Genomic DNA, 72,089 nt, shown 5'->3' with positions numbered 1-72,089 from the left:
CATTTACAACATTCGCATGTAACACAACATCGTATACTGTTACGTGTTACGCGCTATTGTTGTGTTGGTGTTGCGATGTTACGTTAAGTTCCATTAGTTACCAAACCATGTACTTTAACGGTGGACAACACTTACCTGTGATTCTTTGCAGTGGTTTAAGATTTTTTTCTTTACTTTATTCTTTTGCTGAATAATATAAATGAAACGAGCAATACTGAAGAGTAATATTACAAACGAATGATTTATGTTACGAACAATATTTATTGATTACGTAACTTACTGGCGATTAGTGCTCAGGTTTAGACCTGTATTAATGTTGCACAGTTTTGTTTAAACTTGTTGTAACATCCTTTGATGTGAACAATTTTGACCAATGACTGATGAAACACAGTGTAACTCCGTCGTGTATAATTTTTTGTTACGCGACGATGTTGCGCGTTCACGTCTACACAGATGTTACATTTCCGCGGCGAAGTTACTATACGGTGTTGCGGTACGCACGAATGTTGTCATGTGTGTACCCGGCTTTAGAATCCTATGTTTGAAAAATTATACGGATGATATGAGAACAAATATATAGCAGATATGGGCAACTCGAAGTGACTAGAGGGCCAATTTTTAGAATTTTAAAATCTGACGGGCCATGAAAAGAAAGCAAAAATGAAAAAAGGTCATTAAAACTAACAATTAGCATTTATTTTAAATAATAGAATTGTATATCTGAAACATAAGCGTGCAAATGGGGGGGGGGGGGGGGGGGGGTGGGCGCGCAACGGTCTTATAATTTAAATTGAAGGCTAGGTAAGTTGAGTCCGCGATACTTTGAGTACATTTTGAAAACGGTAAATTGAGTCCCAGGAACAAAAAAAATATTAGATTAGTTGGGTCCCGAAGGAAAAAAGGTAGTAGGTAAATTAAGTCTCAACTACTAACTACCACACCGTAGTCGTTTTACAAATAAGTTTTTACTGAAAATGTAATAAAAAACACATTAATATTAAAATTGACTTCTAATAAAAATGATTAGATCTTTAAAAAAAAATTGTTTATCTTGAACTTAACCTACTACCTTTTTTTTTCCCGGGACCCAATTTACCGAAAAAAGATTATTTAGGACCCAATTTACCAACTCCCACAAATAAGATTCTACAATTCAGTGCTTAACTTGGTAAAATTAAAAAAGGAGGATTCTATTTACTTTAAAAAAAGAGCGTCCCCAAAACTTGTTAAGCGTATTATAGTAGGGGACGCTAATATTTCTGAAAATTAACTGGGGTATTTCATCCCCCTGCGTTTCCCCATAAGTCGAGCACTGCTACAATTTAATTTTAAAAGTTAGATGCCCATATTTTAACTGATGTTACTCAAATTAAACTAATTTTATTCTAAGATATTTGATAGTAAATAAATTATGTTTCGTAACAAGAAAAATCAAACGAAATGCATTTTAAAACATGTTTTATATTTTCGTGCAAAAACGTATCATGATAATATAACAGCTACAATTTACTTCAAAAGTACAAATCATATATTATAATTGAAGATAATTTTTACCAATAATTTAAACTACCTGAAAAAAATATACGAGATTCAAGGAGAACTTATTCATTTTACTATTTATTATTATTTTACTAATACTTATGGCTATGTTACCTATGTCGATATGGATATGGATATATATATTAGGTTTAGACCTTTAATGATTTAGCTGGAGTTCAATTCTTGAGAAAAGTATAACACCTACATTTTACGATCTATATGATAAAATTAAATACTCATAAACGCTAAAATGTTATTAAGTGATTTGAAAGTGTAACACGGATCAGATAAAAAAAGTACGCGGGCTGCCAGTTACCCATCCTGGGTATTCTATATTTTTTTCCAAGGTTTCTGTACAAAATTTTATCAAAATCAGTTGAGTTTTGTAGTCCAATGAGTAAAACCCGTAAAACACATTATTTTTTTAAATAACATGTACATATATATCAAAAATAGTTACAAAAAACTGTAAACCTGTTTCGTGTGTGCAAAAAAAATTTTATATCAGATTAAATTGTGAATCTAAACATTTCTTGTAACACACTTTTAAGCACCTTTCTTCGAACACAAAATATTTCATAAAAATCGGTCCAGTCGTTTAGGAGGAATTTGAATACTTACAAAAATTATATATTATGGACAAAATAAATAGATATATATTATCAATTACTAAATTAAAAATTTTAAAATATTATACTTATTTACTTATTTATTTAACTTATTTACGTTATGTAGTCTTACTTCTTTACTAGATTTAGTCATAACATAAATTTAGAATTTAACAAATATGTAATGTATTTATTTTATTAACACAAAATCCCAAATCTATGGGGGTAATAATAATACATGTATACATATAATAATAATATTCTAAATGTATACAATCAAAAAAACTAATAAATATATTGTAATTTAATATCCACGCACAGTTTTGATGAATTTTACATATTTTAATGCTTTTTTTCATTAATGGAGCTTTCTTCTTTGTAACTGTAATAAAAAAAAAAAAAAAATAAAAAATAAACGTATTTTATATTATTATATGCAATTGTTATCAGGTTTAGACAGGATGAATGAAATTATTTTTAAGTGGCTTTTCTAAGACAAGAAAAAATATTATAGTTCATTCAAATTTCAAGTAGTAATAAGTGTTATGACTTAATGACTTTTTAGCTTTTTTAAACAATTTTTATTTTATGATGTCATTGAAATATAAATATTCCGATCTTCTACGATTGAGAACAATTATTAGTAAATCAAAGAAATACAATTTTATGTACCTCATATTCAAACGATTGAGAACGATTTTTAAAGTGACATTGTTGTTCATCTTAATTTTCAGCAATGAAGGAAATAAATACATTATCATGGTAAATAATTATTAATATTTCCTATAATCATAATTTGTGGATAAGCCAAGATAAATTGTTTGGTGGCCAGCGAAAATAATGTAAAAAAGTTTAAAAATGTAACGTGTGTGGAAAACGTATTAAATATTTATAAATCTTCATTTGTAAGACAAAGCATAGACGAATTAATGAAATGTTCCAATAAAAACTGTAGTCCAAGTGAATTAACGAAAATTAATATATCTTTTCATGTATCAAATGGTAAATATATTAATCATAAGTATAAATAATCAGAAAATTATAAGACAAATCTTAAGAGAAAGTTGTTTTTTCATTATTTATTTTTATTATTAATTATTAACACAAATTAGTTTTTTATTAAAATTTAATATCAGGTATACCATTTTATATTTTTAATTGATGTGGCAACGTTGTATACAAATTAGTAGGAAAAAACGTCCTCAATCGTGTTATTAAAATAGGAACAATTGATAAAGATGCCCTCAATCGTATCTACCCGAATTTTCATAAGTTTATTATAATATAATAATAGGATTGAATTACTCGTATTGTTATATGATTATATAAAAATTCATTATTCATGTTATTTCTTAAATTTAAAAATATAAAAATTAAACAAATATAATCGGATTTAAAATTATAACACACTTCAAAAAGATTAACTTACCTTAATGAAAGAATGCATATTCAAATGTCAAATGCACCAAGTATAAGAAAAAAAAAGAAATCTTAAAATATAAGAATTTAAATAATACATACTTGCAGAAGTTGATTTACGTGGACACTTTTTGGGTGCACGAATAACCGTTTTATAAGATCCTGAATCAGAATCAGAACATTGGAATGAATCAGTATTGGAATTTATTGGTGTTTCCCTTTTTTCCATTATATTTTGTTGATTTGATTTCGCCTCTGTAGCTGTATGGAATTGTTTAAGATTCGATATATTTCAATTATAAGTAGAAAAAATAAAGTTTTTAATTATTTAATTCTAATTTGACTACTTAATTTGTAATATATTATCTCTGATTTATAATAATAATATATTTCTTAAAGATAAACTTATTGCGTTAAAAATATGAATATTCTAAAGCAGGGATCAGCAAGTAATTTATATTAGAGTCCAGAAGATTAAAATAATAAATTAAGGCCAGTGAAAAAAATTTACGAGACAACCATAATCTGAGTTGGATAAATCAAAATATTAATTTTTTTCACTGGCTATTATAAAAATTATTTAAAAAATGTAATTCATGAATTGAAGTAAGATATGTTTACGATCCATTTATCTACCTTTCGCAGTTCAATAATTGCCGACGGTTGCTATACAGTCTTAAAATGAACAAAATAAAATGAAACAGAAGATTTTAAAATATTAGTATATAAATAATTCTACATACTCGCAGAAAATAATTCACGTTCACAATTCTTGGGTGCTCGAATGATCATTTTGAGAGATTTTGTACCCGGGTTAGAGTATTGGCATTGAACATTGGAATTGATTTGAAATTCTTTAGGAACACGGATGACCATTTTAAGAGACCTTGTACCAGGATTGCAAAACTGACATTGCGCGTCAACCTTTTCTGGTACCACTAAGTCTTCTGTAGTCTTATGGAATTTTGCCTACAATAAAAATAGATATTCCTGTAATGTCTTATAATGTACTCATGGAAAGTAAACCAAAAAATTGTACATCGTGTAATAATTAAATACTTTTTTTATAATAATAATTAATTATTATAAATCAATATACCCGTTTTCCGGCAATTTCACTAGTATCATTATGTGCTAGTTTTCTTTTCTCAACAAATTTTGATGTGGCATGTTTTTCAACGGGTTTCTGTTGGAATTGAAATAATTCATTTAAATCAAATAGTATGTTTAAAAAAACGGTATTCTACACAAATTCATATTATAATTTAGCATTGCGGGAAAATAAAGTAAATGAACGAGTTAGTTTTCTTTGACCTACCATAAACGTACTTTGTGATTGTTGATGTTCCTACTGTACTAATTAATTTAAAAAATACATTATTATTACCTTCATGTGTGAATTCATCGTTCTCTAGTTATTTGAAATATTAATTTGTTTGTATATTAATATTATTGTAATAACTTATGAATATTACAAATCTGAAATCGCAATCTTGGTTGGTTGTCAAAAATCTAGTTCCAGTAGTGCTGTGATTGTTTTAAAAAACAAATTATAACAATTATTGTTATTAATCAAATCCATAGCAACATATTGGTCTCAATTGTCAAATAAATAATTATTTATTAGAATTATTCATTAGAGATTTTTACTGTAAAAATAGTTATTGGTTACTATTTATACATTTTTTTTACGATTTAGTCTAAATTAAGAGTTTAATTATAAAATTATTATTATTCTTACAATGATACCCTCACAATTTTCCAGCTCCTTTGGTTATATAACCATTTTATTATGTTGTATACAGTTAATCTGGATTCACGTGTTTTAATAATGGCTCAAAAATATTAAACTGAGCACTACTTGTATGTGTCACAGCCAAATATAATACCCTCAAAAATGTGGAATAGCAAAGGGGATAGGATATTTAAATACTTTGTTTCCTTTAAGATAATTTCTTTGTTTTATGGGATTTTTCACTTTTCACAAATCAAAATGTAGATAACTGTCATTAATTTATCGGGGGAAAAAATTGTATATTTCCTGATTTAATTATTTTCTTAGTGAAAAACTTAAAGATCTATGATCAGTAACTGATTTTTTTAAGGTTGTCTAAATTTAGTTTAATCTAACCTTATATTACTAGTAGAGTAATTATATTTAAAAATATAAAAGTTATAATTATATAAATATAAACAATTTTAAAATAATATTTTAATGTTTTATATGTAGTAAAAATAATTAAAGTGATAATTAAAAAGTGTTCTGTTGTTATAGCTATTGGAAAAATGGTATTTGAAAATTTTCAGGAAACATCTATGCAAACCATTTTCTATAATTGATTTAATATTTTATTTTTTTTTTGAGATATTTTTAAATTACTAGATTAATTATAATTATTATTAGGGTACGATTAGGATCTAAAATAAAGTACTCTATTTGTATATAGCTTATGTTTAATTTATGTTTAATCAATATTATATTTTTCGGCGTAAGGTATTAATGCATTAATATTTAATTTATAAGCTTTAATTATTTTCGAAAAATATAATTGTTATTTACACAGAATACGGTTAGGTTTTAACTAGTGATTTGTATTGCAGTGCTATGGGCTGCAACTTGTTTGCGCACAATTCATAATTTTTACCTGAAAAATCGGAACTCGTTTGCGCACACGGTTATGTTAAATATACAACTGGTTTGCGCACACGAAAATAATATTTTTTTGAAGAGTAAGTCAATTTCAACGTATAATACAATGTGGATAATAATTCAGGATCTTTGTGTTTATACGCTTAACCAAGAAGTAAATATTAAAGAGTTCCTTGTAGATTTTGAGATATCCGCACACAATGCTTTACTAAATCTTTATCCCGATTGTAAAATTGTGGCTTGTACTTTTCATTTAGCTCAAAGTTAGTTTCACATTCAAAGTAACAAACAATTATTACTTGAGTATAATAACTAAAATTCCAATATTGGCAATTGGCTTAAAAGTTTTTTTTGTTTGCCTTATTTACTTTCAGAAGAAGTAAAAGATGCCTTTACACAATTAATATCAGATTGCCCAACGTCAGATTTTTCATTTCCAACTACGTTCTTGAAACATATATAATTCCCGATTCAAAATTTAATCCTACGTTATGGGCAGGACATCCAAAAGACGAACCTCGAACTACGAACGGTGTAGAAGCATTTCATACACATTTTAACCAACAATTTTACACTCCACATCCCCACATACACCTGGTAATAAGCGTAATTCTTAAAATACAAAGCGAAACAGAATTAAAAATAACATTAATCAACAAAAATATAAATAATTATCGCCGTAAGGAGTCAATAGAATCAATTGAACATCGCATGGACAAAATATACATCTGGCGAAATTAAATACAATACCAAATTAAATATATTCAAATAATGGGAAACTTTTATTGCAAAAAATAATAGACACGTATATATTATCCTATACGTATATATACCAATCGTATTATATTAAAATTAAAATTAACATGCATTTTTAACTTGAACAAGTATTAAATATTATTTATTACAATTATTAATAAGCAATTAACATACATTTTTAACCACATCTATGAATACATTCATAGACAGTCCTAAGTCTGTTAAGGGGGAAGGAAAATTTATGTAAGTACTTCAATAATAAAGAAATATTAATATGCCAGGTATTAAACTATTAAAGTCTAAAAGGTAACTGTGCGCAAACCATGTGTATGATTACGAATCGACTGTTCCCAAACGAGTTGTCTTTTTGATATTTGTGCGCAAACCAGTATCGCCCGTGCTATGAATATCTTTCAACAAGGTTTACAGGATTACATATTTAACTATAATATTTATGTAAGTAAATTATAAAAATATAATATTTTTTTCATTTAAAATAAAGTATATACATTTACAATTTAAATCATTCTAAATCGATATTTGATTTTCCATAAATTATTACAAATGTACAGTGGCATACATTCAATCTTGCTCTGTGGGGGGGGGGGGGGGTTAACATAAATAATCGTCATATTTTTTTTTTCGTTGCACAGATAAATAAGATAAATAGATATTATTTTGTAAAACTTTTTTACCAATTTACAGTTTACTTTTACATTACAGTAAATTAATAGCTATTGAAATATAAAAACAGCATAGTTAACAAAACTTTTCAAACACCTATCAATATAATTATTTAATTATCATAATATTTGTATAATTGTATATTTTAAGTTCAAAGCGTAATAATGAAACTACGAATATATTACATGCCATCAATAATAAAACAATTTTCTTTTTCTTTTTTGGCCCTGAAGGGGTTGACCCTCCTCCCGTATGTACGCCACTGTACCTTACTATCTATACAAATGTTATATATGTAACGCCCAAAAACAATAGGTTGACAAGTCTCAACAAAACATTATTTGACACTTGGAGATATTATATATTTTACTGATAGTCGTAGACAACAAACTGATTAATTATGGCAACGATTATATTTAATTATGCTCTTAAAAAAAAAAAAATATTAAATTATTTACCGCTGTCTCATGGTAATTTACATTAAACAGCAATAAAAACGTATGGTAATTTTTTAAGGGAACATTCATATAATCACATGATATTTTACTACAAAATACACTTTCACATTAAACTGTTTTAGATTGGTAAGATACGAATTGAATCAAAAAAACAGAAGATCCCCAGGAGTCAAATTGTACCAGATTTTGTTAAATTTTATCATCAGTTTGATCAAGAAATCAAAAGTTTTGAATTTAAACATATAATCATTGATTATATTATTTATAATCAATTAAATAATTTATAAGTACTCCATCATTTCCATCTATGTCGAATTAAGTAGTAGTACTATTTATTATAAGAGCTCTTGGGCGACGTTCGAGAAGAACTTTATCCTTGGATTTTAGAGTACAATAGTTTAGTTAATGGTTCTATTACTCACGTAATACGTATGGCACTATCAATAGTAGTTCTACGAGGGGATTCTATGGGGTCTGAACCCCCCCTGGTCACGCGTTTATGTTGTGATATATTATATCTTAAATATTTTGTCTTGTAACTATAATGCTATCCTATGTTTTTTTTTGTTAGTGTAAAAATTACATTTTAAGACTTTAAGTAATAAATTATCTAGTATAAATTATAATTATAAATATATATATAAAATTATAATTTATAATTATAAATCATATCTTATCTCAAAGAGACTAGAATGGGCTGGGCACATATGGCGAGATAAGGACAGCCTAATGAAACGAATTATGGTATCTAAACTAAATAAAACACACCCCAGAAGAAGACCACGTCATCGTTAGCTAGATCGGGTAAAGAAAGATTTATTTCATGTAGATGAAACGACAAAAATTGAGGATGCAGACAACAGAGACCGATGGAGGTTTTTGGTGGAAGCAGCGATAGTCATTAATGGCCTGTAGAAGCTAATAAAAAAATAAATAAATAAATAAAAATTAAGTAATAAATTATCAATGAGTTAAACATATTTTTGTCTTCATATATTATAAGATAATTTAAAATGACCCTCCTCAGAAAAAAAAATAAAAAAAACCGCTTCTGGGTACTACCTTTGGAACTAAATTAATTTCTGTGATTGAATGCAGCTTTGAACCCATGGCAGGAGTTTCAGCGAGTTTCGCAAATCTCTGGAGGTAATTCGTTATATCAGTAAGATGAAGCCTATATTCTGTAGGTTACCTGTTTTGAATTCCAGAGCAATAATACTGGAATTTAATACGCTCAGAGCCGGCGCAAGGGACGTGCAGAAAATGTCATACAATAACACGGAATAGTTATAATTATTTTCGTTTTATTTACACCGATACGACTGCGTAACGTAATTTTTTCCAATCGAGTTGCCGTACGTGTACGGCAATATGTACATACATACATCACTCGGGTTCGAGTTACGCGTAGTGCCACAAAAACCGGGTGTGCAGAGTGTGCCGCGTACACGGACCCCAAGGCTTACATACATTAGGGGGGGGGCCTAGTCCCAGCCTAAAATAAACTACACTTTGCAAATACAAAATTATTTCATAATATTATATTATTATTTTTTTAATAAAAAGAAACTTTTTTAAAGTTCAGACAAGGAGGTTAAAAATATTTATTTAACAACGAGTCCATTGAGTATTTGAGTTGGCATACAACATACTTACCTAAACCACTTAAACAAATCTACTACAAAAATATGTAGTGAAGTATAATACACAACAGTTGTACCTAGGTATTTAATTTGATGTATATATATATATATATATATATATATATATATATATACATATATCATACACTAATTGATGTGAAACATGTTTTATAACCTAAAAAATTTGATACTTATAAATAAGATGTACAACAAAAATAAAGCCTAGAAAGGGGCCTAAAATAATTACCACACACGGGCCTTCTATTTTGTAGTTGCGGCACTGATTACGTGCAAATCCTACCACCACCATGGGTGCCCAAAGGGGGGCAATACGGGGCATTTGCTCCTCTGGAAAAAATTAATTGAACACTTAATAACAAGGTTTTCAATTGAACAACTGTGAAGACTTCAGTTTTTATTTAATAACGACAAAAGTGTGTATAATTCTGACATATTTTATTGTTTGCTAAGGATACATTTTTTAATATACTTTTTGGTGTTTGATTTAATTATGCCCCCTCCCACAGATAAATTTCCCGTGGGCACCCGTAACCGCCTCCACTACAACAATTACTGACGTGCACTTTTAAACCGAAAATAATGTTATACACAGTGGCGTAGCCAGGATTTTTAAATGGGGGGGGGGGGCTAACCACTTTTTTGGATAAGTAAGGTAATAGAGGATATGAGAATTTACCCTCAACCCCCCCACCATCTACCACCAAGTTTCTAAACGTAATTAAAGCATTTTAGTATAGTTTTAAAAATATTTATTATTATATAATTTATAATAATAATAATAATTTTAGTTTCAGTATTCAGTTACTTGCTCCACTCTGACAGCTCTTAGGCGAATTTCTGGCAAATTCAGTTATTATTTCACTTTCATCGAATTGATCTTTTTTATTTATATTAGCCATAGCTAACTTATTCAGTCTGTTTTCCGACATGGTGCTTCTTAAAAAAATGTTTAAGCGATTAAGTGCTGAAAACGTTCTTTCCGGAGTGAAAGAGGTAACTGGTAACGTGGCGAATAATTGTAAAAGTATTTTAATGTTAGGTCGAAGACTGGTGCGATGAGAGAGTGAATCAAAAGCAGAATTCGTTTTTGGAATAGTATTTTGACTCCATTGTTGCCTCTATATGAACAGGTCAGCTCTGATTGTAGATGAGGTATCATCATGGAGATCTTGGGCATATATTTTAGCAGCTTTTATAATATTTTTATCGTCATACATATTTAAATTGGCCGGAATAAGTCCTTCAATAACATAAATAACATAAATAAGATAATATAACATCAATAAGCCTTTGATTAAAACGAGCATCCATTGATTCAATTAAATAGTCAAGATACATTATACATATAAACACGGCACATGGGGGGATATAGTCCCCTTAGCCCCCCCTTGGCTACGCCACTGGTTATACAAATAACGATTATCAAAATAGTACAGTCGCGACTTTATGGCTGTGCAAGGGGGGAGGGGCCTCGGTTTTTTGAATTCGCACAGGGCCTCGTAAATCGTAGCGCCCCACTAAATACACTATGGAAGATTGTGTTATTATTTGGTAAGCAATTTTAGAAAGAAGCCGATTAACTGCGTTTTAAGATTATGATCGGGACTTAAAAATAAATTTTTGTTTTTTATAAAAATATTACATTTTAGAAATTATGATTATTCATTTTGAAAAATGTCTGCTTGTTAAAGAGAAACACATGAGTTGCGTCCCATAGAAAAGGTATACATGAATTGCGTCTCGGGTATTGAAATTAGGGATTTTTTAACAATTCATTTTATAAATAACATTTTGTTGAACATTAATATAACGTCAAACATCAATAATATAAATAAATAACATAAATATAATATAATATAAATTTAATCTTATATGAAAAATGTGAGTCAATAATAAAATTAGGTTTAAAAATATAATCGTATATCTATATACTCGTGTTCATCAAACACGAGGTTTGTATTGTTTTTATGAGCTTTTAACAAATTCTAACTTTGTTATTTATTTATTTATAGTTTAATTTGTTTTTATTAAAAAAAAAAACATCACAGCAAAGAAATTAAGTATGATAACTAAATAAATAAAAAAAATTAACAAAACATTAAATAAGAAAGCCCGAGGAGTATATGATATTAATTATGGAATGAATGATAGCAATGAAGCGAGAGTTAAGGAGGAGATTAATGTCAGGAGTACTATAACCAAAAGAAGATAGGAAAAAAAGAAGTTTTGGCTAGGAAAAAGAAAAGGACAATTAATAACTATGTGGTTGAAATTAAAATTAGAATGCTCATGAGCTCAATAGATATTAAGAAAAAAAAATTATCTGTGCTTATTAAGAGGTTTTTTTTTTTTTTGTCGAGGGTAAGCTTAATAATTGAATAATTGAGTATTGCATATGCAATATCTTCAATATTCATATTTCACACATAATTTAAATTATTATTTTCACTTATTTCTAAGTTATTAGAATTATTTACTAATGACGAGATGTATCATTTTAGATTCTAAGTAAAACAATTAAGAACATAAATTCCTAACTTTGATTTTTTCATTTAAGATTTTTTAATCGCCTTAAATGGATTAATTAAATCTATTATTTCTATAATAAAATGATAAAAAATATTTTTAATTCATAAATAATTACCTACAATATTATATATTTTAGCCGCATCTAACTTAAACTGAATTATTAACAATAAAAGTTATTGAAAAATTCTGGAAGTAAAAATTTGGAGCATACTATTTAGATAGTAGCTATTTCAATTTATTGTAAAATCTCATAGATTAAATATACGTATATTATATAATATGTATATTTAATCTATGGCTTACTATATAATTAATTTTACATTAAATTCATAATTGTTATAGAACAAAATATAGAACAAATAATTAAAAACCAAAACAGGATCTAATCACTATTCATAACTAAATGTAATTTATTTAAAACTTAAGATACCTACCATAAAAAATATTTCCTTAATATTTATCAAATGCATTAACTTGTTTAAAATGTTTACTGTTTATTATTTTTCATAGAATAGCTGATTTGAAAATCCTAGGTTCTTGTAGCTATAACTAGATAAATTGTATTACCATGTATTTTTCCTTATGTACACATACTAAATTATCTATTCAATACTAACTTATCGGATTTTTTTGCTAACTCAGAATGAATTCTCATTTGTTTTAAGTATTTAATGTTAAGCTGGAACACTTAAGATAACCATATATTGGTCAAATAATTAATTGACGTAGAACGTTAAAATATATGCTTATGATAAACTCATTAGTCAGTATTATTGAAAAACCGTTAAATTGTTACATAAAGTAATGAAAAAAATGTCTTGAATAAAATGATCAAGATAATAGTAGACTTAATCTGGATTTTAACAATTATATTTTCAAGAGTATTATCACATACAGCTATACTTATAAGCATACTTCTATAGAATTTAGTTAATAGTATAATAGTTCATGAAAATGTACATTAAATAAAATAGATAATCAAGAATTATTTTTGGGTAGCTAATTTGGATATATTCATTGAGAAATTATTGTTTATAATAAGTTTATACCTTTACCTGTAGTCTAAATAAACATAAAACAAAAGAAATTATAGGACTACTAAGAAAAATATTAAAATCTGAAAAATTGTAAGCTTTCAAAAAATATATGTATTTATGTTCTGAGCGTTAGGGATTGTTTTTATGAACAACCGTGATTTTAAAATGTCATATTTATATAATTTTACCTATTTGTTTATAGCTTAGCTAAAAAGAGGTTATTCACAGTTTTAGAAGATGTAAGTCTCCAAACTTCATCTATTTGGTAACTATGTATAAGACCAACATCTTTAAAATTAAATATTATACTTTAATAAAACCATTATTAAATTATATATTAAAATGGCCATGTGAATAAAATATATTTTAATTAATTGTTTAAAAAAAAAAAATTATATTTAATCTGAATTTATGTACTTTGATAATAAAATGCAAAATAAACTTTTAAGTTAACTTAATGGTTATAATGTCTGTATTTTATTATACAAATAGTACTGTTGTTAGGGTAGGTATATTTCCATTCCGTCATAATTATAAATAGATGAGTCAATACAAAATGTACACACTATTTTACATAACAATTTTAACTTTTACAATAAGAAACCTAAACCAATTTGGTTGTATAATTTAAACATATGTAGTATAGATACTTCAGAAAATAAATAATGTAAGGATATTTTTACAATGCTGAATAAAATATATTCTGATATTCCAATAATATTCCTGGTTGATAATAATGCATTCATCTTCAAAACCATTATATAGATTTTATTTTATTTATTTGTATTATAAATTCTTTTGAGTATGTTCGTACAACATTTGAAAAACAATTCTTATCTTTAAGAAGTGTTTACTTCATATATCTATTATTATTTGGTGAGCAAAACTGTATTATTGTTATTTGTTACCATAATTATATAATTTACATCATACATCTTATATCTATATTATCTTGTTGTTGACTTTGGGAGTATATAAAATTATATGATACATGCAATAATTATGACTTTTTGGTGTATTGAATTTTCATCATATTTTTTAGTATTAAAATAAAGACATAATTTTCAATCAAAACGATTATAATCAAAGGATAATCCTTGCTTAAATTTTAGTTTTTGATTTTATAAAAAAATAAATATAAAACAATATAATGTTTCAGAATACTTCAGATTTAAAATTCATGGACTGAATTTATTATAAATGTACACTCCACATAAATATTTACTCTCGTGATTCTGTTTCCACTTTATAGAATTGAGTTTTTTTCAGCAATTCAGATGTATAGATTGCAGCCTAGAATATACAAACAAATATAGTAGTACTTATAACATACAAGGATTTTATTTTAATATTGAACCAAATTTAGAATATAATTTTGGTTATTATCTGTATCTATGTATATAATTAATTCAATTCTAAACGGACAAAAACAAATTTTTAAGTACTTTTAAATTTAATAGACGTAAATATATATATATATATATATATATAATTATAAATAGTACCTATATAGATAAATTAATAATTTAAAGATATGATGAAATATTTTAAATTACAAAAACAGAATAATTATGTTCTTTCAGATTGTAAAACGAAAAAGCATTAAAATAAAATCTATTGGAAAATTAATTTTATTCTAATAAGTATAACTTATATGAAAAAAACTCTAGTATTTAGTTTTAAGTTTTATAATAAAATAAATGATCTAAATATAGATTTAAATTTTTATCATTATGAACTATATAGGTTATAATAAAATGAAATAATTTATTACCAAATTAAAATAATATTTTAACATGGGGGGATATGACTAGTTTTTGATTATTAAACAAAAAATAAGGAAAATTTAGTTGCATAGAAACGCAATGTTGTAATTCAAATGTGCATAGTAAAAATAAATCAATTGGTATGTTAAATAAATAATCCATTTAAATTATAGTTGTGCATGTGATGGACAAATTAAAAATTGCGAATTGAGTTACTACAAAATCTAAAATGAACTAGATTATAAATAAAGCTTTTTATATTGCATATTTTAGAATGGTGGTACCAAATATCAGTGAAACAAATTTGGTACTGAAAATATACAGACTTTATAATAAATTAAAGTTTAAATATTATAACTAATTTTAAAGAAATTTAAAATTAATTACTACTTAATTAATAAATTAAGATAAAAATATACAAGTAATTTATATTTTTATTAATTCATTTAGAACAATATTAAATAATAATTTAGAATTATTTATCTAAATATAATAATTTTAGTTTTTAAAATACCTGGACAACATTCGGGCATGGATCATCTTTTAAAAATTCAATGTCGTTGGTAAGGGTTTGATGCCAAACATTTAAAAGACTGTGTGGACTCAGTCTGGTCATGTGCAATAAAAGAACACACGTTCTTTCTCTAACTGTAGCATTTTCACTGTTTCTGAGCAATTTATGAAGCTCCACATTAGAAATTCTACCTGAAAAGTAATTTTTATATCTTTATTAAAATTTAACTGCAATATCCTTAACAACATATACTGAAAATGTATTATTACTTTCTAAATGTTTTCCAATAACTATGTCTTGTACTAAATTTATATTGCGTGGTAAATATATTAAAGTTAATATTAATACTGCAAGTGTATTAGTCACCAAATGTGTATTTCCATGACTAAGTGACAAACACTTTTGTAAAAGTGGAACAATTTTCAAATAAACAATACTATCGGAAAATTGTTTAAGACACTCCATAGGTTTATCTAATGATAAGCCTTCAACTAAAAGAAGTACAGATTCTAAACAGCCTAACTCTTGTAAACCAGAATTATCAGGTGGTGCAGGTGATACACAGTTACGAGCTGGTGATTTGAAAACATTAGAAAATGCTTGCATCAAACATGGAATGACCTTGGTCTCAACATAAACCTAAAATATATATAAAAAAAATGTTATTTCTTTAAATATATTTATCATTGATACATACAATTTCAAAAATAAAATTATTTTATAATTATAACAGCATACATGGGTAATTAAGTCTTTCTCAGTTTGTTGAATATTTGGAGTAACAAAAGGTATTGATAGAAGAGTAACAACATAATGTAATAATTTGGAAGACACAGTCATACTTTTTAAAGAAGACAATATAACTAATACAAAACTTTTTTGACTCATAGATGTTAAATTTCCAGATACAACCTGAAAAAAAGATCATGAAATAATCGAAAATATTACAGATTAAGATTTGTAAATAAACATAATTTATTATTATAAAATATAAGCAATATGTATTATTAATAAAATTTTACTTCAGATGCACTTTGTCGTAGAAATACAATCCATTCTTCACTCATATATTCATTAGTATTAGTATTATTGCTTGTGGAATTAGTCTTAACAGAACATACATCTAATTCTTGACAAGTTTCAGAACACCAACTAGACTGACTCGAGCGCAAATCTTCTTCTTCAGTACTATAAAAATCAATACATTTTTAAATTATATTTTATTTTATAAAATTTTTATAAAAAATATTACGTGTCATCTATAGATGTTAATTCATGACTGGTAGAAGAATCGGAGGTAGTTTCTTCCTCATTTATCTTCATTGAATTTAAGGGATATACTATATCATCTAATTCTGACAATTCGTCAAAATCTTGATTCTCATCTATTGTGAATACTCTGTTTTTTACAAATTCATGATCTAATAGACCAGGCCATGTTAACCTTTGTAATGGATTTTTTTGTAACAATTGTTCTAAAAAATTTCGACAAACAGGTGATACAGTATTCGGCCAAACAATTGGCTGATCTTTCATCATTTGTATTAAATGCATTAAACATTTAGTATCAAATGGTGGTTTTCCACATAATAAATGATAAGCTATACATCCCAATGACCTAAATAAGTAATAAGTAGATTAGATAGTTTACAAATGTTCTATTTGAATATTGATTATACCATAAATCTGCATTATGATTGTATGTTGGAGGTATAACAGGGGAATTTATCACTTCAGGAGCCATATAAAGAGGTGTTCCTTTGAGTGATGCTTGTGTTAATACTTGCGTACCAGTTAACATAAAACGGGCTAATCCAAAATCACATAATTTTACAACATCATTATGATCCAATAAAATATTTGGTGGTTTTAAATCCCTAAATATAAAAATAATTAAATAAAAATAATATTACTAAAAAAAATGTATGTTTAAGTGTTAGTAATCAAGCTACCTATGTAAAATACTTTTTCGGTGTAAATAATGTAATGCTGATACAAGTTGACATATAATTGCCTGTGTTCTTTGTTCATTTAATATACCTTCAGTTTCTATAATTTCTTTAAGTGACCTAGGCACAAATTCCATTACTAAAGCAATCTATAGTAAAAAAATGAAAATAAAATTACAAAACACAAAGGTTATTTTTGTACTAAACTAATCTAAATATCTTACCCCATGTTCATTTCCAAATGATTCAAGCATTCTTACAATGTTTGGATGGTGTAATTTCTGTTGGATTTCAACTTCTTGTTGCAATGTTTTCAATTCATCAAGCTAAAATAAAATCCATTATATACATAAATGCAACTGAATATTTGATGTATTCAAATAATTTTTATGTAAAAATATTTACCTTGAAAATAAATTTGAAGGCAACTACCATGTTACTTTTAATATGTAAGGCTTTAAATACTTTTCCAAATGATCCTTCGCCTATTTTGTCACCCAGTTGGTAATTATGACAATGTGCCCAAAAAGCAAGTCGTTCATCGCCTACCATCATAGGATGTTTTATTTCATCTGTCATACAAAGGGATGACTCCCGTCGCCGAAAATGTCCATTCATTTTCAATGTTTATTAAAAGTTAAATTTAAACATTGATTATCAGGTTGATCACTTTGAGTTTTCCTTTTATGTATTGCAAACCACTATAAATAATGCTCCGACCAATAGTACCTAAGCCCCATTCCATTTTACAATTTTCTTTTAAATTTTCAACCCAATATTGAAAAATTTCATATTTACTTATTAATTTAAATATGTATTTATATTTTAAATTAATATACAAAACCAAAGTTTAAATTATAATGATAAATACAATATAAATATTATGTTTGTGTTAACTAATAAACTTTAACACTTATCACTAATCGGACTAGTATTCATGTTATCAATATTGTTTATTGTTATTATGCAGGCTAGGCGATAAGAGTGCAAAAATATTAGATACATTTACAGATTTTCAAGTCAAAACTAATACATTGTTTATGAACTTTTTATACATGTACATAAAATCATAATTTATATTAAAGATGGGTGATTCTCAAAAATGTATCAATTTATTGAACGGATTTAAATCGATTTTTAAAAATCAACTATGAAAATCGATTTATCAAAATATCGATTTTTTTAATTATAATTGTATATATGTTACCAACAATATGGATATGTAGTTTAGATATTTTGCAAAATACCTACCTAGACATTATGCAAATTGCCGACCCATTTTAGGCAATGTAAATAAAACATATGATTTTCAACATTATTTTACATATAACATAGGTTGGTATGTGTTTTCAGTGGCGGTTTTACGGGGGGGATCCAAGGGGTCTGGACCCCCCCCCCAGATCCCAAACTTAGGCTGTGATACATTTTACTTATTTATTATATACCTTATGGTTATAGACTAGAGTTTAAAATCGATTGAAGTATGTTATACAAAAAACAAAAATCTTAAACACATTTCTTCAAAACAACATCAATATCTGACAATTTAAAATCTTTGGATTTGACAAATTCGTCACACATTAATGAGAAAAATGAACCATCAACAAATAAAAGATCTACTTCTCCATCATCATATGTTTCTATTTATCCTAAAAAACCCCAATTGGACTCTCCTGCACTGATCTCTACGTCTCCATTTGATATAACTTTTTACAAAAATATAAAACTTGATCAAAACGATATAATAAATGTATTAAATAACCTCTGGAAACCCGACATTCAATTTTATTTTCCTACAAAAACATATATATAAGGAAAGGAAAAGAAAGAAAAGAAATTTAAATTTCAATATTCTTGGTTGATGCGATTTTCTTGATTGGCATACTCGGCTGTAGATAATGGTGCTTTTTGTAAGTTTTGTGTAGCATTTTCAAAAAAGGAAGGGGAAAAAAATTTCCAATTATTAGGCAGCTTAGTACTAAAAAAATTTGATAATTGGAAACATGCAGTTGAAAGTTTTAATAAGCATTCTTCTCTCGAATATCACAAACAATATTTATCCGATGCATGCAATTTTTCTAACGCGTTAAAAACCTTGAAACTTCTATTACTAACATGATACAAACCGAAAGAATGAAAAGAGTTTTAGAAAATCGACAAAATATTAAACCCATAATTGAAGCCATAATGTTGTGTGGGTGTCAAAATATGCCTTTAAGAGGACACCATGACTGGAAACGTATACATGTTAATGATAATGTACAAAATAATCAAGGACATTTTCGGGAAATTATTCGTTATCGGGCACAGGGAGACGATGTACTAAGGTCAATTCTAAAAAGTGAAAGGACAGTAAAATATCTAAGTAACACTAGTCAAAATGCCATCATAGATTCTTGCAACTCAATTTTACTCAGTAAAGTTGTAGCATCGATTAATAAGGCAAAATGTTTCGCAGTACTTGTTGACGAGACATCTGATATTTCCGGAATGGAACTAGTTTCTTTGTGCCTCAGATACGTCGACTTAGATAAATTAGAACTCCATGAAGATTTTCTTCAATTCATACCAACAAATGATACTACAGGAAAAGGCCTAGCAAATTCAATTTTAGAAAATCTTAGTGCGTTTGGCGTAGATCTAATATATCTTCGTGTTCAAGGATATGATGGCGCTGCAGCAATAAGGGTGTACAAGCGCACATAAAAAAATTGCACCGTTCTGCAATATATGTACACTGTTCTGCTCACTTATTAAATCTTTTCGTATCTAAATCATGTTCTCTCCAACCTATAAGAAATTGCCTTGGGGTAATAAGTAAAACACGGGATATTTTTGTGTATCCAAAGAGAAAATCAGTTCTCACACAAAAAATTGAAAATTCTTCAGACAATCCCTCGAAAAAAACACTAAAGCGTGGTTATGAAACTCGATGAATCAAAAGGTATCACTCAGTTAATGATTTTTAGAACTTTACTTTGTTGTAGTCTTTAAATGATATTTCAATATGGGAAGACAGTGATACAAGTGGAAAAGCACAGTGTCTACGAAATTCAATTTTGAACGGAGAATTTATTATTTCTTTAATAGTTTTAATTATTAACAACCAGAATTTCAGTTTTTAATACATCAATCTTTACACTTAAAATATGAAAATACCTACCTTATACAACTATAACTTATTGTTTAGTAATGATTAAAATTTACTTTTGAATTTATATTAACCTTATAATGATTAATAAACTATAAACTTCCATCATAGTTTAAACTCATAAATTTATCAACTGAACAAACAATTGATAAGTTTTTCTCAGAAAATCTGTACTTAAGATTTGCAATCACAATATCAACTATTGGAAAATATACGATATATTACACTATCCGTAATGTATACCTTATCGTTATTATTATTCATTATTATTAATTACAATTATAGGAATATCTGAATATTCAAATATGGAATTAATTATAATGAATTATATAATATGATTTACGACCACGGATATATAAAGATATACTAAAGATCTAAATAGTCAACAAATGCAAAGTAAAAATTAGTTATTCGGGTTCACATGCTAATTAAAAAAAATTGTGGCCAGGGGAGCATCGTCCAAAGAGTTCCGAAAAAAGAAATTCAAAATTCATCAACTTCCGAGCCCTAATAATAACGGTGGAAGGTACCCTATCCATGTAGGTAATTACACCGATAATATTAGAGGATCATTTGCGAAAATAATAATTTACGGTTGTTATATACGATTAAAATGTGTGTAGCAGCAGAGCCGTAACTAGGGTGAGGCTAAGGAGAAATTTGCCTTGGGCGCCTAAAACTGGGGGCGCAAAAATATTAAATAATTAACTTATTTTAAGAAATATTATTTCTTGTTTTGCTAGAAACCTAATTACAATTTTTCAGATTTTTTTGAATAGTATTATACATATTAAAAGCGGTGAGTGTGATAACCCTACAACCTAGGGAGCGCATTGCTTCAGTTCTGCCTCAAGATAAAAATGGCTCGGTATGACTCTATGTAGCAGTCGTATTAACCGATATTGTTGTTACGTTCAATGCCGTTATAACCAGTTGTTTTGTAAATCGGAATTTTGCCGAATCTTTGAAATTAACGTCGTTATACCTCATATGTCGTTACGACCGGAGTCATAGATAGTACCGACTGTACTTGGTATTTATAATCAATGGTATTACTGGTCCCGCGAGGCCCGCTTTTAGATCATATACAACGGATGGAGTTATACAAATAATTTGTGAAGCCAATATAACAGTAGGATCGCACTGATATGCACATGCGTGTGGTATCTTATCATTAATTTTTGGCGCAGATATTAATTGATTATTGAACAAGATCACGATTAGCTATAATGTATAAATGTTTGTTAAGTTTCTAAATGTTTCTTTAATTCTTATTTATTATTTTTTCTCATAATGCATAACATAGGCGTGCGCAGACTTTATTCGCAGGTTATGCAATAAAAAATATAGGGCCCCTCACAAATAAATTTTCTAATCTGCCCTTAATTTATTTGCATTTTCTTTTAACGCATATAAGATTCAAGTCACAATCTAAGTTTTTGCATATATACTACTTAGCTTCTTTACTTCCCTTAGAATCTAAAATCACACATAGTTTTACAGTAGAATATTAAACAATGCACTGTAGAAATAAGTAGTTTGAAATTTGATTTATATTTATTAAAAAAAAAATTATTATTTATTTAAGATCAAGTATGTACTGTATTGAATGCTTTTGAATAATTTTAACATATTTATAATGTTGTTATTTTATAGAGAGTACTTAAAATCTAAAGTTCAAGTCTTCTTTTTATCGGTACACATGCTTTGAATTCATCTATTACATCTTCAATATTGATTTCTGATGCCATCTTTTGCTCGATAAATATTAACATCAGTGAATGAAGACGTTCTTGTAACATAGTGTTTTTAAGTTTAGACTTTACAATAAACAATTTGGAAAAGTCCCTCTCACACGAGCAGCTTGCCACAGGTATTGTTGCAAATTGTGTTAAAGCTTTATTGAAGTATGAAAATATTGTTTTCCGGTCGTTTTCTGATAACCAATTCAGCCATACTAAAATTGTTTTAGATGATGACCCTCTAATAGAAGTTCTATCAAACATATTTGTAATGAGCTTAATTTCAGATTCAAATGTAGTATTCAAATTAAATTTTTCCTTCAACATTGAAATATCATTACTATCAAGCTTTAATTGATTTAAATTTCCTGTGGCGGTAATTAAATTTAAAGTTTCTTAACTTAATAATAAATATGGGCCCCTCGCATGAAGCCGCAGACTATGCAGCGGCATACCCTGCAAACCCCGTGCGCACGCCTATGATGCATAATATTATGTATCATAAAATGTAAATGTAATATTGTATAATAATAATAATTTATTGAAATAAATAAAACAAACAAAGATTAATTTTTAACAGGTGCATACTTATAAAATTAAAATAATAATTACATATGTACTAGAAACTAGTGTGGTTATAACTAAGAATGTACTCTACAAAAGAATAATATGGAAAATAATTACTACATAGATATTAGTGATATTACTGATTTTAAAATAAAATCATTTTGGTGTAATTTTATCCCAAATTTTTGACTGCCATTGAAAACGAATGCATTTTGGCTTTATGATTTAATCTTAAATATATATATATGGTTCAATGATAAACCGTAGCAATTGAATTCGATAGTTATTAAAAGGATCTTGAATTTTATTCGGCATTATTATAATACTATTATTAACTATATTGTATTCGCTAGGTTAAAATTATGATTAATAACAATGTTTCTTAATTTCAGAATTAGTGATGCCAAAATTCAATTTTAAGCGGTAAAAAACAGATTGACATTTGATAAGCATGCACAGATGTCACCGGTTCTATAGTTATGTTGACTTCAACTAATTCTATACGTATGATATGCGATAACTCCATATGATTTATAAGAGTATATGATCTATAAGAGCTATAAGATCTATAAGAGCCCGCTTTACACTCCGGCCGATGACTACATTATCGCATGAATAACGATTGTGTGGTGGCTACACTGGTCGACCGTTCGTCTTGTTTGTGTAATGTATTTCTATCACATCCCAAGTTAAAACAACCATTTTGGCTACTTAGATTTCTGTTGTTTTCCTTCGTATCGATGGAATTGTTATTCTATCGTCTCATACCGTCTAACTTATTCACTAATCGTGTTGTTTACTTTTACGACGTATGTGTTAGTTCAATTGTTTGACTCCCGCAAACCCACTCGTCTTCAGTTTTCGTACACATGGTCGGCCGTGTTTAGCAGTCGTCTTTCGTGGTGTAACGCATTAAACTCTCGTTTACATTCGGTTTCAGTAACCAGAAGTTAATTTCATCATGAAGTTCATAAAAGGAAAGCGACCACAGAATGGTCGAGATCGTGGAGGGTAAATATATAATGATTGATAATATGTCATCCAGTTTTTGATCCAATAATGTCAGTTCACAACTGAATGAATGTCTGGAGTAATTCGTTTAAATTACTGTATGGCTTAAGTACACTTAACCGGCGGTCTCCCACTCAAATTTTTATTTTTTTAAACATTGATTTGTTATTTCCAACTCATGTGCTAAACTTGTAATTTGAATTAGTTAAATTGTGATTTCAGGCGTACTAAAGCACTGCAATCTGGTCCTCATAATCGTTTACGTTTAGCTGCAGCCAATAAAGCTGCAAAAGTTAAACGATTAAAAGCTGCCCAAAGACAGTCTAATAATGATACATTAAACAAAAGAAAAATATTGACAAAAAATTCAAGAGTGGCCATAAATAATGTGATGGATGCCCGTGTTAGACTTTTGCAAAAAGCTTTAGAAAAGCCTACTGTAATAGTAGATGCTAGACAAAAACTAACAAAACAGAAAGATGCTCGTGAAAAAATCCAAGAACGCCGATTACATTCATCATCTTATGATGTTAGTAACTAAACTATAATCATGAAAGAAACGACATCTTTCAATTCTATAATATGTATAAAGCAAGCATTGATCTAGTATACTAATTTAATTAATAGAATTAAGTAGTTAATATTAATGTATTTTTAATGAATACATTAATACTGAGTTAAAAAGAAAATGATTTTTTGATCCATAATATTTCAACTATCAGTAGAGTTTTGCATTTTTAAATATTTTTTGTGTCAATATCAATGTTTAAAAAACTTGATTGTTTTTTTTAAATTTTTTATGTTTCATTTTATGGATTTGAAAACGGTTTATAGACTTATTTATATTGGTTTAATGCTCATTTGTAAATTTATGTTAAATTTAGTAAATGGATAAGTAAAAACAGGTTAATATGAATTGTAGATTATATAAATTATGCAATTTATAATTATCTACTCATTGTGTTTCAATAGAACTTAATCTAATGTATTATTTAATACATATAAATATATGCTAAACCTCCTTTAGGTTTATATCTTAAGCAAAGGTTTTAATTACATTTGAAGCTTATTTTTATTTTTTAGGTTCTTACAATATTAATATCTGTTCTCTAGCAATATAAATAAGTTATTACATTTATCAGCTACTTATTGTTATTATCTACCAAATTCAATAGTATGGATAGGATGTATTAACAAATCATTATATGCTTAGATTGCTATGTTAATATAAAATTGTTTCATTATGAATTACAAAAAATAATCTTTAACTGATTGTAAGACAATTTTTTTTTTCCAATTTATATTGATAAGCTTACTCATATGAATATAATGTTTTAATAATCTATACATTTTTGTCTATGCATTTGGTGGTGTTTAAATTTATATTAATTATTACGTAATCAAAATTTATTTTTCTTACCTTTAATCTTTTTTTTGATCTTAATAGTAACTTTTTAATTTTACATTTTTAAACATTATTTCTATGACTGTTAGAATATGACAATCTTTTTATCATCTTTCATAACTTTAAATAATTTTATAACTAATCAATTTTTAATATTATTTTATTATTATTATAACATTTTATAGATGTAAAGATAGCAATATTATTGTAAAATTATTTTAATCTTAAGTCTTCTTTTATTAGATAATAATACATAGTATTTCTTATTGTTTGATTAGGGTACTCGTAGTATGGGAACATCAAGAGGACTTTCCAATAACTTAGGTCGTGTAAAAATTGACCGTCGTGGCATTCTTACTGTTAAGTCTATTTTGGATGAAAGAGCTTCTTCACATCATTCAAGTGTTCGTGATCGACGACCTACTGTAAATCAAGGACGTTTTGATGGTGTAGAGAAAAGACATAGTAGTAATACATTCAATTCTGAGTTGAACACATTTAGAAGTAATATATTTAGATTTGAATTATTATTGTTTACTTTATTATTGACTGTATTTTTGACATAAGGCGACAGACCGGTTGAAGAAATAAGACCAATGAGACGTGATATGAGAATCTCAAGACGTCCAATATCAAATGCTCAGTCTATGAGACAACCTTTTGAGCGTTCTACTAGACCTTCAAGAATAAATGAAAAACCATATAGTAGGCCTATGGCAATGGATTATGAAGATTCAATGGATTGGGAAGAAACCAATAGATACTCTCCGACCCCAGTAAATAAGATACATTTTAAATTAAAATTTTCAATTTGTTGTATTTTTGATTATATTATAGGTAATGAGACGGAATATAGGTGGAAATGCAATGTTCAATCGTGATGGATATGAAGATGATTTATTAGACAGAAATTCAAGGTGAAATATAATTTTATCAAAAGTTTCAAGAGTTAAAATGATTTTAGTTATTAACTGTCATAATTAATAACAAGTTAAATAGGAATAAATAATTTTTATTTATTAAAATATTACTTAATCATTTGAAAGTTTTAATTAGTGTTACTGTATTATATTATATTATAATTATTACTAATTTATTTATTTATAAATTATTTAAGGAATCATAGAGGGTTAAGTGAAACATTACGTTCAAGATTAGATTCTCGTCAAACAGTTATGGCTAAGCGTTCACGTCCCTCTGGTCATAAAATTGTTATTTCTAATTTAGAACCGTCTGTTACATCTGAAGATATTAGAGTATGTATTTAATTTTATTAAAACTATAAAGTATAAAATAACTTGATATTGGTTTTTTACTTAGATTAATAATTAATTTTTTTATTTTCTTATTTAGGAACTTTTTGCTGATATAGGTAATTTATTAGAGTCTAGAGTAGTTCGACCCGGTGTTGCAGAAGTAATATATGAACGTCGTGCAGATGCTATTCAAGCAGTTGATGTATATCACAACAGGCAGCTTGATGGCAGGCCTATGAAGTGTGATATGGTAAGAAATGTTGGATCTAATCCTGCTGGACCAATATCTCTGCCTGGGTAAATAATCGGAATCTTAATAAACTCTTATGCTGGGTTGCATGAACATTTACAGAACCGATAACGACTTATCAATTCTGTAAAAATAAAATTGTTCTTTAAAATTGATAAATAAAAGACTAATAAAGCGTTGTTAGCTCGATAAGTTATAGGTTCGATTTTGGATCTGTAATATTTGCAGAACTGTTTAAGATCCCTTATCATTTAATTTAAAATGTATTATCACTTGAAATTATTGTTATTTATTTAATTTTGAATAATTATTAATTTTATTTTATTTTATATTATTGTTTAAGACATTTTAATTTTAAATAATTAATTGTAATGTCTTTGTCATTCTCATCTGATGCTATCGATAAAGATATTCTATATATTTTAATAAATATTTCAAGATTAAGGTGGTTTAAAGATAGGTCAAATCCGTCAAATAACAATTAACAATTAAATTACCAAGACTGGTTTATTTCTTCGAAAAAGAAATCTTGATAAGAATAATATTTATATACTACTTAATACCAGATAATTGGTTTTAACCTGATTATATGATACAATTTATAATACTTTCATGAAACGCAATTTGTTCTTTAACTTCTACTATTTTATAATCGGTAGATTATCCGCCCAACAGTTATTGAACTATTTTCATGCAACTGGGCATTAACGTCTATAATATATGATTTTATAAAATTTATTGTTACTATTTATAATTATAATTATATTTTTTAATAATGTATTACATTTGTTCTAGAACAAGTCGCAGAATGCCTTCACGTGCTATTGATATGTATAAACCTTCAGCGTACGTCACATACGATATAGATGCTGTACATACTGCATTATTTAATAAGTAGTTTTATATCCCAATTAAAATATATAACAATTTTCTAGATTTCATGCATGTTACTTTTTTTCTGTTAAATTTGTAGCATTATAATGTATTAACAATTCATTTTTTCATTATTCTAATTATGTGTGTTATTTTGTCCACATAAATAAAAATTATGATTTTGAATGTATGTACGTGAAATGTATTATAAATAAAGTTTTGGGATTACAAATACTTTATTTTATTTTTGTCATATTAGTACAGTAAAGTTAAAATATTATTTTTTCAGAATTTACAAATTAGTAACTGTCATATGTATGAATATTATTTTTTTTTTTTTGTTAATAATAATGCCATTTGTGCCGAAATTGAGTGTTAAATACTTTTAACCACTTATTTACTTAAAAATGTTAGCTTACATAATGTATTTGTAAAATTATGATTATCTAATAATATTAAAATTATCAAACGTATTTATATAGAATTTATCCTAAAGATAAAACATATATATATATATATATATATATAAAATTATTTTTTATATAGTTTTTAGCTTTTGAATAAAACTGGATAAATCTATATGAATCATTATTATTAATAATATATGTTTTCATTTACACTGTTTTAATTTGCTTATACATTCTAACATTACATTATTAATTTTAATACAGTTGTAATATTTTTTTGTAAAATATATATTTGCTAAAAATTTATTAGTTTAGTAAAATAGTAATTCCCCTTGTTTTAAAAGTATTTATATTAACACTACTAATAAAAACAATTATTAAATAGGATAGATTAATATTTTTGTTTGTATATTTTGATTTTGCTTTTGATGTGGTCATGGAACTAATTTGTTAATTGATATCTTCTTCAATGTTATTTGCAGTTTCAAATTTAAAGAATTAATTAATTTGATTTTAGAGTTTCGATCAAATATTGGAATATTAGATTTTTCAAGTAATTTTAATATATTATATACATTTTACTGGAAGAAAATGATTGAATATTAAAATGGAACACATTGTTTTAGTATCAAATTCTAAGTGAATGTATTAGGTTACCATGTTTTATTGTATCTGTGTATGCTGATTTCTTAAGAATTATAAAAAATTTAAGACAACTAATAAAATAATGCTAATATTTATGACATACTAATTTTTGACGAAATGGAAATTTTGTTTTCATTGTAACTCAAAAAATAATAATCATTAACTTGGAGATTTTTATTAAATGCTTTTAGTACTGTTTACTATAGATGGTAAAATGTTAAATGACATTTGGGGTGTTTGTTAATAATTGAAATGTTCATATTATCTTAGCTTATTGTAAAAAAAAAATGTCAATAAAATAGTTTTGGTTTCATAAAAAGTTTGGAATATGTAATCGCATTGGACAGCAAATATAATAAAATTATAATGACAGCCATTTATACACTTGAGTTTCCAACTAATCACAAAAATTGAGAAGTTAAGGATTTATTTTAACCATTTTTATCAAATAGAAATTTAATAACCAAGACATAAATGACATTTATGACTACAAAAATGTAAAAAATACTAAGTAAATACTAATCAAATATTAAAATATAATCCAATATTAGGAAATGAGATCTTTATCTAAACATGTTTAATATAGTATTAAGAATAAATTACATGTTTTAACACAACTCAACTGTAAATTGTATCATAAGTTATCCCAAATACATTAAAAACAGATTCAAGTTATTGAAAAGCCTTAAAACATTTTTTTTAAATAAAAAAATTTTAATAGGATTAATGTTTCGTGTACGTACTGTTCGTATTGTTTCAAATATTAATTAAAAGTCGACAGTAAAACAATTTATTTAGGATATTGGACATTGTAACTAATATAGCCAGAAGGTGGTTTACAAGTTATAACCCCCCCTCCTTAAAATGTCTCTCTTAATTTTTAAAATATTTAATAATTTTAATAGATAAATTTAATGTTATATCATGTCGTCATAAAAAAATTTTCACAGTTCCAATAAATCTCGTTGGGATTTTCGAATTTATGATAAACGAAGAAGACTATAAAGCTTTAAATGTATCATCCATAACTTTACGTTTACTTTTAACATCATCTACAGGTGATTGCAGCGGACGGAAAAATAAATTTATGTTTGTCTATATTTAACGATCGGATATGCAAATCTGAAATTATGTACTATAATTTATATGATTAAAAATAAACTAAAAATTCAATTAATGGAAATACAACTCGTGAAAATGGTGTCGGATAAATTTTAAACAGTGGGTAAGTAAGTATTATTTTGTACACGATTTATATAACTCTCCCTAGAACAGAGTCTAATTTTCGAAAGATCTGGAACGTATTTTGATATTAACTGATAATCATGGGCGTAGGTAAGGGGGGAATTTTTGGTGTTCAAACACACCCCGAAATAGTTCGAATTGTCATTGATTCTTTCAATTTTCTTCGCCAAAATGCTGAGATGGAATTTAACCTAATATTTATCACGACTTCAAAAACTTTAACTGATGTTGATGGCTCAATGAGTGTACTAAGATTTTCAAAAAAAAAAAAAAATAAATTAATCGAGACAATTATTAAAATTCTACTCCGGAAGAATATTATAGAAAAACACTTTTTATACTATTTTTTGACCATAACAAATTTAAAAAGTAAGTTTGAACAGCATTATGATTTAATTTTATTTTTTCAAAATATTATGTCGAATAAAGTTAGTTGTGTTTACAAATGAGAAATATGTTATTAATTTATGGGATTTTTCAAGACAATAATTTCGGATCATCAACAGTTTAATTCGGAATATTTATTGTAGAAATCCAAATAGGTAAGAGAAAAATTTAAATTTTTTTTATGTAGATATTTTGTAACATAAAAAATAGGGGAAGGAGCTAAGTTAAAATAAGAGCTCATTTTTTTTTTTTTTTTAAAGACGGCAAAATTTGATTTTGCCTAGTGCTCTATTTTTGCTTGAGCCGGCCCTGCCTATGTCCATGCTGATAATGAACACAAAAATATTATAATATAGGGCAGTGGCGAGCCGAATATAGGTCTAAATGAAGCCTAGGCATCAAGTTAAAAAGGGGTGGGTGGTTGTTGGATAATAATATGTAAGTTACCTAATTATCGTATATATTTAGGTAGACAAATATTAATATATGAGTTCTGAATGAGATGAATTTAAGTATGGGTGGGTGGGTGGTAAACTAGATTTTGCAATTAGCATCGAAAAAATGTTTATCTCGGGACGCCACTGATATAGGGTACACTAAAGTTCTTTATCATTATTCTAATGATAGTATCATATAATAATGTAATAATCTAATAATATATATACTAATATACATTTCTATAAAATTTATAAAATTCTGTAGGGAAAATTAAACATTTAACATTTAAATTCAGTGGTGTAGTGGCACGGTGGTCATAACCCTCTACCAAGGAAAATTGTAATAAGCGCATGCATAATTTTTTTTTTAATTATATTTTTAATTAATATTATTTAATATTTTTTAGAATTATTCAGTATTAAATAAAAAAATTGGTTAAAACGAGTCTTATAATAATATAATATAATAATAGTTGCCTATTACGTTTATCATAATAATACCAACCCATAACATAGTTATGGAGTGTCCCCCCATGGCAAAAATTCCAATTAGTAAACAAATATGTAATAATAAAAATAATTATTGTCTTATATAGCGTTTGATATAAAATATATATATATATATATATATCCCCTCCCAATAAATAATCTTTACCTACTAAAAATTATATTATTTTAGATACAATGTTTATTCTTATTATTATACAATATAATAATGTGCGTTAGTATACCTATTTGCAATTGAGCTTGTTTGGCGTTTGTAAAAAAAAATTTAAAAAAAACAATAAAATAAACATTAAGCCTTTTTCTTAGGGCACCATCCAGTTATACGTAAAATATTATCAGTCTGTTTGTATGTATTTCCTACTCTTGTCTTATCAACAGTTGTACTTTTGCCTGGAATATAAAATTTGCCGGCTTTTGCACGCCTTCGTTAAAATATATTATAACTGTTTCCACTTGTGGGTAAATTTATGCAATCTCCACAAGCCGTCAATAAGGCTTTTGTTTGGTCGACGGTAATGTCTGCATGGGCGTACCTACGCGTTTGATAATGGAAGGCATCGACCATCAGATACATGTGTACTGGTATTACCATAATGTTTTTTGGAACATTTGTCCACGGCTTTAAGTAGAAAGGACGAAAGCGAGAGTTCTGAAATTGTAGGTAAAGTAAGCAAAAATCGAAATTTTTTAAAATTAATTTTAGTTTTTCGACTTTTTAATTACTTAGTAATTATTACAATTATTTTTTTTCTGTACATTTTTAATGCGTTGGTAGTTTCAGAAACTAACTATTTCAATCCAGTCATTAATTAATAATTTTCACATACTAGTAAAAATTGAAGAGTACCACAACGATCGCTTACAACTTTAGACTTTTGGAAAGTGTAGAATTTTTGAAAAATTGATCTTCAATTGGAGCTCATTGGAAAGAAATGAAGGGATGTTTCGTATTTATTTTTAAAAATATGTTAATTTGAAATTATAAATACATTATAACTATTGAATAACAGTTTAGGCTTAATTGTAAAATAAAAGTTTAGCATAAATTGTTTTCTTAATCACAACACACCAATGCGTAGAGCAATGGCGCAACTAGGGGGGGGGTGTAAAAAGGTCGAATCGCGGATGTTTCGCCCCCGCCATTTCGCCACACTAAAAGATAAAACGATAAAATATTCTTTTCCAAATTTATACAAACTTTTGCAAATTGCAATCGCAATTCCGGTAAGCTCTGCTACCTGCGGTGAAGTTTTTCAACAATACGGTGGATAAAAAATTGACTAAGATCATGCTTCGTCAAAGGTGTACCAATTTATCTTTGTTAAATATTGAAGATGATTTTTTAAATCAGCTTTACACCAAAACTATTTTGAATAAATATTGCATGATACCTAGAAAAATTATGCTGATTTAAAATGTACCAATAAGTTACTGATATTGTAGTAAAAGAAAAATATTATAAATTTGCTTTCTTTATTTATGTGAAGATGTGAAATGTTTTAACATGTATTTTGAAGTTTTGATATATGTATTATTGTGAGTTTAGGTTTGGGGGGGGGCAAAGACCCCCATGATTCTGTGATGCATTCACATATTTAACATCCCACGTTTTAGAGGTCTAGTTATGCCTATGGCGTAGAGCTAAACATTTCAACATGTTAAACATATGTTGGTTCCCTGTGATTGTGCTAATCTAATTATAAATAGGTACCTATTTTTAAATAATTAACATCGTTGGTTTAACATATCAGTTTTTACGTATCTATAAAGTGTCCAGAAAAATGTAATAATAAAAAATGCACGTTACCATTTAAAATAAGTAAAGATTAAAAAAATTACCATAAAAAAATTAAAAAAAATTAAGAACCGTAATGATTTAAATGTTGAAATATCAGCTGTTACATCTCATAACACACGGAAAGAACTGTGGGAAGAGGAGCGGTGGAACACTTAGAATAGAGCTGGTGGCAAAATTTAAGAAAGTGGTTACATTACAATACCAAGGAACTATTTAATGCTGTAAAGAACTATCATCATATAATTTTAATAATTTCTAAATTTCGATAGAAGAAGAAACATAAAGGATGAGAAATATTATAAAAAGAAGTAAAATTTTTATAAAATTTTGGACTTTAAACTTTTTATAAACGCATAAATGTTTACCTATTATTTGGAAGTATAGTTTAATGCAAAAATAAAATCACTTTGATTACGGTTTATGAATATTTTTGAATACCTTACCTACGTTCTTTCAGACATTTTATTTTTTTAACTAATCATTACTAACCATCAATAAAATGTATTATTTAATAAACTGTTGTTAAATAATTAACCGTTAACTAATAAATTTTTTTTTGATTGAAAATTAATAATTGTGGCTAATTATAAAGAAAGAGAAAATTTCGAAATAAAAATTGATTTTTATATTATTATACTATGTATTAATAAGATCAAAATGTTTTTAATATAAACCATTAAATCGTTGGTGTATTATACATACACATTAGTACTACCTAACATTAATGTACCTAGGTATGTATAATCGAAAAAAAATAATTAAACCACATTTGTCATTCACAAAAACATATAATTTATATTCTTTACGGGTATAATCATAACGAATATTGTAAAATGTGAATAAATAAATAGCCTTGTACGTAATTTTCTTATCGCGTACATACAAATAATTACCGTAAATTGGCAGTATGACAGAATTGAATCCAATGAATACAAGAACACTAGAACATATTCATAATCGATTTCAATCAAACTCATAGGATTGAAGTTTTGGAAAGTTCATTATATTCGTTTTGTTAGTGTCATCAACGTTCCTGCTAATGATATTATATTATATGCTAATCATTTAGAATGCGGCATTAGTAATGTGAAAAACACGAAAAAGAATTTGTTTTTAATTTAAAGCTCAATGTTGCTGTCAGATTGCAATCAGATTTTAAATGAAAAAACTAATCGCTTGGTCAATGGCGTACTTTATTTGTAGAATTGTGCTTAAACCCATCGTCAATCAGGTATAAACATGTATTATCGATAAATTATAAAGTATCGGTCGTAGTATTTTTACGACTTGTTCTGCTGTATAAATATTATACGATACGAAGACGAAGTAGCCTATTATGTGTTATCGCTGTAATGTATTTCAGATTTGCCGATTCATGTTCGAAAACAGATCATTTTAACATAACCACATAACACTACTTATTCATAAGATGCTCCCTCTCATAAGATGTTCGGGCTGAATCAGATGTATTAAATTATATTTTTATGTTCAAATTAATACATGCATGGGTAAATTTACCATATATACATTTATGTACAGTATATATTCGACCATTATATAATTATAATTGTATGTATATTATACTCACATACATAGAAAATGTAATTAAATAGAACGCCAACTTTCTGAAACTAATTATGGTTTTCAATATTAATTTTACTTTTTATTTCGTTCACCGCTCTCTACTCATTTTTCACATGTTCAATATATACAAATGTCCATTGGTACTTTTTCATATGATGATTGTAATTTGTTAAACATATGCCTAATAAAGTCAAGCTAACTGGAAACTATAGTATTGAAGTTTAAGCCTCAATAATAATATATCGATGAAATAATATTTCTTTGATCAAATACTGAAACCGTGGAAAAGATCTAAAAAAAAAAAATAATATCCTTTTGTGGATTTTTTAACACAGTCGGGATAAAGGTGTACAAAATAATAATCGAAATACAAGCTTAGAACTCTTAAAAGTTGGTTTTCTTTTCTTCGTTTAAACTTATATATATATATAAACACACGCAATGTTTTTCATTTTTAAAAATCGTTTGAAAACAATAAGTAAAACGTTATTATCAAAATGCTCTTAAGTAAATATATAAAGATTAGAAAAAAAAAACAAAACAAACTCGTTCAAATGATGTATATAACTTAAAACTGCTGTCTCAATGAATAAAAAACGTAATATTATACACTAAGATGATAAATATTACAAATTAAAAAAGAAAAACTCCATAACGGGAATAAACTTTTTTTAGTACATACAAGTACAATACCTTGAATTTTGATAGAGAATTATCAATAATAATAATAATAATAATAAAAAAAAAAAACAAAAAAAATCAAATTAAATAATATTAATTTAGTTAAAACACGGGAACTCAATAACGTTCGGTAGACGTTTAGTGCTGTCTTTTTTTTCATGTTTTTCTTTTTACCCCGCAACAGGTTTACATTAATATTATATATTAAATAGGAATAAAGGATTTGAAAAACAAATTTTAAATTCGTGCGCGTGTAGACGCACATATCGGTGCGTTATTGTACACGTGCACGCCACACATACGTCTGTCTAACCGAAATATTGCGTTTGCGGCCGGTTGGACGGTGGTTTCCTCACTCTCAACACTTCGGCGTACGACTTCTCCAGCAACTTCAACTTGGCGACCTCCTGGGAAGCAATGCTCTTGAACTCCATCGACTCGTGGCCAGCGGTCGTCTCGTCCCGAGGCCCGTACCACGTGGCCCGGTGGGACGGCGACGGCCGGTCGCCGCTGCCGCCACCACCGGTTGCACTCCTCTGCCTGCTCGTATCCTTCCACTTGTAGTCCACCAGGTGGCTGATATCCCGGGACTGTTGCCTGCCTGAGGACGGGTGCTTGCGGTGGCGCACGTGCTTCTTGTGCTTTGCACTGCACGAGGCCAGCTCCTCGATGATGTCCCGATGCTGGCGTACGGTGTGCCCCAGACGGTCGTCCTGCCGCGGTTGTTCCCGGTCGGCGGCAGCGGCGACGACGGCCCGTTCGCATTTCTCAACGCGTCGTTCGGCCGCCATCGGGATGTGCTGTTCCGTCGCGGCGACCGGTTCGCACCGGGCCGCGGCCGCGGTTTCCAACAACCCGATCAGCGGGTTGGTCTCGCAAGCCGGCGTGGCCGGCGGCACCCTGGGCGCGGCCGCCGTCCGCCGTGAGTCGCACACGCCGTCGTCGTCATCGTCGCACTCAGCATTGTCCCTCAGCAGCAAGTCGTCGCACTTCTCGTCCTGCAGCAGCGGCAGCCGCTCGCCCTCGTCCTTGGCCTCGGCCGCGCGCTTCAGCACGGCGAATATCTCGCGGAACAGCTGACGGTACTCGGGCGTCTTGCGGAACCGGCTCTCGATGGGACTGGCGTCGTCGTAGATGCTGAACCGGCAGTCGTCGCCGTCCGAGATCGTGCACAGGAACGACCCGGTGAAGAACGTTTCCGTCTGCGTGCACTTGTTACTCGTCTCGTCCGAGAATCCCGACGACGACGTGGTCTCCGTCTCCGAGTACTTGCACGCCGGGCCCCTCGCCGTCGCCACCCCACCGCCGCCGACGTCTGTGGTCGCGTCGCCGCCGTCGTCGTCGTCGCTGTCGGACGCGTTGCCGTTGAACGACGAGAACTGCCCCGACATCTGCAGCTCCTCGTGCAACGATATGCCCTGGTTCTCGTCCTTGCAGTTGTTCGACGGCAGCATCGTCGTGAACGCGTTGTGCTTCTGTTGGATTTTCAGCAGCGCCTCGTACTTGTCCACCAGTATCCGGTACGGATTGTCTTCCGAATAGTTCTCGCCCAGCGTCTCCTGCGCGCGTCAACCGGTACAAAAACTATTTAATGCCAATAACGCAATAATATACCTGTTTATTTGTTATGCATGTTTAACCGCCCCATCGACAAGGTCACCGATTCACGGGCTCGTTGCGCGATCGCATAGTATCGTTTTATATTTTAATTTTTATTATCACACACCGGTGTGTTTCGGACCGCCAGAAGTTTGTCGAGTTTCAAATCGGACCCCCGCAGAAATCAGAGTTGATCACCCTTACCATTCTGGCGTATAATTATATATATTATATATAATCCATTGACTAGGACACGATTTTTCTCCAAGGCTACAATTGTTTCCTTCGCCTTTGACCTTTGTCTAAACTTTGTCTAACCTTTGTGCTCGAGGAAAATTTCTACTCGGCCTGCAGATATTATGCGATCCTGCGCAGCATATTACGATAAAATAATAATTGCATTAAGTTGAAATTTAAAGCGGATGCGAGATCGTGGTCGGATTAAATCGTGAATATTATTTTACGAACGCTAAACCGTTTTATTCGTTGGACAGAAACAATAAATAACATTTTAGAACCAGATCAACGCTACCTATATATTCATTATTAAATATAATTTATATTATACGGCTCAATGTATGTACGTGCTGCGCATTGCACAACGTGACTTTAAATTTTATTTTTTAAACTTTACTCGTTGGTCGGCTATCTGAAATTAAAAACGTGTTACCTACACGAATAATAGTTATCAAAACTAGCTCATTATCGTGACCTAAATTAAAATGTCAAAAATTCCGGATAGCCGAGCCTAAGAATAAAATAATTATCATAGTTAAGCGTGTTTTGGTCCGGGACGAATGCCAAAACTCGATTCAGATTTTTCATTCAAACAGACTATTTTTCATCGTTCGTGGTGATTATTCATTTAAATATCTTATTAAAATGCCCGTTTGATCATAATTTGTAAATCGAATTTAGGATAAAAAACTTTTTCAGTAATTCTAAAAGAAATAATATAATACATTTTAATAAATTGCATTGTAAATTTGAAAACAAAATAAAACAATGTACGCAATACGTGGTGCATGCAGATTTGTTCAAAGTAAGTCATATTGTGTTTTCGTAACGTAAAACGTTTACGCTTTGAAGCGATACAGCTTAAGTTTTTAACAATGTCCCCGTATCACGTTTATAATACTTTTCAGTCAAGAATAAAACATACTTGTAATTGTTGCAAGACTTCGTGTTTGTGCGTTTCGACATATGATCCTATAGCGCTAATATCATCAGTGTCATCATCATCGTCGTATACTGAGTACTCGTCGAATAGGTTTTGGTCGGTGGTACGTTGACAACGGCGACATAAATTTCCTTGTCTTTGATAAACAATAAAATAAATAATAAACATTACATAGGGCACTGCTAAATTATTATTATATTATAATTTTAATTATTTTTAAAAATAGTTTACATATAATATGTGAAATATATTTGCGAGTTAGGAACATTATGCATATATTGATGTACCTTAATAATTCACGGTTTAGAAAAGTATTAACAATCGAAAGAATACAATTCGCGGTAATTAAACGCAGTAGTTTTTTGTTTTATTCACATTTTATACTCGTCATACTCATAATATCATTATTCCAGTAGCATTTTAGACTCTTATATAAGGATATGATTTTATATAAATTAAAATACCAAACAATATAACACTTGTATTCAACGTTTTGTTGCTCTAGAAATTACCCTTAATGCAGAAGTTATTAGTAATTTATTATTTCCGTGTCATAACCAGAAATAAAAATCAGCATTTCAAGGATATAAAGTAACGATTAAATAAAACGATGACTGGAGTAGACAAGTAGACACCTACATATTATTATACGAAAACGTGTTCTTTGAATAAATACCTATACATTTGTATATGTTTATAATATCATGTGTTTACTGTTTAAGTGATAACTTGTTATGATTCGAATTAATTGAGTTAATTAAAGTGTTGCATTAAAAATGCAACTCGTCTTAAAATATTTTGTTATTCGATTTAACTTCAAAGTTTTCCCTAGACCCAAAAAAATATGTAATTATAAACTATATAAATAACACCTACTGATTATTATGATTAATTTAATATGAAACACTTTTTTAGCTTACCTTATTTCCTCTAAGTAGACTATTTGATCTTGGAGCGTTTTCAGTTCTTCATCTTTCTGTTGCATAACAATTACTTTTTCTTCTAAATTCGTGTTCTCCTATATTGAACAAATAGATACAAATTGCAATCATATTGACATTTAACACAGGGAAATGATTGTAACGTATTCATTGGTATTGTGTATTCACTAATATCGCTTTAATCCATTCACGACTCATTGTTTTTACCTTAATAAGTAAGGACACGTTTTGTTCTAATTCAGACACTTTTCTCTGTTCCTTGGCTCTTTGATTTTTCGCATGCTCCAATTGTGAAACAAGTTTAGCATATTCATCTTGATCTTCGATCGCAGACCCGCTGACACTGCCTTCGGGGACTACGCTGTCGTCTTTTTTCAAATGACCCATATCGTCGACTAAGTGCTGCAGATCTTCACATCGACTTTCCAAACTTTCGATTGTCTCGTACAAACTATAAAAATGTACACGAAGCCGCAGTGTTATTGTTTATGCACGTTTTTGCATGCTAACGCATATTATAATCAAAACACAATCGCAGATATACATTACCTTTTTATTTGTTTTTTGTCGTTTATGTTTTCCTGCACGAGTCTCTGATTATTTCTCTCTAGATCCTGAATACTGATCTCTAATTGTTCGTAAATTCGCAACCGGGAGTCGTTCACTTCTCTCAGAGCGGCTGTCTGTTTGGTAAGATACTGCCAACATATTAAACAGTCGGTTACGACTAGTTCGTAAAGATTGAAACCGATAGCCTGTTCGTTGGCTTTTTGAAAGTTTGGCCACTCGGTCAAATTTCCAATAGAGTTCATTTTATGCCGAGTGTAATACTATTATATTATTTTATACTAATTTCAATACGACAAAATCGTGTGGTCGTGCGCTAGGATTAAGACTGACAAAATGCGTTCGGTTACTGTATACCCGACCTCTTGCCGAAAGGTCTCTGGCTGAGCGTCCGTTGTATTGGCGCATTGCCACGTATATAAAAATAATGCCCATGGCATCTTTAAAACCAGATGAAACACGATTACCGTTGATGATTTAAAATACTAATCAGAAGGTCTTAGCGATAATTATTATTTTTTGTGTAACAGACAGAATAGATATGCGTATTTAGACGAAGTCACGTTTAATTAATTAGCGATTGTTAGTATGGGAAAACTGAACTCAAATTTAAGCAAGTACCTCTATTCGTTTGTGATGCGTTAGAGACACATAAACATTAAAGATTGATTCATGTATATTTTTGTACATTTTTTTTTTTCGTATCAAAGTTTTATTAAAACGCATAAAGTAACATAAATTTACGTTACACCGTGTAATTAACAAAAATAAAATATTATGTGTAATGAATATTTAATGTAGCGTACATACAGGATGACATTACAATCTATTTTTATTATTGAATCACGCGTATTGCAGACAGTCGTGGTTATACGATTTAAACTTAAACAGTTAATATGAATTCTTCCTATTTGTTACATGCGCTGCAGTGAATATAAAACAACCTAGGTGGGTGTTGTATTTTTTAGGTTAACGTAAATAACACATGTTTTGAAGTTTAAGATTTGTTTAAACAATCATACATCTGCTATGACTTCAGTATACAAATTTACGTGTTGAATATAATAGTTATCTTACCTCAATCTCTTGATTGCGATCATCCACGACATTTTGTTGTTGCCTCAAATTGGTTTCCAATTCTTTATTCCTCTCTAATAGAGTTTTCCCTAATTCCGCAGCTAGCTGTAAGTCTGCAAAACCACATAATAATAGATTTTAAAGTTATGAAAGCAATCAATTTACGTGATTTCACGACAATAAAACATTTTATGAATTCTAAACGAACAATACAACTATTTCCTGATTGAATTCGAGATTCCCACTTAGCAATCAAAAATAATTTACATTGCATCGTGCAATTGCACTTTATTAATTTAAATGATTTGTCAAAAAAATCTTGAATTATTCTAATTATATTGATCAATCGTGATCTACAGGAGTAATCACCTTGATCGGTGTTCTTAATACCTACATAAGAAGTCAGTTAAATATGGCATTTCGAAAACGTCGCGATTCCATAGAAGGAAGCTAGGAAGGTTCTTCGTCAAGACTTCGTGATCAAACGGAGAAAATATACGAGTACATTTATTTTTATTTTATTTTTTTATTTTCAATCCGATTTAGTTTTTTTTTTTATTTTATTGAAAGACTGGGTTAGCTTAGGTTAACCTCGATTGTAAAACTAGAGAATTTACGAATTGGTTTTCGTTAAAGCTATTATAACTATGTTGCGCACTCTGAATTTGTCTAGGTAATGAATGCATATATTGCATAAAAACATTATTATTTATCATTATTATTATTTTTTGTGGCTTTTTGATAATCATGAAAACCAACTGAATATATTTTATAGATCTCATATATGTTTTTGGTAACTACCTATAATGACAACATTTTGATTTCTGTATTTTATGCATTAAAAAATCAACAATATTACCAAAACATTACGTATAGTTCAGTCGAAAGTCGTACACGGACTATGAAGCCTAGATGTTTTAAGTATAGGAATCATATTATATTATAATAACTATTTACTTATAAGCACACACTGTATATATGTTACAAATATTAGACTGCACCATATTATTATATCATAATTCGAGTTAAAATACTACCTAAATAATACTATCTAATTTCTAATTAGATGTGCGTAGTTATGATTACCAATCATGTTATTGTAATCTAATAAGGTAACCTACCGCTATTAGATTTTTGCATAGTTGTCTATTCTTATTGGCTATTGACTTTGTGGCTCTAACATTATCATAGTATTAATTATTAATTAAAAACTATAATTGAAATGCATTTTAGAAAATAAAATACATTATTTGAAATGATTTATATTTATTGTAGTATTAATACACGTGTTGTTAAGTTTATATAGATAGGAATGATTTATCATACAGTTATTTTAACGGAAAAATGAATTACATTTCAATGTTGTACGTCTCATGTATTTTTCTCTGTTATCTAGTTTGTTGTTTTAATAATATATTTTTATTTATCATACTTTGATACAAGTAGTAATAATCTTTGATTTCAAATTTGTATTTATATTTTTCATGTCCTAAACACCGAACATATATCATTTACTAGTCAAATTAGAATCAAAGTAACTTTCTACAAAAATTATTCATGTTTTCTAATACAACTAACTAATAATCATATTAACTCATATTTAATATATATGCGAGTGATATTTGGTATGAGATGTCAAGTATTTAATTAATCACAAATAAACCAAAAAATTGTATAAGAAAAAAAATACATTAATTATTTCTAGTTTTCTCTTCGAAGTAATAATATCAACTCAAGTTATAACAAAAATTAGTATTTTTTTTATTATATATCATTAAATAAGTTTAGTACAAAAATGTTTCTAACATAATTTTTTCTCTATTGAAACTTATTATTATATATTATAATACCTTGTGGACCACGAAGACATTCCAATTCAATTGTATAATCCCAGCAATCCAAAGACGCTAAGTCCGATGTAGGAACATTAATTTTGTCCATGTTCGTAATTTCAGCGCATATTTGTATTTTGTTTATTCAATAAAAATAGCACGAGGCTTTTTTATTTTGAATAATGTATAGTCGTTGACTTAAGAATTATTTATGCGCTAGCCTGGGAAATATGATATGATATAATGTAAATACAAATAGTAATAGGTAAAAACCTAAGTTTAAGTTTTTCGCCAGACAAGTTGTACATACTAATAAATAATAATACTGTTACGCGAGAAACAATAATCATTCAAAATGCCGTTAAAAGAATAACTAACTATTACATTGCTGCTTAAATTTTCGAAATAATATATACTTCAAGGGTCGATCGGTATGTAAGTACCTACTATAGAGCTAACGTGCCTATTGAAATTATTAATGAATGTCTGACCTGATATTTTAGGCTTATATATATGTATGTATATGTGTGTGTTCATATGTGTATGTAAAAATTTAAGTCATGGACATTACTCTTTTTCAACCATGAGTATATTACATAATATGAGAAACTTCTTAGAAATATTCTATTTTGAATACTATTAGTCCATAATTTAAATAAAGCACTTTGGGTGTTTTATTTTACGAAGAAGAATATTATAAATAGTTTTAAAAATATTCTCGGCTTACAATCAACAGTACTAAACGTTTTCATGTAGTAAGTACCTATATATGAACAGTTTAAATTTGAAATAAGTTTTTTTTTAAGAAAATCAATTATGTATAATATGATTCTAAAATATATCATCACTTGTTTCAATGGTTTTAATTTTGTATTTAAATGTTGTAAGCATTACGTGAGTTCTATACCAAAAAAATGTAAAAAAAAAAACTCAAAACGGTTTTACACTTTATGGATGTTTTATGCACATATGCGATACTACATTTTGACAAAATCAACATGACAAATGTATGTTAAAATTAATTAGTTGTGTATTTATAAGGACATAAAGTACAATTATTATTTACATTTGTAGTGACGTAAAAAATCGCTATTAAATTTTTCAATGTAGATAATCATCAGTTTACGGTGAATATTGTATTGGATACCCGATGTTAACGTAATGTTTACAGAGAGACCATAAAAAATAGTCGAAAGTTCAAATACGTTTTATACACATCCGTTTCAATGGATTTTTATATGTTTTAATACGTCATATTCAATGCGATGCAAGTAACAGATTTGTATACATATTTTTATTTTTCAGAACTTCTATCATCAGGATTTATAAGTGAATTCTGGAATTTTTAAAAGTTTTTAACACGTTAATTATTATGTAATTAAACGAGTGCCAAAGAATAATATGTTTATAATCAATGTACTGTTTATTACTTAGTATCAAACACATGAAGTGCATGGTTTTATACTATAACGTCATTAACCTAATGTTTAATTATTATTTACATTTATAAAAAGTTTACAAAATCATTGGATTCTTGAAGTTTTGAACATTAGCATTTTCGAAAGATTCGAAAAAATACAGCAGTATAGCATGTATAATATAAAAGGATAAATCTCGTAGTTTAAAAACAAAAACATTCGATAAATTTCGTTTATAATTAGAGTAAATCGAAAGCAAATTGATGAATACCGTATGATAAAAATTTAAACGGTAACAAAACTGCATTGATCTTTGTTCTGAATATAATCGAATGCGTTATTATGTACAAATAATTAAAAGATTTAACTGTTACATGGGATGATTAGCAATTTAATACAATACGGACAGTTTAAAGAATTGCCATACACTAGCTATCACCGCAAACGATTGATTATCTACACACGATTAGTATTTTCGTCAACGCTTTGCCCAGTCATCGTCACACGAAACATACAGGTAATAAACACTTGTAATTTTTTTAAACTATTAATTTAAAATTTTTTTATTTAAATTGGATGACGTCATTTTCAGTAGCAGACATGTTAATGACCGACCCATGTATATGTAAATGCACGTAAAACATTTTAATATTTAAGTTATATTATTGACGAATCCGTTGTAAATCAAATACATATATTAGGTACTGAGTACTTATTTGCAATACCAAGTATACGGAGTGTATCATAGCAATCAAGATATACCCATTGCGATATTTCTTGAGGCAATGAAGATAATCAGATTCTGTTTATATATATATATACGAGTATGTATTTAACTCATAGGGAAAATATTTATATTTTAATTAACTTCCTAATCTTTGATATTTTTTTGTAAGCTAAGAAAAATATATAAAAAAATAAAAAGGTCGAAACGTTAAAACAACCAGAAATCTTCAAATGTTTCAAACATTTGTATTGAAATTAATTGTTTCAAATTATTTATCGAAACATAAAAATGTAATTAATACATTAACGTTTGCAGTTTTTATTCCTGTGAATTATATAAAAACAGAATTTGATTGTTTATATTATCTTAAAAAAATATCGTAATGTGTATACTTTCGCGAGACAGCCTGTGCGTATATTATAACAATGTAGGTATATTTGTTTGCACAAAAAGTCGATATCTTTGAACCGCGTATACCATTATCGACGTGCTTAGATATCCCAACAATGTTACCGTTCAAAACCAAAAACCGAATCGAACAGAAGATTTCGATATTACACGCAGGCAGGCACTAATAATTTACGGGCTTATTATTTAATATCGTGAAAAAAAAAAACGCGTCGAGTGGAATTTCGAAAAATTAAGTGAAGCTCGTACGCCACAAACGTGAACAACAATGTCATAAAAAAAAAACCTGAAACCGGCTGATTGGATGTTTACAGTCGCATATCGATATCAATATTTATCACCGCGTTTCGGGTGTTTGTGTATACGATTAAGAAATCTTCGGAGAAAGATGTACGAGTTGCCGGACGAGAACGCGGGGCGTCTACACGACGGTACGAGGGATATCGCGAGACCCGACGGACCTCTGTTTGGGTAACGTCCAGTTTCAACGATCCCGTTCGGCGGTACGCGTGCGGCTGTTAAATACGTAGACCGTACACGCTAGCTCACGTACGCCCCGCGATTTGCTCGCGCGAAGACTTACGGTTGCGGAACAGGCGGCGGAACAAGAGAACAACGGGAAACGGTCGGTCCTTCCTGTTTGGTGCGCGTCGTGCCCGTCCGTTCGGGGGTGGTGGTCTCGGGGCGGGTCCGAGGTATGGCTACCGCACGGAAAAAGAAAACACCTGTTCGATCCGCGACAACCGCGTGCAAAGTACGCGGTCAGACAGGGGTGCGGTTACGTCTCGGCTCGGTGGTACAGAACACGGTTCTAACACGGCGACGAGGGATGCGTTTACGTACCGGCAGTACGGTGCGCACGCGTAGGAAACCGCGGGTGCATCAGGCGGTGGTGAAAAACGATTTAAAATACAAAAAAAATAAAAATAAAACGACGGACAAGAAACGACGACGAGAATGTTACGGGCGCGTCGCGGATTGCCCCGCGATCGGACGTGTTTTACGTATTCCTGGTTTTCGGTACTTTCGTTCGCGTGACGCGTGCACGGACGATGAGCGCGTCGGATCACGCGCGCGGAGAGACTGGAGCGGACCCGGCGCGAGTAGCTGGATCGCTGAGGCGGCGGCACGTACACGCGGCACCGGGCTTCGGAGTGCGTGAACGTCGTCGTGTCGTGGACGACGACACAAACCGGTTGTTGTTACCCACACCGCCGCCGGAATTCGATCGCATTCCGTCCGGACCGTAGTGTATTATACACGCGATTCGAATACAATGCGCCGTGATGCACCTCGATTTTTGACATTAAAATTATTATTACTGTTATTGAAATAAATATCGCACGGTGTGCGTTCGGAAGACGATGAACGGTAACGCGACACGACGAGCTTTCGATTTTCATTTTGAGCCCCATTTTATATTACACGTGCGCCGTGGTAGACCAATATTGTTCACGCCCACACTAGTGCATTGGCCATCTATTACGTGAAAAATTGTTTTCCCGAGAAATTTCAACCGATGACGTGTTTTTATAGCCTCGACCATAATTTTATTGTTAGTGGTGACAATAATAAATGGTCCTATAACCTACAAAATATCGAATGAGCGGCTGAAAACGTAGCCAAAACCTGGCGGTTCATAACAATGCTCCGGTTTGAAAAAGGAAAAATACACATTTCTGTTAGGAATGGAAAAAAAAAAATTCATACAATCAGCGGGGTGTCGCGTGAGTCGAAAACGGTTCGTTCTATGGCTTGAAATGTACAATACGTGATCACCATAAGTGCACCATTCAGTATAAAACTTGGGAGTGCTAAAGTTATCCACCACAAGGCGATCCGTGGGGAGCAAAGCAAAGCCCCCCACGAGCTCCGGTAAACTTGGCACAAAATATTTTAGTTTCACCATTTAAATAGCAATTTTCTATATTATAACTAAATATTATTAATAAACATCACTATTTTTTATCAATAAGGGATCAAACTTGGGGACGGTAGACAAAACCAAAATTCTAAATGCAACTTGACCATCATTAGAGTTTCACATGCATAGATAACATAAACACTGCTACCCAATACTCTTATTGCATACTTATGTATGTACATTGTACGTTCGTGCAAAGGCGTATTTAAGGGGGGCGAAGGGGGCATTTGCCCCCTTCGCCCCTCATGACTCGTATTTTTTTTTGAATATAATACAATGTGATGTATAAATAATTAAGAATATAAATTACTAGTCCATCATAATAATATGTTATCATTATAACAGGAACATGAGCTGTAGGTAATGAACTGTAAATTATTTTTAAGTTTGTATTGAAGAAAAATTAGTTCCCCCACCATGAAATCAACTCAAATACGCCCTTGCTTTCGTGGCATTACCGATTCAAACCGGAGTTTACTCGTCTTATAAATGCAAAATAATTCTCTTTAAACAATAGTATTAGGTACCTCAAAATAAATTAGTACTAAATTAGAACTGGGGGGGGGGGGTGCTAAACAACACCTGGCGCGCACCCGTATGCGCGCCAACGGTGATCACACGTGTCCCTACGTCGCGAAGCCCGGAGAAAAACACACCCGAATCCGAAGGGCGCGAAACGCACATTTGCCCGCGTTAACCTGCAACGCTGCGTACCGGTGCCGCGCCGTATCGTTGCACTCGGCGCACGACGACGGTACACGGCATACCTGCCGCATAATAGGCGCGTGATGACGCGCGGTCGTACACGTAGGCCGGTACACGCGCGCATATTCGTATGATACCGAGGTGGTGCCCCATTCATCGGCGTCCGTCGCCGCGGGACGTATTGCGGTACCCGCGTGCCCGCGCATTACGTGTTACGTACTCGCCGACGGTTGTACGTATCGTTCGCGACGGCCGTGTTGCTAACGGGTCGGCCCGCACCTGCTGTTCGCTCGTCCCGCGCCCGCCCGCCCGCCCGGGACCGCCTCGTGGACGTGTTACGAAACCGTCGGCGTCCGGTGCGCGACGGACGGGGGAGCAAGAAAGCTATGCCGTGTAACGCTATTGCCGCATAACGCCCGTGTGAACGATTGCGTTTTCAAAGTGCTACGGGCCGCGTGCTACCGGCCAACGATGCGCGCGACGAAGCGGTGTCGCTCGCGAGTCAAAGTATTTTGGATGGTTTTCTTTTCTTTTTTTTTTTACTGTCAAAAAGTCTCTTTCGTTTCCTTCTCCAAACATACGTCTCTACGTGCCGTTTGCTGGCCGATCCCGAAACGTTCTCCTATTAAATACTCCTCCGAGACTTCAGCTGCGTTTTTCCCGACGTAGTTTTTACTAGAGGAATTTTTATTTTGTTTCCAAAAGCATACAAATCGATCGGGAAACATCGTGTCCGAAACGTTAAAACTCCGTTCGAACACTGCACCTGTGTCGTACGAGATATTGTTGTAATGCGCTATCATAAGAATTCCGTGCGCGTATATTATGATATCGTTTTTGTTGCTGAAAAGGTTAATAGTACCTATTTCGGTTTTTGATTTTTTTTTCATTCCTTCGCTCCTCCCCCCCCCCCCCCATCCTACCGTCAAATATTACTTTATAGCTGTAGCTCGGAGAATATAATAGTTAAATGCGTCGTCGACTCGAGCACGTTTTATTTGGCGATCACGGTGCGATTTATTTTTTACGCGTTGTGTGCCACGATCGTCGAGAATAAAAATGAACGTTGCGTAATTTTTATTATTTTTACATGACGTCTACAACTTTTTGGAATTTCATTTCGTTTACTACGCGTGTCCGAAAAAGAAAGAAAAAAATAGTTGAGTCGAGATAAGATATAACTTACCGCAGTAAGTTTTATCTACCTAAACTAAAAAAATTAATTATACATATTATATACGCGTACGTGTGACTGCAAACCTAAATGCGTCGAGTTTCATAAATTTCCCACAATTTTAATGAAAAATAAAATCTTGATCAACATTTTTTTATATTTTTGTTGCACGTTTAGATAGACGTTTTATGTTATGTGTACGAGGCTTAAGTTATAATTCTTGGAATTTATGTCGTAAAAAGTGTTCATAAACAGTTGTAATCTAATACAGCCCACAGATATACGTGTGATGTTTAAATATAAATGCTTTGACATTGTCAAATACTCATCTGTCAATCACTTTCGTTCATTCTTAACATATATATTCGAATATCAGGATTTAAACTAAATGTGTGTTTTATTATATTTATTTTAAATAAGAAATAATTTACTTTTGAAAATAATAAACTATAAAATTATTTGTTTGAAGTATCGTAATAAAATTACAAAACAAAATAATTAAGCTATAGCATTTTAGAAAACGACTAGTGTTTAATTTAAGCACTCAAGAAGGTATATTATATAACTTTTAAAAAACCCTACGAATATATCTAGTACTATAAGCATTAGAATCACAACAAGTTTTCCAGCCGTTAATGAAACCTGTTCAAGCGTCATAATTCGGAAATATCAGGTTTACATCACAGAACATTTTTAATATTAAGGTTTTAAGGTCTTCCTCTGGTACTTACTGATGCAAGCAAATCGTCCAATAATATAAAATTAAAGTTAACTGATAAATTCATAAACTAAAAAAATTAAAAACATAAAACGTGCATTTTTTAAAACAATGTGTTACAATTGTACAAAAGTTGAACGTTTTGTGGGTTATTCCAGCTTACAGTTAAACGTGTTTTTGTTTTGTTTTAGCCGTGAGAAATGAGATGGTATTATCGTAGTGACATGGTGTATATATATATATATATATATATATATATATATATATATATTATACTGCAGTTGTTATACAGTTATGAATATTCAAATCGCGAGTTAAAAAGTAATAATAATACCTAAACGAACATAGAATAAAGGGTGCAGTTCTATGAAATGAAAAATATTTAAAACCGTATTTTTCTAGAGATTATAATATTATGTTATAGAAGTGGAGCATAAGTAGCAAATAGGTGTGGTTGGTGGTTATGGCTTGTTCGTTAAATATGTACCAAGTGAAATAGTGAAATATCAACAATAAATATCATGAAACTGTACCTACAACCTACCTATTGTACACATACAGCCACTGTCGTATTATGTGTCAATTGGAGATATGTTACCAGCGAACAATTTATAGTAGAAAATATGCGATCAGGTAAACACATTAACAATGTAATACTTGTTATCAATTATTAATTTACATGATTTATTAAACAGTTTAAACAGAAAGAATATAATAGCCATCGATATAGTAAAGTTAATCCACAGTTAAATCAACTAATATAATATTATATTAGTAATTACACTATGTTGGGATAAAAAAAAAAACAATACCTACCACTATAGTACTAGCTAGAAATAAAAAATAATTACTTAAAATGCCATAAAAGCTTAACCTAACCATTTTGATTTGAACATATTCTGAAATATATGCAACAGTATTTCTCATCAAATCTCCAGCTGTATACTAGTATGTATATTGTATAAATATTTTGTATTTTTATTTTTCAACAACGTAATCTTAGTCCGGAAATGTTAAATTCTTATTCTTCACTTCCTATTCTTAATTCTCAAACAATTAAACGGGTGAAAATAAATCCTGATTCAATTATACATAATACAGTTTTGTGATTTTATTATGTGTAAACATGGTGAAGATTTTGACAGTGGAATTTATTTAAACTGCTTTAATAAACGGTTAAATTATTTTAATACTAACAATATATTATATGCATATATTTATTATACAATAGTATCGGTAAAATGCAGTTGTTAAAATGTCGAATCGAAAACTATTATTGATACTAAGACGGTTACATCGTGACTGTTCCATATAAAACATTTGTCGAGTAAGACAATTTAATCAGTCAATGGAATATTATTTGTCTTTAGGAACACTTTCTAATATGTCTGTCATTTTCTTATAAATACTGAAAAAATATAACATTTTGATTTTAAAACATTTACCGCTATGCTCATACAAAAACTAATATCCAGTAAATATTTTAAAAGAATAATAAATCATATATTTTAAATGCTATTCGTATAATAAATTATATTGTATGTATTTAAAACAATGTACAATGTCTAATGTTGTTAAAAACAAACACTCATTAAATATACGACGCGTATTAGGACAGCGAATGTGTTCCATAGGCGGTGTGGTGGCGCGTTGTTTCAAAACGAATTCCCTAATGTGTAAATATGCTTCTAAATAGAGGATTATCTGCTGTGTAGAGTGTGGAAGGCATTGGTAGTACGTTATTTTATAACAAGTTTGGTTTGCAAAGTGCATCGAACTATCGAGATGCCCCCTTGAGCGATTTGCGTATGGAAAGTATTTCTTTTACTTGTAGTCAATATATATATATATATATATATATATATATACTGAAGTAACAATCATAACCACTTGGTTATTATGATGTACGAAGAAAAGTCTCAATCATGAGGCAATACTTAAGTAATTATAATAAAATGTTGTGTTGAATGCTTGTAGATAAAGGTGGCTCACGACAGGGAAATTTTAAGCTATTGTTTCAAAATCGAAGAGTGATAATATATTTGAAAAAAGTGAAGGTTTGTATATTCGTACGAAAATATGTAGACATGAAGTATAACATTATTTATAAATTATCATATAGAAAATATAAGTATACTATATTATGCTCAATTAAAACAAAAAATTTGAATAAGAAGATACTATTTTTAGAATTTAGAAAAGTTATGAATAAAATGAAGTTTAATATATTACTTTAATAATAATAATAAAAGGTAGTCGAGCCCAAATGTATATAAATTTGTACATTTTGTTGAACATAATTCAAACTTCTTTTTTAAACATAAATTAAAATTATTATTGTTTTTTTAATTGAAAGTATTATACATAGGTAGTTTTATTTAATTTTGACGAATTCCACTTTTCTTTACCATTACGTACAAGTTTAATGTTCTATAATTTCGAATGTGCAGATAATAATTATTGTGAAAGATTAATGTTTGACAAAGTATATTGTGAGGTATATGTGGATCCTAACATACATTACGAAAACTATACAAGCCAGAATTATAGTTATTCCGGAGAACAAGCAGAGTGACTGTTTATACGTTTCATTTTTATTTTTATTTCGCAAATGTATTCGATAGTCATCTAAATTTCAGTATAAAAAAAACTATTCGTATTTAGAAAACAAGAAAGTAACGACAGTTTATTTTTTTATTTTTATTTAATGACAGTATTTATGGATGTTTTTTATACAAAATAAACTAAAAAAACAAAATTATTACACCTACAATCGTAATTTTTGAAGCATGTGTTTATGAACTGAAAGTTCTATTTTAAGGGCCTCGGTATTAAGTTCAAACGTTGAATATAAACATTTTTAAATTAACATTTAAAATAAATATTTGATTATACCTAGTTTAACTCTTGACTAGATTCCGTTAATGTATTACCAAACGTAGGTTGTCATAAATTTAACTTCTATAAAAATTTTAAAATTATAACACTATTTAAGCTATTTATAGATCTTGTTGTAATCACTAATCCTATATAATTTAATATATTAAATTATTTTTTGTAGAAAATTGAATTATTTGTATGTTATTATTTTGGGACAGTGTTAGGAATTTCAATTAATTTTTCGATTATATTTTTACTAAAATTATCACGGTTCCTATAAAATCGTGATTCATGAATTTTGAATTTGATAAAAAATAATTAAATAAAAGACGAAGGCTTTAATAAATTATTGTATAATAGTTTTATCCTTAGGAATAGTGTTTTATGAATGTATTTTCATTGAATTAGGTTTTATGCTTATTTGTTTATTTTGTAATAATACCCGAAGTAAATTGCACATCACATTTTTTTTTTAACTCAGCTGATTGGTTGCTTATACACTTATTTTACATGATAGTTAATAATTGTTATTTATTGCGTATTTAAATATGAAACATTGGTTAAGGGTCGTGGGTCATTTGAAAAAACAATGAAGCATGATAGTTTTATAAAGAGGCTTGTTGAAAACTCTAAATTATTTTCTGTATGAATATTGAAATACCATACACCATTAAATTATTAAGATTTTAAAAACACAATTTTAAAGTAAATAAGTTGTAAAAATATTACTATTCATGATACTCATGAAAATTAAAGTCTAGCGTATATCGTAATAATATTTTCCACAGTTCATCGTATGAAACAATGGCACACTCTTCAAAAGAAATAATTTTATCTCAAGCTAACCACAACATACTTAGTTACCTATTTACTTTAAAGCTTGCGTTGAATTTAATTAAATTAAATATTTATTTACACCAAACAGATTATTGATTTTTCGATTGACGAATTATGATAGTTACATTATAGGTTCTGAGCGGTATGCAGATGCTACACTATAATAATTGTATTATAATTTTTTGTTATTATGATCTTAATTAAAAATTGGACACAACGAGTCAAAATTACAAAATTATTAGTGATGAATGACAGTAAAATTATGAACATCATGGTTATATTTTATGAGGACCGAGAGTGGGTACTTGTATTCGATAGACTTATACATTTTTTTCATCGGGTACATTAATTTTCATAAATAAAACATTTTATGTACTAAGGCATTGCCTTGAAAATTTAAAATTAAACAATATATTATATTTTAAATTATAATTGCTATATTAAAATAGTTAAGTTGATTATGCAATTTAATTAGAGCGCATATATTAAATTAATATTAATTTATATATAATATTTATTATTAATATTATTTTAATCCACAATACTCTTTTTATTAAAAAAAAAAAAAAAACAAAAAAACCAACAAACCAAAAATGTAAAAATCCAATATTATTTTCTTTTACAGTTAATCAATCTGGTCGTAGGAACAGTTCAAAATCTATATATCACATCACATAGAAAGCGTAAGTATGTGATAGAGATAGGAAACACGGTTAACCTTCATTCAAGGCTATGGATTGACTATTTTTTTTATTCACTTTTACCACACAGGATATGACATGGGTCAACGGATTATTTTAAAGAATCTGGAGACATAGAGACGATTATCTAAATAGAAATATACGAGTAAGCCAACACAAAGCGTTGGTATTTTGTAATTCTTTCCCAGTGGTTCTCATATTTTAAGATGCTGTATTTCCTATGTAGTAATATTAAACTTTGATATAATATATAAATACTAATTATAATATTTTAATAATTAAGAGTGAAATAATTATTTTGACATTGCGTCTAAAATTATTGTATTTTTTAACCTAGCAAAAAAATAAGTGTTGAAATGGGATAGCAAACATTTATGTTTAAATGGGTTTTAACAGCTATCAATTAAATTAGTAGGATTGATATTCTTGAATTTTAATAAATTAAACTATTCATTAAAATAAAACGTTAAATTTTTAATTCCAAGGTAACAAATTGTATAGTGGATTTGAAATAATTTAATTAAAACATAAATTAAATTTTATATGCACATAACAATTACCTATTTTAAAATCTATATAAAAAGTAAATAATACTTATAATTTATTCTTAAAATTTGTATTTTCTCGTAATTGGTTTTAATCAACGACCAAATGGTTTACAAACGAATTTAATGGAACATGAAACATTGTGTTTATTGATTACTGTAATAGTATATTAAGCATTATTTTAATTGAAGGTACCTTATATTTAATTTTATTTTTGTTATAAGAAAAAATAAGGTTTCGAGGGCTTTGGTAATTTATCTTTGTTAGTAATCAACTATAAAACGGGAAATAATTATTTCGTATTTCTATTACTTAATATTGACGTGTAATTTTTGCCACCTGTATATCAAATTATTAAACCAAATTCAAATATTTTCTTATGTTTACAATGTATAGTAAAAAATAATAACAACTGTAACTACATTGTAAATTTAAAGTATTTTAATCGTATTATAATAATGAAATACGAGTGCCGGATTGCAATACATTTTTATGCAAATCTTCTGAATGGGGATTTCTGATTTTATCATTTTTTGATTTGATTAAGTTATATCACATAGATTTATTACTTAGATTATATTATGTTTTCTTATACGTTATACCTAATATATCCACAGGCTATATTACAGTAGTATACCCCCTTTGTTGAAACATCAAGACTATAACAATTGCATTTGCAATGTTAATAAATGAGGAACCGGTTCGCTTGTCAAGGAAGCTTGAGTGGATATATAATATATCCGTATGTTTGAAAGTAAAATATAAAACAACTGGTTTTAATCAGACAAACCCGAAGCCGATGTAAAAATATAGAATGCGAATCACATAAAGCACACACACACTATGTACATATGTGTACACATTGATACACACTATGTATATATGTGTACATATTGTGTTTAATTTATTTTTATGATGCAACCGATCAAATCCCTAGAATTTCCAAAAACAATTGATGTTAGACAAACGCTGTCGTGCTCACTAACGTGAGTACTGTTTAAAAAAACAAAACTGGCTAGAATTCAATATCCATGACATAGTTTGTGGTACTCTGCGAAGCCTGTAAAGATGACGGAAGACACAACCTTGAAATAAGATATGAAGAAGAGCACACAGTATTGTCATGCATTAAAAGACAAGATAGAGAAAATATCGTATTATATACTTGTGTGTTTTTAACTTCATCTATCTTTACGTATTGAATAGCAATCACGAATGAATACATTTGATATTAACAAACTAAGTGTTAAATTGTAATTGGTACGTATTTATACGAGGGAAAAAAAACATTCTGTATCGAATCCTACATTCTTTGTAGTTAAATTGAATAAAATTTCGGTGTAGCGTTATATTTTTTAAAACACTAGAATTACAAAAATTAAACAAAATCATTGTTTTTATTATTTAACTTCACAAAATACAGAATTATGTTGTACTGAGTATAAAATATACTAGTCTAAGAACTTCTTTAACACATCATATCTATTACAACTTGTCTAGTGTTTAATTTTTGTGTACCAACAATTGACACAATAGGTAACCATAACATTAAAAATCATGTGAAGTAGCACATGCACATGCTATTTAACCTAAGTAACATTATAGCTCATATCTACGGAATAATTGGGAATTCTTATTTTTAATGTTCACATTATTAAAGAATTAATGATGCACAATGGGTACACGGGCTCTTCACCTTTCAATAATAACATTAATAATAGGACATAACTGATTATTAAACTTGACATATTTCACCTTTGAATAAGGTAAATTATTAAGTTGGCACAAAATCACATTTTAAGTAACTGTACAAAATTAATTATTGCGGCAATTTTAAACTAACCTAAATTTAGATAATTCAAGATTAATAAGTTGCGTAATAAACTCAATATGAATCACAAGTAATATTGTTGTATTCATCTGTAGATACATTCATTTAGGCATCACCCATTTCCTCTCAAAAAAATTTAATTCGTTTTGGGTATAGCCCATTTGCGCCAAAATAAAAAAGGTATGTTATTTCGGACAACATGTTTACGCTAAATTTACCTGCATAACTATTTTACATTAATGACTTGGCTAATTCAAAATGTATAGCTATTAATTATTTATTATTGTTTAAAAAAAATATGTATTATTGATTATTATTTTTAAAAAAATCGTACAATTGACTATCATTTAAATAAAATGTTATTGATTATTATTATTTATTATTTGAGAAAAAAATGTATTATTTTATTATAATTATCTTCAAACGAAATAACATCCGGATAATAAAGGGTTTGTACAACGGATGTTCGGATAATCTGTATTGAATATGAATATTGTATATGAATTAACCAAATTTTTATTGTAAAATGTTTAAGCAGGTAAATTTGGCGCAAATGGCTGTAACCAAAACGAATTAATTTTTTTTCTGGTGCAAATGGGTAACTCCCATTAATTTATTATTGGTTGATAATTATTATTAATATAACAATTTAATTAATATATCTATAGAATAATATTAATAACATTTTAACAACTATCTACACACATATTTAAGATTTAAAATAAAACATATAAGAAGCATTCATTTTACATCATGTATTAATAGTTTATTTTTTTGAAAAAATATCTTCTGAAGAGCATCAGGAAAAGCGTAAAACACTGCAAAGAAATTCACGAGTAAGGACTCATTAAAAAATATTTATCAATATTCAGTATCATTGAATTGGCAGAATAATTTTTCAAATACAATAATCGTTGTGGTTAAATTTCAAATTATACTTCATTACATTATATTATATGATAAATCGAGCCAAGCCAGACCACATGATCTTCGCGCGTATAATAATTTATATTTATTGGATCGAAACTATTTTTGAGTATATTTTTAACAAGTATATTTACATAAATATGTACATTTACGAAAATCGATAAGTTAATTAGTTATTACTAATTATTAATTCTGGTTAAAGTATATTGATTTCAACTAAGAAACTGTACAAACATAATATTATATTTTAAAAAAATAACTGATTTTCTATAAACTATATTATATCTCATATTTCTTTAATTTGATTTTGAACAGTTAAATAAGCCGCTAACAAAAGCCTAAACCAATCATACTGTCGATAGATAATTAACGTATTATTTTATTTACAACCTCACAAATTTACGTACTTTTAATGATCAAAATTATTTAATTGTTTGAACGTGTATTAAATTATTTAGGCATCGTATCACAATAGGATTGTATTATAATGGCACGACTGCAGTAATGTGATGTAGGTACAATTTAAAAGGTAGGTAAAAAAAGAAAATAAAAAATAATTTACAAATTTTTATCAAGTGATTCTATAACGGTTAAAAATAATCGGATATGAAACATTTTTAAAGTATTATAATATTATAATATTATCAAACGTATATACCCTTGTCCTAAACTTCCACTCGTCTCAATTTTCTAGATCTATATATATCTATAAATACGTATATCGTATACATCGTATGCAATAATTATAATTATATTTTCTGCGGCGTTTAAACCAATAGTTTAATTATTGTTTTCCATTATATAACAATGTGTACACCTACCTAAATTTTAAACGATCAAATTATGCTTTCCATTTCTTCCGGATGATATAATATGAATTACACGGCGAAATATTTCATTAATAATGATCGGGTTTTTTTTTTCGCATTGGAAGGGTAACAGAATTTCTATATTGTATACAAGAGTGCATAATCCCAAATAACGGTAAAGGAAACGGCGCAAAAACTTTGACATAAGGCAAACGAACCAGTTAGAAACTTCCAAATCGTGTTTAGCCGCAAACAATATTTTTTACCTACATTATTATATTATTTTTATCAATCGCATTAGCGCGCCCGAAAGTAAAAGTAGTCACGACCGTTTTCGTAGCAAACTTATTTTCGATCCGAGGATAGGTTAGCATGGGCTTACCGTTTAGAACGCAAAACGAATCGTCAAATTCTTCCATACTGAGGCACCGGTGTCGAACTCGTTGCATGGTTTAACAAATGACTCGTCGAAAACGGTGCACACACTCACTCTACGCTATTCGATTGCTGTACAACGTGCATACTGGTCGGTACATTAATTCGAACACGAACGGCATTCGGCGGCCGCGTCGCCGTACGATGTTTCGATGAACAGAATTATACTCGTAGAAAACACTAATAGAACGCCGGCTCCGTACCGACGATTATAAAATGTTTAAATGTTAAACGTCTACGCAAGTTTACATCGACCCTAGCCACGCTGCATCGCGATCGAGACTGAATTCCAACTATTAGCATTGATAACCTAGCCGCATACGAGCCCGTACGCACGCGATTATGTTCAAGGCAAACGTATAATATTTCGTACGCAACTCGTTTCAGACCAGACCAATATAACGTACACACACGTACACATAAGCCGATCGTTATAAATTGCCTCGTTAAATGTTACTTAAGTGCGGACCATTTCGTTTTATTTTTTTAAATTTTTTTTTATTTTTTTCTGACTCTGACATTGAAATCGAAAACGCGGAAAACGCGTGCCGACACAAAAGGAAAAGAAAATCATTTCGAAAATTGAATGCATCGCAACGATCTCGCATACGAAACTATATCATTAAGTGTTGTCGAGAAAAATCGTATTGAGCCCAAATGATTTTTGATATTATCACATTGTTAATGGCAAATACATATGAATTATATAGTACGGGTACAATAAAAACGTTATCACATTAACTGTTACAATTATTATTATCATCGTAGTTCATTAAAATGGCTAACCATAAAATGTTTAGAATGACTAATATTTTTTTTTTCGATTAACAAAAAAAAACCGTCGAATCAAGTTTTGAGTAGTAATCAATTATTCTTGTATATCTTATAAATATATTATTTACTACAATTTAAAGCCCGACGTATAGATCATTTATTAGATTTAAAAAATACGCTTGAAACATTGAATTGCAAATATATTCGTAAAAGTTATGAATTTTGTAAATATTGTAAACATAATAAATAAACCAATGAAAATTTATTTTATTTTTATGTGTTTTCTTCTATAACTACTTACCATAATTAATATTTTGTTGTAATTTTTTTTAAAAAAAGATATTTAATGCTAATTATATGTTTAATAAGAATACATGTTTCGATATTTTTAGTGAAATCAACCATTCACGTACAGTTTAAGAACAATTTGAATAGTTAATTTTATTGTTGGGGTATTTTAAAATGTACATGTCTATGTTGCATAACCAAAAAGGAGTTAAAAAGATTGTACTTTTAAAATACAAAAATAATTCTTTTAACTGTTCCGTGTATCTACTGATTTATGGACGCCCACATAAATACTTAAGGGATCAATTAATGTATATTAATATTGCTTTGTTTACTCGAGGAGAAATTTAAGAAATGTGTATCCCACGCTACCGAAAACGTTTATCGTTCAAATGGTGTTATGATAGAAGAGTAATAATAAAAATGAATTTCTCATTGCTTAATATGTAATTAATAAGAACAGTTTTAACGCCCGTGAACGCATATTTTTCTCTCCGAGGCAAAATCGAGTCTCGCAAAACCTCATCTATTTTGCCAAAGATAACAATGGACAATATTACACGAAGAATTCAGTTGTTGTTATTTTCTACACGTTTTGCCTAAGGCGATAGTTGCTCTCATTAATAAATAAAATAATAATTTTAATTAATTAATTTGATTTTATAGACCGTTATTTGTGCCTCGCAGTATTTATATTTTACACAATAAAAAATTCACAGATAACATATTCAGCTGAGACTGACGATATTAATGAAATACAAGTACATATAAAATGTATCAAGATTTACTGTACGTATAAAATAAAACTACAAGTCAAAATATCTTTTAAACTATGTACTAACTGAGAAAAGAAAAAAACGTATAATTTATAGGAAAACTACAAGCGACTTACACGAACCAATGTTAAAGGTATAGAAACACGAGAAACATCGTTTCCATTTAATTCATGACGATTACCTAACGTAAAGATAAATGTCGTCCAGTTTATTCCGTTTGATTTTGCTTTCACAGCGATTTGAATTTAAAACACCTAGCAATTTGATATAGATCAGAGTATGGTTTCAAATAGCCAGTAACTTATGCCTTTCTCCGACGTAGGGTCATACTTTCTACGAACTTGGTTCGGCATAATCAGGCCTATTGTCTTTTTAAAATACCCATCGAGAGTGTTTAGCATACTAGTAAGAGCTTCATAGTCTGTATCACATTTTTAAATAATCTCATGGAATTGATTGTTGGAGTATAACTTTCAATAACTTTCAATCCAAAGAATAATGTTAGGTCATACATTTTATAAAAAATAATTTTACGATGATAGTCAACAAACATGAGAAATACACGAAAAAGAAACAGTTATAATGACATTAACTAGAACGTTTTAAATGTTGTATAACATAGTATAAATTATCTTAACAAGTCGGTTTATAATTCAAGTATCTATATAAGTACATATCACACATTATTTAAGTTTATAGACGTCTCAAATTATGCTATTAAAGTAAAAAAAAATATTTTCAAATTCAAAAATTTTTCAAATTTTTATTAGTATTAATTAAAAATAAGGAAAAATTCATTTTTATTTGATATTATTCAAATACGTAGTTTAATTTTTAATGATTTTAAATTTAGGTGATGTTTAATAAAAATAAAATGTACTAGGTAGTCTAATAATAAAATCCAAATCAAGTATAAATAAATTTCTCAGACGCCAAAAGATAAGTAGATCATGAAGAAGTATTTTCACAATTATTCAAATTTCATGTATTTTTGGATTTTTAGTAATTCATTTTCTTATTTTCATTGAATATCTATATTTTTTCGTTTAGTAAATTAAAAAAAAAAAAAAAAACAAAAAAATGATGCTAATGAAAAAATATAGATATATTAACATCTTTAACATAAATTATTACGTAAGCAGATAGGAAAATTAGAATAATTAAAATATTGCCGTATACTAAATTACTTTATCAATCATTTAAAATTAATCAATTTAAAAAAGTAACAAGTGTATATTTAATACATTGACACTTATAAAGTATTTTTACAAAAAAATTAAATTAATATATACTGTCATGTTGTACCATTATATAAAAATACCAATTAATTATTTGTTTAATTTTATCTCTACGTAATTAATTTAAATAAATTGAATTAGCACAAAATTTAAATAATTTCCATAATTAATTTAAAAATAAAATCGAATTTTACATAAAAAATGTTTAAATTTATGTAAAAACACTGAACAGTATAAGATTGATAATAGTTTATTTGTTACATTTAATATTTTACTGTTCAATAATATTCCATTAAAGACAAAATAAAAACATTATTCTCACGATATGCATAGTATAATTAGTAATACTTTTTTTTCATGACCTAACCATACATTTCCCAACATGATGACATAAAACACCGTTGGAATTATTGAATTATTCGATTTTGAGAATATAACTATCGCGCCCAGTGGATACTCATCACTAAAATACACCAATTTGAGTACTTACTCAAAATCCAAATTTTAAATATTGTTTAATTTAAATAAATAAGAAAATAATATAATTAATACAATTAATGTTAGATAAGTTGTTGTAAATGTAATAGTTATACAACAATAAAACAGTAAAAAAAATGTTAAACATGCTGTTATACGTGTTATCACTTAGTTATATATACTAATATGACTAGTTCTTGATGTAATTAATAGTGCTTATTAGTACAACTTTCTAGAAAAGACAATTTTCTTAATATTTATTAGTTATTAGTATGAAATATGTTATGACATAAGAGAAACAGTTATATCTTCAAAGTATAAGTTAACAGGTTATGTAGAGGAACTCATTTAAAATTAATAATTTGTAAATTTGATTATAGTCAATAATTTACTTAAATCAGTGACACGTTCCGTAAATAGTTTAAATCATCTATCAAATTGTACATTTTGTGAAACGTCAACGAACAAATAATTTGAAATTATAAAAATGAAATATGTAAAAATTTTTATGATGATTTTGAATGTTTCCCTTCACATAAAATTACCTCCATAAGCAAATTGTGGTTGTACACCATTATTTAACTACCTAGTAATTCCTGACACGTGATCATATTCTTAAAAATATATATACAAAGTAATTTGTCACATAAATTTATATTTATCTTTTCCTACAACTTTATAGCTTCATCTAACAGTCTGATTTTTGTACATTTTTTATCATCAAATTAGTAACAACCTTCGATTTTAAAATAAATTATAATGATAAATCAATAGTTTTAATTTAAATTTCACATAAGAAATGTTTTCCTAAGCATTATGATATGCATTAATTCAATTTCTTTATCTGTAATTTTACAAATGTTTAGATTCTAAATTGATAAATTATACAAATATAAATAAGAAATGCATACCAATAGTTTATTTGAACTTTGTTATTGTGTATTATGTAATTCATTATCGATGCATATAGAATTATGCAAATATGCAGAGAACATTTTTTCCGTAAAATTAAGATTGTAGGTTAGGTACTCTTATAAAAAGCTAATCAAATTTCAACGAATGAAAAGGACAGAATAAGAATATACTACCGGGAACACGATAATTTAAATTTTGTTGAGATTATAAAAACATTAATTAACGAATTACCGATTTATTTATTATTGTATTGTGAATATTATGGATATTTTCAGAAGACTTAATATCTTTATATTTCTAATCGAAGTCTTAATAATCAAGAAACTGCTATAATTTTTTATGAAAAGTATCAAATAATACACATATTACTATAATTATAGTTTAAAATTTTGCAAAATAATAAACATTTAAAATCTTAGTTTTCGAATAAATTAATAAATTGAAATGAAATTAAATATTTTTTCTTCATTCTATTAAATTATTAAGTATGTAAATTAATCTAACCTGCCAAACTAAAATTCGGGATTCCGTTTTTCACATAAACCCAGTCTGCTCTTAGTTCTTTAAACGTTGCCATGGATAGTTGAAAATTATTCTATTTAATAGTGAACACAACTTTTTGAGAAGAAAAGATTGTTAATTTCTTAATTGAATAAAATCATTTTCAGTGCGAATGTAAGTATCTGTACTACAAACTCCGAACGTCAACTGAAGACTGATTTAGAATTTAATTAAAGAAAGTTGTTGGATTTTCTGAAATTTCTTGTCGATATACTACAAGCTCTTAAAATGATAAAAATAAAATTGAAGAATGCACCAAAACCTGTATAGTAATTGCTTATTGAGACCTAACTGATAAGCAATTATCAACGTTTGAATTTAAAGTTTATCTTGCAGTTCTTTAAATATAAAACGTACATCATCAATATTATATATATTTTATATTTCATATAATATAGTCAAAATACTATAATGCTAATTGTTAATTTGTTATACATTATACACATCTTAAAAATCAAGCCTAATAATTAATAATATAGGATAAATATTTTATTTAATTATTTACTTACTTCTATATATAAGCTATTTATTTATATATTAATTATGTATTGTTATAATTCAATAAGTGAAATTGGTTAGAATCCAAAATAATAATAACAAGTGACATTTTTAACTTAATTAAATAATTTCTTGAGTATATTTTATTTATATAGCGTATTAAATTAATATGCAATTAAAGTGCAATCAGAGTTAGATTTGAGGATAATTCACTTTTCTTAAATAAATGCCCCTAAATATTTTGATATAGGCAATATATTATACATTACATCACATTAAATCGTTATACTTTGTTTTGAAGGATTAAAATAAAAATAAATGAAAATATACTATTATATGTCTTGTAAATAATAACTTGTTACTTGCTAGTTTAAAACGAATATATTTTACCCTAATAAAATTAGGGTAAACTGATATTCTTTATACGGAGTACAAAATTCTAGTACAATGTTGAGGTCATTATAAGGTGATATTTTCATTAAAATCATATAATACTAATTAATAATATGTACTGAAATATATTATCAATTGATAATCAAGTACATAAATCTATAATCAAATCAAAAATAACGGAAGTAAAATAAATTGCTTTATATTTTTACATTAAACTGATTTTATAATGATAGCGAGGTGTTGGTGAGTGATAAATGGTAACATTAATTAAATATTAATCTCTGGTTGAAAAATTTAAGATATCGTATTTAAACTGTTTAAGGTTACAATATTAAGATTCACTCTTTATGTCATAAATTTAGATAATCATTTTTTGATAACTTTAAAATAATATTATAAATTAATTTTAAAAATAATGCACCCCTATTTTGATATACTGGATGTCCATTAAAAATAAAAATAATAATTAAACTAATCGTTTTAACTGTTTAACAGTTTATACCATAGAATATTATATTTTTATACCGTCTAGTTTTATAATAAAAATGAAAAAATAAAAAATTGTTCTAAGAGTCCAAAAAGAATGCTAACTGTAGAATAAATCATGTATTTTCAAGAAGAAGAAGAATTACTTCATTTGAATACTATTTAATTCCATGTAATGCAATTAATAAAATATGTATTTAAATATTAAGTATATTAAAATAATTAAATGTATAAAATATTATAGAATATTTTCATCTAGTGAATTTTAATCGTTGCAAACACGGAACAGGTAAGTAAAATTAACCTATGATATTTCGGTCGGGTTATATATTAGGTATATTTTTTTTGTTACTGACATATAAATAAGTAATAATAATAATTTCCAATGAATCAAGACATTTTCTTCAGTTTATTCTTTGTATTAAAAAATTTATAATTTTTGGAATTTAATATTTATATTGTTTTGTAAACAATTTAAAAAGATTTATTGTATTTAATGATCGAACAATTTGGATAATTTTTTTATATTAAGATATCCATTAGTAAGAGGTTAGCTATAAGAGGTTATACTGATAACAAAATAAAATAAAATAATGTTTCATTTTTACAGTTATTCCATGTATCCTGTGCTATATCATGTCCAACATTACATTACAAAAACACTTCTAGATATATAAATACAGTTTACGCTTCTCTACTTCATATAGTTTCATGTCACATACATGAATATTTACGTGCAAATAATAAATTAATAATAGTTCATCGCTTCGAACCCGAACCAGTATAGTTATCAAAAGAACACGTGTCTCGACTGAGACATGTGTGTTCTATTATTTTTCAAAGTAGTACGCCGACAAAAAAAGTAAAAAAAAAAAAAACTATAAGTTCGTGAAAGGTACGCAAAAATTTCACGGTATATCGTATATTATTACCGTTAGGTACTTGAAAGTTTTGAAAACATTCTCGTCGGACGTACTACAAAATAATTGTCGTCCCGTAACGTTCTGCGTCCAGTTCAGAGCGTACGGCACGCACGCACGTGCAGTACGACAGCGATGCGTAATAGAAACATTATTGTTACGTTTTCGGTGATTAATTCGGTTATCGCTTTCGGCAGACGCGTGCGTGTAACTGTGAAACGTAAGTCTTACGTAGAGGTGCGCGTGCGAATCGTAACGCGCAGTTGTGCATCGGACGGACACGGTGGGAGGTACCCGCGCGCGGTTCCTGTGCGCGAGACGTCCCCACCGGAGACGTTTTCCGAAACGCCGAAGTGCACTTTCACCCGTACGTCAACGTGCGCGACCGGGCGCCCGCGTATCGCGCTATCACTGGCGTGCGCGTGATCCTTAATCGCGCGCGGTTTTCACACCGAAAATAATTGTTTTTTCACCCATAAACCGCTCGTCGAATAAATAACAATAAAACGGTATAGTAAACGCAGTAGTCACCTTTCTCGTAGGACGTGTGGCAGTAGAAGCACGTGTACCCGTCGTCCACGTAGTCGTTGCGTTCCATCGCGACCCGGCACTCGTACGGCGTTGCGTACCCGTCGGGCGTTGACTCGCGGACCCTCGGACGCTCCTCCGGGATCCCACCGGCCGCCGTTTGATGGGGTGTCCTCGGCACGCGAGAACCGCCGACTGTTCGCGTGCGCGCGGATCCGTACGGGGGCGGCTGTTGTGCAACCGTATGTCACCGCGTGTCGGCGGGGCGACGTGCGGACGGAGACCGCGCCGGAGAACGACTATGTGTTACGGCCGTCGGCGGCGAGCGTGGACGCGAAAAAAATCAATACGGGTCGCGTTCGCCAGTGACGCCGCGCGGTCGCACGGTTCCGCGTGCGGTGCATCGCGCACGTTGTCGCTATCCGCGGTGTTAACGTACTTCGTTTGTTTTCATTTTTTCCACGTCCGTTGCACGCGTACAACAACGCGTTGGAAACGTGTCGCGCCGTACGGGTTCGACCCGTACGAAACCCAACTGGCCGTGTTCGCATGCGCGCCGCGTCCCGGCCACGGGTCGCTGTTTTGTTCGACGCAGACGCTCTCGACGTTGTCCGGAGCGCTTGTTTATCCCAACTATTTATTTTTATTTTGTTTTTCAAACGTTCGAATTCCCGGGACAGTAGCTATTACGAGAAAAGTTGTCCGGAAGTGTTAAAAAAATTAATAAAAAACGCCATTGAAATTTCTATGTTTTGATAGAAATAGAAATTAAATGTAAATATAAGTTTCCTAAACTTACATTATTGTCAGCCACAGGTTACCGTACGCGAAAAAAAACCGTTTGATACTTTTAATTTTTTTAATGCAATCCACTCGATTACCGCTCTTGAGGATCTTAAGTATTAAAAGCTAATTATCTTAATGTGAATTACGAATTATTTGTTAGTGTTTTAAGTATTTATCGAATATTTTTTTAATGCATATTCTAAACACTAACAAAGTATTAAAATGCGTTTAATTTGCTGCTTAAAAAATACTATATTAATGTGTTTAATTATTATTCATTAAATATCGATATAAATATTTTATGTGCATCGTATAGGTTAGCCTAAAGCACATGTGTTTGATTTATTAAAAATCTATCCAGAGAGTTAATCTTGATAATTTTTGCAATGTTTTTATGGTTAATTTTATCATTTTTTTTATTTTTTTTTTTTTAATCGAAGGTATATAAAAAAACTTTCGAAAAATTTATGAGAAAAAATTTCAAAATCGTTTTTAACGCTTTTCACTTTGTTTCTATATAGACACTGTTCAGTGAATGTATCATTTTTATAATTAATATAATTATCATTATAATCAAGAGATCCTTACTTATCTATGTTAATAATTATACAAATATTTAAAATAATTTTTAAGTAACGTATATGTTTAAAGAAACGAGTATATCTTAATTACATTTTCAAATGAATCAGTTTCATACTACTTGTCATTTAATTTTACGGCAAATGTCAACATTTTTGATTCGTCAAATTAATTATTAATTAATTAGAAAAAATTATAACACCTATAATTTGTGTGTTAATTGTATAAAAATTACCACACTAAGAATTTTTATTGTTACTATTTAAAATAATGACTTAATAGCTTAAAATATATTGTACTTAATTACATACTATTATTATTATTAAGGCTCGGAAGTTGATGCATTTTGTATTTTTTTTTGGAACTTTTTAGACGATGCTCTCGTGACCACAAATTTGTTTCATTAGCATGTGAATTCGAATACCTAATTTTTTTTTGCATTTTTTGGTATTAGGCCTTATCTTTTTAAGTCATTTTTTGAAATTTTTAGATCATTTTTCCACATTTTTAATGATTCACACTGTTTACGCTATTTTTTTCTTGTCAACCATTATGCATTAAGATAACTTAAGACTTTTCCAATTTTACCTCAATTACATTCGTCGTTGTCGTGTTGTATTAAATATTATTATACTTACATTTCATTATTTTTTTCTAATATTCGATGAGTGTACGATTTTATTTCATCGATTACAGTCATCACACCGTTTTCATCTTTAGAAAATAATACCTATTATATCTAAATTTTATTATTTTTTCGTAATATTTTCGAAATGGCGAAAATTAAAACGTCTGTTAGTACTCGTCTATGTGGGAGAATCACTTTAGTGGATGTGGAGAGAAATTTTTCCAAATATAAATACTTATAAACAAATAATCGTCGTTCATTTACTTTTGATAACATCAAATACGCTCTAATTGTAAAATGCAATGATTTTGCTTTTTGTGTAATTTGTAAGCTTTGATAAATGTATAAAACAAATATTTGTAAATTTTTTATTTCATATTTTAAGGACGTTTGTTGTCATTTTTATGTCATATTTTGAGTAATTTGTAAGTTTTGAATAGAAAATTTCTATAGAATGTTATAGTAAAACAGAGTAAAATATTTTAAAAAAAATGCATTTTTATTAATTTAAAACAAATATTTGTAATTTTTTTAGGTCACTTTTTAAGGATATTTTTTGTCATTTTATGTCACATTTGTTAAATTTTTTAGGTCATTTTTTTAATGTTTTTAAGGTCAACTCCCGAGCATTAATTATTTTTAATCGGGAGTACTCAGTATGACATGAATTTAAAATAGTTAATCTTAAAACCAGAATACAGGATTGTGAATATTGTATCTTATGGTGAAAAATGAATTCTCCACTTGCGCTTAAAAGCATGTGGTAGAAACAGTAAGGAGTACATTTAATTTAATTTTTCTAGCAAAGAATTGATAGAAATTTCCTTTCAGAATTAATACTTTTATATAACTGTATGTACTAAAAATGTATGCACTATACTAAATTTAATAATGAATACTAAAATTACAGTCTCATTTATGTTATATTTATATTAAATGCACTACTAAAAAAGTATTCAGATTTTTAAATGAAAGACATTATTTATTTTCCAATTCCATTATGCTACTCTATTTTATAAAATAGGGTGTATTAGTCATGATAAATAAAGATATATTTTAAATGATAAATATAACATCAATATTTTGTTCAGAAAGCTAATATATAACTACTGGCCACCACTATAATATATACGAACAACAACCTTACGTACATAATAACTAGGGCTGTGAATTTAATGCACTAAAGAATCTTAAAAAATGCATTAAAAATGCCAAAAAAATGCAATAAAATATTCACTAAAATTGCAAAAAAATGTAATTTAAAATGTCAAAAATTATAGTATAAGATTCATTCAAAATGGTTTTTAATTTAATTTTTATATTTATATTAATATTAGGTACAGGATATTATACGTTAGTTCATTACATGCATATAAAGTATTTATTTAATAAAAAATAATAATTATAAAAATGTTGATTAATATTTTGTATACTTAATGCTATTCATGTGAAACATTTTTTAAAATTTTTTAGGATTTATTTTGTTAAAAGAATAAAACAAACTTAAATATATTTATTTTCGGATATCTTATTCATTTTTAGTCTTTAGAGTTTGATTAAAAATACCGGAAAATGAACGTAAAAAAGAAAAATAAGACCTAAAAATGACCTAAAAACTGTCAAAAAGTGCGAAAAAATTCAAAATTTTGCATAAATGGATTCGTAGTTACATGATTAAAATTATGTAGCACTCCTAAAAATTCAAAGCCTTAGTAATAACATATAAACTATTTAGGCAATCACTATACTTATTTGTACAGTGTCTGTCATGACAAAGGAATCATTTTTCTACGCACCTCAAAAAGAAATGCATTAAAATAAGACTTTTGTGAACAATATGGGTAGATAATTATAAAATATATAGTTATAATATATAAAATTACATTATAAATAATTTAATATTAAATAAGTTTATAATAAAATATGTATAAACAAGAGTTCACAGGTATTATAAATATTAATCTTTTTCATTAAGTTGCATAATGTTTAATATAATAATTCTACTATGATTCTGTATCGAAAATAACCTATTAATGATAAAACAGTTTTATCCTAGACACAAGTTACTATATGTTTAATATTTATCAGTCATCGTCGATTTTACATGCCTTGAAAAATAATAATAAATTGATAATACCATGAATTTTTTTTTTACTTTTCAGACTTTAATAGATGTTTTTTGAAGTTACGACAGTGGTTTTATTTCCAAAACATTATAATTAAAGGATTCTTTTTTTTTAATTTCTATTATAAATATAAAAAATAAAATCTGTATATGCAAATATTTTACAATAAGGTTATGCATTATGCATGATGAATGAATAATAATTTACAAAACTTATTTTGCGTGACGAAGAACGCCATCCATTGGCGGAACTTTATGTTACTACACCAAGAGGTCGTTACACTATTTTTGTTTTAGGCAACAGGGAAAAATAATCTCCTTGTAGAAGTAGTTTTCGTAAAATTGTAGTCACAAAAAATGAAAAAGAAACATTCAACGAAATATCATTTGTTTAAAATGGTCACTGTTTCATATACATATTTTTTTAACTAAATCGTATCATATGACAAAAATGTAATTATATATTTATGGTTGTTTCAGATCACTCAATTGTGAGGAATCGTTACCGCAGCGAAATACGTAGTTGACCCTGGCTGCTATTAGAGTATCTAGCTTACACAAATGCCCATACAAAAATTATTTTGTAAACTGTATATTATATACACATAAAAAACTAACTTTGAATTGAATATTATTTAAAATCAAATGTAAATTAAGTAGGTACTTGCGTGAAACACTTAAATTTACCTTTTTCATGCGATGCAAATTACTGACGCACATTCAAATGCATATGCATTATGTACAAAAATAAATGTATGCTTTTAATAGAACCATTTATATATGTAACATGCAGTATGGGTTTAACCTTAAGGGATTATTTAGAACCCCTTCTGCCCTTTTTCTATATAAAGAGTTATTTATTTATAATTTATTCAATAACTATTGTTCGACTATTGCGTCAAAGAATTTATAAAAAAAATTAAAAAAAAATACATTAATTTATAAATTAAATAAAAGAGTTTCCCTTAAAAATTTCCATTAAAAATGTTGGATTTGTCTATAGTAAATTTAGGTTTATTGAATTAGTACTAGGTAAACTACATTAGATATTTAACTAAATATTTTTAATAAAATGTCTGATTTACTTTTCATTTTTTAGCCTATGTTTATAAATTTCTTGTGCCGGATAGTGAATAACTATTTGATAATCATTGGGTTTGCTGTTAAAAAATAGCCTTATATATAGAGATCATCAAAATAAATTATGCTAATATTGGGTTATATGCTTAAGACATGTGTAAGTATTAATATTTAAAGAAAGACTACAAAGATGTTAGAAAAGTTTATCGATGGGAAAAAAATAATTTTCCTTATAAAAAAATAATTTATTTGCGCTTGTAAATTTGAGTAAAATAGGTTTAA

The 72,089-nt window shown here is 28.7% G+C and overlaps 4 protein-coding genes across 8 annotated transcripts; 2 read left to right on the top strand and 2 right to left on the bottom strand.

The window, feature by feature from the left end:
* Positions 1–14,106: 14,106 nt before the first annotated feature.
* LOC112684118 (serine/threonine-protein kinase 33) lies at positions 14,107–18,393 on the bottom strand. The gene is made up of 10 exons (XM_025555443.1): positions 17,979–18,393; positions 17,798–17,899; positions 17,577–17,722; positions 17,304–17,501; positions 16,877–17,242; positions 16,647–16,812; positions 16,363–16,536; positions 15,894–16,263; positions 15,625–15,815; positions 14,107–14,637 (listed from the first exon to the last, which is right to left on the bottom strand). The coding sequence occupies exons 1-10, from the start codon at positions 18,189–18,191 to the stop codon at positions 14,566–14,568; spliced, it is 1,998 nt and encodes a 665-aa protein (XP_025411228.1). The 5' UTR covers positions 18,192–18,393; the 3' UTR covers positions 14,107–14,565.
* A 1,295-nt stretch (positions 18,394–19,688) lies between these two features.
* On the top strand, positions 19,689–20,279 carry LOC112684113. The gene has a single exon (XM_025555437.1). It carries the CDS (start codon positions 19,689–19,691, stop codon positions 20,277–20,279), a length of 591 nt encoding a protein of 196 aa, XP_025411222.1.
* A 3,418-nt stretch (positions 20,280–23,697) lies between these two features.
* On the top strand, positions 23,698–27,891 carry LOC112684120. 2 transcript variants are annotated; one of them, XM_025555446.1, is made up of 8 exons: positions 23,698–24,044; positions 24,267–24,573; positions 25,728–25,953; positions 26,017–26,225; positions 26,287–26,366; positions 26,567–26,705; positions 26,803–26,955; positions 27,751–27,874. In XM_025555446.1, exons 1-8 carry the CDS (start codon positions 23,995–23,997, stop codon positions 27,781–27,783), a joined length of 1,197 nt encoding a protein of 398 aa, XP_025411231.1. In that variant the 5' UTR covers positions 23,698–23,994; the 3' UTR covers positions 27,784–27,874. The 2 variants fall into 2 exon arrangements, with proteins under 2 accessions (XP_025411231.1, XP_025411230.1); XM_025555445.1 differs by having other exon boundaries at positions 23,995–24,044; positions 26,803–27,002; positions 27,751–27,891.
* A 7,706-nt stretch (positions 27,892–35,597) lies between these two features.
* On the bottom strand, positions 35,598–67,059 carry LOC112684111. Of its 4 annotated transcripts, XM_025555431.1 has the most exons (8): positions 45,852–46,361; positions 42,734–42,936; positions 40,884–40,996; positions 39,789–39,937; positions 39,447–39,690; positions 39,219–39,316; positions 38,281–38,434; positions 35,598–37,078 (listed from the first exon to the last, which is right to left on the bottom strand). In XM_025555431.1, exons 2-8 carry the CDS (start codon positions 42,822–42,824, stop codon positions 35,828–35,830), a joined length of 2,100 nt encoding a protein of 699 aa, XP_025411216.1. In that variant the 5' UTR covers positions 42,825–42,936; positions 45,852–46,361; the 3' UTR covers positions 35,598–35,827. The 4 variants fall into 4 exon arrangements, with proteins under 4 accessions (XP_025411216.1, XP_025411219.1, XP_025411217.1 ...); XM_025555434.1 differs by lacking the exons at positions 42,734–42,936; positions 45,852–46,361 and adding an exon at positions 66,613–67,059; XM_025555432.1 differs by lacking the exons at positions 42,734–42,936; positions 45,852–46,361 and adding an exon at positions 63,728–63,909.
* Positions 67,060–72,089: the final 5,030 nt, after the last annotated feature.

The sequence above is a fragment of the Sipha flava genome, unplaced genomic scaffold (genome assembly GCF_003268045.1).
Source record: "Sipha flava isolate LNK unplaced genomic scaffold, YSA_version1 241_pilon_pilon, whole genome shotgun sequence".
Lineage (NCBI taxonomy): Eukaryota > Metazoa > Arthropoda > Insecta > Hemiptera > Aphididae > Sipha > Sipha flava.
The sequence above is the reverse complement of the archived record's forward strand: the minus strand, read 5'-3'. Positions and strand labels throughout refer to the sequence as shown.

What these genes read in the sequence shown, in the direction of transcription:
- LOC112684111 (XM_025555431.1), bottom strand. Translation starts at nt 42,824, where the DNA reads ATGGACAAAATTAATGTTCCTACATCGGACTTAGCGTCTTTGGATTGC. An exon ending in ATCGCAATCAAGAGATTGAG is followed by an intron (nt 39,938 to 40,883) that starts GTAAGATAACTA and finishes ATATGTTGGCAG; the next exon opens with TATCTTACCAAACAGACAGC. An exon ending in GACAAAAAACAAATAAAAAG is followed by an intron (nt 39,691 to 39,788) that starts GTAATGTATATC and finishes ACATTTTTATAG; the next exon opens with TTTGTACGAGACAATCGAAA.
- LOC112684113 (XM_025555437.1), top strand. Translation starts at nt 19,689, where the DNA reads ATGATACAAACCGAAAGAATGAAAAGAGTTTTAGAAAATCGACAAAAT.
- LOC112684118 (XM_025555443.1), bottom strand. Translation starts at nt 18,191, where the DNA reads ATGAATGGACATTTTCGGCGACGGGAGTCATCCCTTTGTATGACAGAT. An exon ending in CCTTCAAATTTATTTTCAAG is followed by an intron (nt 17,900 to 17,978) that starts GTAAATATTTTT and finishes ATTTTATTTTAG; the next exon opens with CTTGATGAATTGAAAACATT. An exon ending in TACGACAAAGTGCATCTGAA is followed by an intron (nt 16,537 to 16,646) that starts GTAAAATTTTAT and finishes TCTTTTTTTCAG; the next exon opens with GTTGTATCTGGAAATTTAAC.
- LOC112684120 (XM_025555445.1), top strand. Translation starts at nt 23,995, where the DNA reads ATGAAGTTCATAAAAGGAAAGCGACCACAGAATGGTCGAGATCGTGGA. An exon ending in TTATTAGACAGAAATTCAAG is followed by an intron (nt 26,367 to 26,566) that starts GTGAAATATAAT and finishes AAATTATTTAAG; the next exon opens with GAATCATAGAGGGTTAAGTG. An exon ending in GGACCAATATCTCTGCCTGG is followed by an intron (nt 27,003 to 27,750) that starts GTAAATAATCGG and finishes CATTTGTTCTAG; the next exon opens with AACAAGTCGCAGAATGCCTT.